Source organism: Juglans regia, chromosome 8 (genome assembly GCF_001411555.2).
Source record: "Juglans regia cultivar Chandler chromosome 8, Walnut 2.0, whole genome shotgun sequence".
In the NCBI taxonomy this organism is placed as follows: Eukaryota; Viridiplantae; Streptophyta; class Magnoliopsida; order Fagales; family Juglandaceae; genus Juglans; species Juglans regia.
This window is the reverse complement of record NC_049908.1, coordinates 26,339,070-26,400,993: the sequence shown is the minus strand read 5'-3', so window position 1 is coordinate 26,400,993 and position 61,924 is coordinate 26,339,070. Positions and strand designations below refer to the sequence as shown.

Sequence of the window (61,924 nt, the reverse complement as noted above, 5' to 3'; positions counted from 1 at the left end):
AGAAAAAGTGGAAAAGATATTTATTATTTCCGATTGTTCATTCCCATGCATATATGCAGGCAGAGACTCTACTGCACTGCACCCTCTCACTTCCCAAACATAGATATTTTCCCTAACCCCTCTCTCTCTCCCTGAGCGAGCCCAATGATCTACAGTCTACAGACATGAAAATCTGGTCTCCCCAGGTACGATTTCAGATCCTCCTCTCTTTCTCCTTCGCTTCGAAACTCATTGATCTGCAAATAATCCTCGCTTAATGAGAGCATGGTCTCGGCCAGATTGTGTTCTTATAATGCCCACGTTATTGATGCCTTCTGTTTACGTATTACTATCATTTTTTGCTCGTATCTGTGACAGGCACGCATGTGTACACATTAGGATTTAACTTATTTAATTTGTGTATTTTTGTGTACGATATTAATTGTGTGGTGCAGTTTCCTGGTGTTCCATGGGAGGAATGGTTTCTTGGATGCAATTGAAATCTCCTAAAAATCAGTCATTTTCTTGGTCCACTCTGATTTCTTTGAGAAAAAGCTCAATTTCAGGTGTTAACTTCGCTGCTAGTTTTTGTTCTTTGTTTATTCCAAACCATTAGCCAGCTGGTTGATGTTTGTCCCAATCGTCGCCTGAATATATTCACTTTCGGAACCAAGATTTTGTTTCGTAGGTGCAAAGTTAAATTGAAATGACTCTGTTTTTCGTGGAAAATATTATTATTTCAACAGGATTTAGTTTTTTGAAACTCGTTGCATACTCGCGATATTGCTCGTCGAGTAAAAAACATTTGTGAGTCAGAAAATTTTCAATTAAAATAAGTTTTCCCTCGACGAGTGTTCATTCGTAAATAATCGCTTCAACACTAATCTTATAAAAAACAGGGTGACAGTGCAGTTTACAGTTAATATGGCTTTGCTATGATAAACTATAACTGGTAACCAATCTTGATTGAACAACAAAACTGAGACTTTTTAAGCAAAGTCAAAACGATTTGCTGCAAGGTTTTTAGGTTCAGCTTCAGTGACTGCTCTTTTTTTGGGTAGGGAATATCTTTTTTCAAATGGGTAGTGAATAAATAGGCTCGGGTATATTTTCCTCGTTCTTTTTTTTTATTAATTTTTTATAACATAACAACACTACTTTTAAGTAAATAAGTTACTTTTTAAGTAAATGAATTTTACTTTTGTTTTGTGTGATAACAAAATTTCTTTAATGGTTAAAATTTAGAAAAAGTTTTTATAATTGGCTCTGTATTTTTTTTCTTGTGGTGCAAATATAAAAATAGTTTTCATAATTGACCTAACAATGTTTTATTGGCTGTAATAGTAAAAATATTTACAATTTTATAAAATATCACACGTATTCAAACATTTTTTAAAGATCCCATGGGGGCAATTTCACCCACTGCTTAATATGTGGCTCTGCCACTGCCGAGATTGCCGTATATTCAACTAAATAATTCCACTTTACTTTTTATGGAAAGAAAGCAGATGCTAGATTATCCATTACTTAGTCACAACCTAGGTTGTTGAGAAGAAGGGTGCCCCATGGCCCCTATCATATGCAGACTTTTTCTGCTCACATGGTTCATATACACTATTGGGCCTAAAGGAGAAACCTTTTGTCGCTTGACGTGTAACAATATTTATATGTCTCAAACTTTGAGGTATTTACAGTTCTAAAAAAACCAAAACCATAGTCCAACATCCGTAAACATGACTTGAGAACAGATGAACCTAGAATATATATAGGTTAAAACAGCTCCCATGCAATTGCCAAGTATTGGACGAGAAATGGGAGAACTAAGGCACTGAAGGTTGGTGCCCTGCAGATATATGGTTATCTTGAGGTATGGTTTACTGAGTGATATTTCAAGGGTTTCACTGATGTGTTTCTGATTTTGTCTTATATTTGTTGTCATTGTAGCTTATGTTATAGGTAAATGTTCAAATCATTCTAATCCTCTAATTTAGAAAATCTTATTGATTTTTTTATGCATTATCAAATTTAACTACAGTAATGGAGTTCAAATACATTGTACATGATCTTGGTATTAAATCTTGGTTCAGGCATAAGCAGGTGGAGTAGTATTAGGTCATTGTGTACATAGGTACGATAGATATCTGGTTTTGCCAATAACTTTAACTGAATTTGTTGTTTATTTCATAAACATATCATACTGGTCATTGTGCTGATGGGATTGTTTGTAGCTCATCTCACACGAAGAAGTACATTCCTTTGTGCTTCGTCATTTGCTCAAAGTAAGTCGAATGACATCTGTCCAAAATCCTCAGCCATTTCTTTGATGTAGATGTACTCTGCTGCAGTAAATACATTGTTTTTGTGATCAATACTGAATTACCAAAAAGTAATTCCGTCTTCAACTACTTTTGGAAGGAGGTGAAATAATTTTACTTTTACCCTGTTTCCCTTGGTGGTGGCTCATAAGTTTGTCTCTCGGGCTGGCATAGCTGAAGATGGATGGGGATATCCAAGTGCTCTCTGGTGTTTGTTCCATATGGGGTGAATGAACTTAGGCTTTCTGCATTCATGTGTCTTGTGCTGTGAACCTGAGAGATTGGTCTGATTGTTATGCTTAAAAAATGTACTAGTTATCTTACTGTTTCAAAGCATGTAATGATGACTTAAGTTCTTTAGGAATGTTTAGAACTCAGATGAGATATAAACCAGAATACCTTATTGTATAATTCCATGTTTTCTTGTCGTATAAGGTTTACCTTCTTGTACAGTTCCATATTTTCCTGATGGATAAGATTGCCCTGTGATAAAAAGTGTAGCTTTAATAGCTGAAGTAGTTCCTGACAGAAAGCTGCAAAGAATTAGTGTCTTCCTGGAAATACCTTTTGACTTAGTTCTTGTATTTCATCGGTTAAGATTTGGTCCTGCAGATGTTAAAAGAGCATGTTTAGTGTCATGCATGTCTTCAGATTTTAACCTGCATTACTTCACAAACACAGTGAAGAAAGTGTTGGATGGAGTAAGTTTCTGACCTTTTTCATTCGTACACCCTGCAGACTCAATTCTAGTTGATTCTCCAGATTCTGCAAGTCTTTGACACCCAGAGCATAAAGTTGTTCCCCCATCAAATGCCTGTCTTATCATGGCATTTTAATGTAGTTCAACAATTAGGGGTTAGATTTATATTGCTTATCTGTTTTCTATTAATAATATGAGTTGTTGGGACATATGGGATTGTTCATTCATTGTCATTGAAGCGCATTTATTATTAGCTAGCATATGGTTCATGGGTATCTTGGAAAGACATAGCAATCAAATTGGCTTTTGATGTGTTTTACAGAGTCCATATTTATCTGGATCTTATCCTACATTTTGAACATTGTAAAAGTTGATTTCCAATATTTGTTATATATATATATATATATATATATATTTATATGTTTACACATGGGAAAAATACAATCCTCACCCTTCAACTATCAGGTATTTTACAAGCATCCTGTATAGCATTTGTGACCAAATATTTTAGTATCTCCTGATATTTAATTTATTATTTGCTTGATTCAAATAATTCCTATGCTAGCAGGTTACAAGGCATTCTGTATAGCATTTGTGACATAGCCAACATATGATAATTTCTGATACTTTCAGCTTAACCGCCGTTATTTTTATTTGTTGCATAATAAGTAATTTAAGCTAAAGGAGATATAGACGGTACCGGTGGTTTTGTTGCAAGTTCTCTAATTGTTGCCTTAAGATTGCCACCTCCTTTTGCCAAAACTAGAAATTATAGAAGCACAAGTTAATTCCAACAAACTTACAAGGTTCTTTCCCCCACCCTGACTAAAAGGAAACAAATAGATTAAAAAAATATGTTCATAAACATTAACTATTAGAAATAAGTCAAAGCTGCTAGTGATTTTGAAGAAGTTTAACAATGGCCCTATGCTGATTTGAATTGGTTTAGAGCCAAACTACTAAAGCTATATTGAGCTATTTATGAGGTGGCAATCAAGCTATATTATTTCACCACATCTTTTTTGATATGTTTGATTACCATCCATACCAACACCTTTTGATGTTATTTCACCAAACTTAATAAAATTTTCATGGGTCAGCTACGTAAAGCCTTTTGCATTTTAGAGTAGACATAACATGTGATATTGCTGATATTCTCTTCCTGCTTTGAATGCACAAATCAACATGTAGTGAATTCAGGTGGATATATATAGACATGCATACATGTATCAGTTGCTCATGACTGACACATGGTCTATTTAATCATTGCTAATCTTGAAACGAAGTGACTTTCAAGACATTTGACAAAGTAATGATGCCATGATTTGAAATGTCAAAAGTAACGATTAAAATTTCTCTTTATCTCTCTCTTATAGATCGTGGTCTTGAATTATATTTCAAATTACTTCCTTTTCATTACAAGACTATGATTATGTTGTTTGTCTTAGGCTCTCAGCCATTAGGGTATTCTTGCGAAACTATTGCTCTTGGATGAGCGTGTTCAGAGAACCTCTGTTCCATGAGTTCTTTCCATGTCTTCTGCATTTTCTTGTAACATAATTCCATTGAAAAACAGTTTGTCTGCCCTGGCCTAGCATGATTCCAGAATTATACGACTATTTGGCTTTGTTTTATAACGCTCCTATCAGTTTTTAACTACTAACTGAGGGTTTGATGTCCTTTTGTTTGGCAACCAACGATGCTTAGTATGATGAGAATATCTAAATTCCTTTGCCTAATATAAAGGGCAACTGAGTTCTTTTGGGTACTTGAAAATTTTAGATTTGATTTTACCAAAAGCTTTATGATATAGAGTTTTACATTTAAATTATAAATATGTTGTAGTTGGTGTCTACATTTTTCAGTTTTCTGTAAGCATATTCTCACCTTCTCTGTATATATGTGGGTGGAAGGCTAGGGTAAGGTTAGAAGGAAAAGAGATCAAAGAAGGGTAAGAAGTTATAAGATTTAAGGAGAAAGATTCCTTAGGTATATCTTTTCATTTATATGAATATCAGTACAGAAGTGTATAAGGAAATAAAAAAAGAAAAAGGAGCTGAATCTGACTTCAGTGGCTGGACTTATCATCCTTTTGTTCAAGTATCCAAGAAACTGTGTCTTAAATTATTGCCACGGTGTCTATCAAAGATACCCCAAATTGATGCACATACTTAGGATGTGATTAATGAGGGCACACAAGAAGGGGGCTGTGATTGTGTTCAAAATGCCGTTGATGGGGGGAGACGTGCTTGGATGCAGATCAAAGAAGAAATTGCATCTTTAAGGATGAGGGTAGCATGAGATGGACATTGCTGCACGAGAAATATAAAATTTTTGAAAGTTGAATTCTAATAATTGGCTATGATAGTTTTTTGCAGGTCATTTTTAAATGGCCAACGCTGGAAATGTTTTCCTTAATTTGGAAATAATTGAGAAGGGAGCATGAAGGTGAAGGTTTCAATCCAACCATACAACCATACATATTCAAACTACTAGAGTAATACAAACTTTCTAGTCTCTTTCTTTTAGAAGTTCCTGATGATATGGCAAGGAGGATGATAAGAGTTTGTAAAGCAATGGCGGTAATATTGCCCTTCATGCTGTATATGATGAAGGTATGCAATACAGTTTTAGTTGACTACTTGTATATCTTGCAGGTATAACAGAGTAGGTAGATGATCGTATACTAGTTCTACTTTTCTGCGAGATAATTTATATGATATTGTGCATGCATTATTGATCCAACCTGTCTCAACTCTTCTATTGACAGCTCCTACATTTGAGAATGAAACGCTCGGTTGATATGTCTAATCATTTATTGGGATAGTTTTTAGATTTATGGATGTACATGAAAGCTTTCCTTTCAGGGGGCACATCCCCCCGATTCATGACCACTACAGATATTTTGGTAAAAAAAGATGATAGTACTCAGATATCCTAGAAGTTGTTATCAGGAGCATCAAAATCGCAACCTTTCATTAAACATGCAAACACTTTCAAGCAAATCTCCCAGTTCTCATAGAAAATTTGCAGAGAAGGACCGAGGGAGGCTCAACATGGCATACCTTGGCCTCTGATGCTGGATTCTGCAGGTGCTGATGTTCCTCCTTTGACTTGTTATATCTCTCAGTTACTGCTTTGATGCTGATCAAAATACATGGTATCAGTTGACTTTTCACTATAAATACTGATATAAAAATAGAGCAATCATGAGAAACCATTGAACGCGTGAAAAACACCATAATGTTGGACTTAAAGCTGAGCCATAAGAAAATTCCACGTCTAGTGCAAACATGTAGCTTTATGATGATATTAAGGTTAGACTGCATGGCATAGATTTTTCTGTTATCAAGGTGAGAATTTCTTGTCCTCTTAGGAGTTCCCTGGCCATGAGAATATCTTGTCCTCATAGGAGTTACCTAGCACGCTATTTGTCTTTATTTCGAAAAAAGTTGAGTTGCACTTATCTAAGGGACTAAAGGCATTACTGCCCGTTTGGCTTTACTTTCCATCTCATCTCATCTCATCTTAATATTCAAACATCATTAAAGTACAAACATTTTTCAATTTCAAATTTTCAAGTTTTCAACTTTTTCATTTAATTTTTACCAAATCATTACAACTTTTCATACTTTCAAACAAAAAACAAAAAACAATTCAACAGTTTTAAATTCTAGAATAAAAAAAAAAAAAAATTATATTATAATATTATCTTAACTTTATAATATTTTTATTTATCTTTTTCTTTCTCCTTTCTCAAAATCCCAAAAAATATCTTAATTCAAACCTTATTTGGTTTGAATATTTATAATTCAAACCTTAATTCAAACCTTAATTCAAAATATTTATAATATATTATAACATATTTTTTATCAAATCTTATTTGTGTAACCAAACAAGGCAATGGTTCTGAAAAATGCAATCTATGCTTCTCAAGAACTAATTATACATTACAAAAATGGTGAATTGTTAGCTGCAGTTATTTATTTATGTTTTCTCTCAACTCATGCTACGATGAAAAAAACATAAGGATTGCAATTCTGTTTTGGGTTGGTTAGATAAAGTTTGGTTATGTAGAAGTCAACCTACAATTTAGAATTTAAGCCGACTTAACCCCAATAGAGAAGTGCTTAGTCTACAAAGAGAGAGCTTACAAATGGATGTTGCTTGTTGGTATGCCGAATCTTATAATAAATGAAGTTTTACAATTACAAGTATGGAATTTTTTTATAACTTATTTTATGAACCAAGTTTATATACATTAAGGTTTCGTTTGGTTGATTAATTCCTCTCAACTCATCTCAACTCAACTCATCATTATAACTTTTTTAAAATTTTAACACAAAATATAATAAACAATTCAACTTTTTTAAATCTCAAAATAATAATAATATTAAAAAATAATATTTTAATAATATTTTATCATCTCAACTCAACTCGATTCAACTCACTTTAACATCCAAACACAATCTAAGATATCTTTGAAGTGCACATTCAGTTGAAGTAAAAAGAGTAGTGAATTAGCCAAGACAGTAATTGAGTAAGAAGAAAGAGGAAGATACTACACTCTTTCAAAGTGGTTAGATGTTTTTTTTTTTCTTTGCAATGTATGACAACAAGATAGGCATGATGAAGACATTATGCATATAAGCTCTATTAGGTTGGATTCGTAGACAAAACTCCCCAACTTTTGAATCTATCGAAATTACTATCCAAAGTTTTTGAACCAGAATCCAACAAAAATAATCAAGAGTAAAAATAAGGTCGTGTTTGGATGTTGAGTTGAGTTGAATTTTTTATGAATATTAGTGAGTTGAGATGGTTGAGTGAGTTTTGTGGGATCCACCTAAGATGAGTTTAGATGTGTTTGGATGTTAAGATGAATTTAAATGTATTTATGAGAAGTTGAAAAAAGTTATCGTCTTTTTTTCATACCTTCACCTCCATGCTCTTCTTAGGGCAGGTTTGGAGGGTGGGATGAGACAAAATTTTTTCTCATCTCATCATTACACATTTTTCAAATCTTCATACAAAATATAATAAATAATTCAACTTTTTAAAATTTCAATTCAACTTTTTCAAATCCCAATACAATAATAATATCAAAACATAATATTTTAAACACTAAAATAAAACATAAAATTTTCATCTCACTTTCCAAATCTGCCCTTAGTGTTTCTTCTTCTACCCACTTATGGGAGGTCCCCTCTCTCCTTCCCCTCTTCAATCCCCTTCCCCACTCTCTCTCATTCATTCTACCTTTCTTCCATCCCTTTTGGGTTTTCCTTATTGGTTATTGTTGCTGGATCTATTGCCCCGAGCAAACTGACCTTAGGTTTAGAAAGTATGGAATTTGTTGGGATCATGATTTCCTCTTGTATTTTTTTTATTAATATTTATTTCATGCATTTAAATTTTGGTTGTTGAATAGGATATGATCTATTACGCCACCCCCTCCTTTTTTTATTTTTTTTAGTTAATATTATTTGCTCATAAAACAGCAAAAAAAGTATCTGAAATGAGTGGAAATTCCCATTCGATAAAAATATTAATGACTAAAAAGGAAAATTAAGAAGATCATCCATATAAAGAGCCCCTACCAGCCCATCATGATAATGGGTTTTATTTCTCATTCAATTGCCCTAACCTGTTTAAATGGCACACCTATTTGTTTATTGTTGCTTTACCAACATTCTAAAAGTACTACTGCTAATTCAGCTTACCCTTATTGAAAGATATCTGCATGCTTTAATTAATTCCTCCGTATGCTCCCTACATTTATGTTATAATAATTCTTAGCTGTCCTAGCAACTGATACTACTTCAAATTATATTCTATTATGATCTTTTGATCGGTAGATTTGAATTGGGGCAAAAGCTATATATCCTAAGCCACCAATCTTAAGACAAGCTGATACACATGAAGTACTGTGAATGAGAGGAAGGCAACATGGCTACTATATTCAAAGGCTGATGAATCTGCCTAAATACAATGTATGTGCGACTATCAATCAGATCAGGCTAGCAAAAGCAATTAAGCAATGAAAAGCCAAAGTTTTCGGTTGAATTACGGGGTATATCAATGATGGCTAGCTTAGTTAATAGTTAAAAGTTTTCATGAGGCCATTAGGTTACATGTTTAATGATATCATTATTAGGTTTTCTACATGAGGCGCACAAATCATGCCAAGAAAACAAAGTATTTTTGGATGCACATTAATTCGTGAGTTGAGAGTTACGCACTTGGCTTGCACTTGCGTTACTAGCTAGAATTAACCATGCAACTCATGTAGAACTAGCCTTTTAGAATATGAATAATCCAACTTTATCAAGAACTTTGGCAACTCTAACCTTGTTTGGCAACTATATAAGTATTTTCAAATAGTAATGTTACTCATCATCTCTTTTTACTATCATTCTATCATCATCTCATGATATGATATTAAATGATTGAAAACTATTTATTATGTTTTATTAGTGGACTTATCATTTAATGTTACATCAAGAGATATTGAGATTCTGATAATAAAAAAGATGATAAATAGATTTTTCCTTTTCGAAAATTTTTTAACATTTCTCAAATTTTCTCATAACCTCATTAGCAAACATATAATAAAGCTAAAAAAACTATTTCAACTTTTCATTCAATTATTATCCAAATATAAACTCCAAAACAAAAACACTTTTAAAAAGTTATATTTAAATAACTTTTCAACGATACCTATTTGGTTTAACAAACTCCAATACAAAAGTTATTTAAAAAAACATTCAAAATCTTCTCTCTTATTTCTCAAAACTCAATAAGCAGCACATCTCATAAAAGTTTTCAAGATTGTCAAATATTTTCAAAATATTTTATAACCAAACATACCCTAACAATCGTGTGCAATCTTGTATGGTTTACTAAGAAAACTTATGGCAAAACGTTGATAATTCTGGGTCACAAGCATGGTGAAGAAGTGGTAAATGAATACGAGGAAGACACGTTAGAAGCGACCTTAAGTTGAAGTTAGTAAGACTAGATTATTCATGGTCATGGGAAGGATGGGAATTCGAAGTAAGAAATATTAAAAAATTTTGACTAGATCAAGATTGATTGGATCATGGAAGCGATTGATTGTGCTTAAGTACATGAGATATAATGTTTCAATAAAGAGTTTTGATTCAAAATCCATAAATTGCTTGTTCAATTGTGTGTGATCTAGTGATGCATCATACTAGAACTTGATTTGGTTGGCCAATTCAATGTTGATAGTTTGGTCCTTGTAGTTTGTCGCAATTGATGAGCGCCATTTCCTAAGGGCATATTCTAACCCTAAACTAAACTCATATCCAACACAGGACATGGGTGATTTCATGAGTTTCTTCCCTGTTTAAGGAAATAGACACCGATGGGTATTTGCCCCAGGCCCCCAATGTGTGGGTATATCTTTGTCACCATTCATTTTGAGAGAGAGAGAGAGAGAGAGAGAGAGTGGAGGTGGTGACTTGCAGCAATGTGGGCAATGCTATGGTGGCTCATGGGCATCTATAGTAGTGGCGCACTTGAGAGGAAGAGAGAAGAAAACAATAGATCAAAGAGTTTTCTTTAACGAAACCCTAATTTGGATTCTAATATGAACTATAAGGGGTTTTTCTAAAGTTAATATTGATATAAGTGTGTGGGTATCAACATCCTCCCCTGTTGTTCCTGATATATACTAGCCTAGCATTTGCCAACTTTTGTTTTTTTGGAAAAATCCATGCATTCTTGATGTAATGGAAAATAAATCCACCCATTATCCTTGTGACACTGTAGATTCATGGGGATCAGTCGGTTATAATCGACTCGCTAAGAACTTGTATTCTTGATTGAAAGTTAGGTTAAATAGTTAAAGGTGGAACCTAATTTGACTTGCGCATACTATTTATTGTCTGTCACACACGAAATTATGGCTTTCAAACATGATTTTACTTCTTTTTTACATGAGAGGTATATTGTGTTGACTGAGAGAAAGCCATAATATTATAATATTTTGATAGAGGAAGAGCTATATCATTTTCTATGATGAAATCATTGATCATTTTGACAGTGTTTCATCACTAGATTGATTTATGTGTAAACATGAGATCATGAAACCACCCATCTTCAGATGTATTCTTCTACATTAATAGGAGTCCAAAAGCAAGGCTAAAAGATGATAAGGAATTTTGCATATTAGAATAAAAGCATGCTGCATATTCAAAATTGTCATGTCAATGAAAGGAATATAGAGAATCATGGACCTGATTAGTGATCGAGCAAGTTCCCAACATTAACATAACATATAGATCATGGGATTTTACTTTTTCTATAATATGCATGATTAGTTCTTTAAATTTATACTTGTTCTTTGTCAATATTGAAACCATTCAGCAGTGGACTAGGTCTTGATCATGTTTTCTAAAACAATTGGGTTTTCCTTGCACTAATAGATCAAATATAGTTTTGCAACATATATCTAATTCTAAAGTAGAAGAAAGACTCACGCGGTAGCTCCTACTCTAACGAATATTGATTTGACTTGAGAAGCTAATGTTGAAATTGTTGAGAAATAATCTCACATTGTTTGTGGACAAAGTCTTGGGCATGTTTATAAGAATGAACAATCATCTCTTGTAAAACTGGTTTTATGAGATGAGTTAGACCAATGAATTTCTTCATGATATCAAAATCTGCCACAAGACGAATGAGGACCTATACTACTTATCCCTTGACAAGGACCAGAAAAAATATTGGCCTGGACGTGAGGGAGGATGTTGAGGAATAATCCCACATTACTTGTGAACAAAGTCTTGGGCATGCTTATAAGAAATGAACAATCATCTCTTGTAGAACCAGTTTTATGAGATGAGTTAAGCCTATGAATTTTTTTAGAAATAACAAAATGGTGAAGATTGGCGTTAGTAGAGAAGTGAAGTAGTGCACGGTGATATTGTGCATTGTGAAAGCCCTACATTAAATGGATAGTACTAGATCTTGGAGCTGTTGTATGAGTATGAAGTACTCTCACATAAGTTGTTTACTAGGTATATAGAATTAACTAATCCTATATATGAACCTGATCTAATTGTGGATATAGAGCTGATCAGGTGATCATTAGAACTTTCTTAAGATATGAAAATTGACAAATGGCCGTACTATCAAAGTTATGACCTTTGTGTCAAGTCGCAATGCAAAGATTGAAATGGAAAATTATATTAACATCTTAGATTGTGAAAACCCTATATATATATATATATATATATATATATATAATGGTGGGTGGATTGCGAATTAGATCATGTTCATTAATGCCTATATACCATGTCTCATTTGGAATGTTTATTATGCAATTAAGGTATATGTTATATAGGTAATTTTGACTATAATACTGCATGCATGCAGATCATGCGGCTAGTACTAGTTCCTCGGTATATTATATACGACGCTAGCTAATCTTACTGATAGAATAAGAGATCATAAAATAGAAAAGGAAGGAAAACCTGAAATAATCTAAGTTGACCTACCAGTACTCAAGCAATAGTGTCATATTTTGCCTACTGCATATCATGGTTCGTTTTTATTTTTATTTTCCATATCTATATATGCCTGAGAATTCGGTCTCTTTTATTATATATTACATGGTTGCAATCATGGCTCGTTATTTCTTTGTTAGTTTCCCAATATGCATGCATATTTTATATATGTTCTTGTTACCATGCATTCCATAACGCTTTCTTTATCTAAAAATCTCAACCCAAATGAAAAATTGTCGCGACATTAATGTATGATATGTACAAAATATACATGAAGAGAATGATCCGTTGAACAAAGAAAAATCACACCCCAACACATGATATGTATATATCTTATTGCAATGCATCATCAAATATCGAATCGATAGCTCTAATTAGTGATCATAGTTTTGCTAATTACCATATGATGAAAAATAGTCAATAAATTGATTCCATTATTATTTCTCCCTTTGAAACTTAATTAAACGTAATTGGGGTTCTACTGATCATCATGTGTAGATCATGTAATTGCGTGTGATTCTTCTAATTTTCAGTATGATCTGATCTTCATTTTATCTACTTCTAAAAGGCCGACCCTAGCTAGCCATCTATATAATATTTACAAGTTATATATCTTTGAGAAAATATATTTACAAGAGAAGAGAACTGAAGACACTCCAAAGCAATATATATATATATATATATATAAAGTCCCTTTATTCAGTTTTTGATTCTCTGATCGGCTTCCTCCTCTCGCAAATTAAATAATTATCCGCGCGAGATACGTGAGTTTTTACTCGACCAAGGCATACAATAGAGTCAAGAGTATGCAGTGCACGCAATTCCTTATAAGGACCATCCTCACACCAAACTGCCAAGATTCCTAGCTAGTCTTTCTAGTTACTGCCATGCAGGCTATATATATATATGTGTGTGTGTGTTAATACACAACAAGCAATTAAAGCCTAAAGGGATATATAGTATTATTTGAATAACATATATACATATATTTGAAGGAGATTAGGACATGTCAAATTCTTGGAAGATAGAAAAGTAAAACGCACAATTTCAAGAAAATAAATAAATAAGAATTGTATCATTGTAGAATATAATTAAGCTACAGGAGCAGAAGATGTTAAAATGTTTTGTTAAAATCATGCGAGACAATTAAAGTACTAGAACAAACGAACAAATTAATTAACGTTAGTGAAAAATTGTCAGACCTGGTGCTTGCAAACTCATATAGTTTCCCAGTGCTTGAGAAGATTATAAGGCCAACTTCAGCATCACACAGGATTGCAAGCTCCTTTGCCTTTTTGATCAACCCTTTCCTCCGCTTCGAAAAAGTAACTTGCCTGCTCGTTGAATTATCGATCCTTTGGATTGCGATCTTCCCTCTCCCCATCCCTTCTGTTTTCTTCACTATTAGGGTTCCTGCAACATTAATACTCTTGATAAATAACTTTCAAGATTAACAGGCTAGGGTAAGACTACTCATGAAAGGATTAGATTAGAAAGCTTACTTGACGTTTGAGCCCAAGCAACACTTTCAGAAGGGATGGCCGTTTAGATGCAGATGATTGAGATTTGTGTTGCATCTTCTTTTCCGGCCATGATCTAGAGCTTTACAAGAGAAAATATCATTTAGGGATTCATGAAGATAAAACTGCTAATTGGGTGTATTAATAGAGTGATTTGAGGCATTAAACAAATATATATGAATGCTTTGTAGTACTTACAGCAGTGAAATTAATTCTCTACAAATTAGTATAAGACTGTATTCATCCTATATTCAGGTATTTTATAGGTCGCGTCTGTTGTATTAATAATAATTAATCGTCATCGAGGTCCTTTAGACCAATTGACAACACTTTAGTTTTTCACTAAGAGAACCAATGATCGAATCCCCCTCTCTCATATATAAAAAAAAAATAATAATTAGTCAGTACTGACATGTTGGGAATATAATTACATTATCCCAGAATATATAATTAAATGGCTAATTAATAAATTTATTAGCGGCAAAAGAACTTTCTTTATATATCATCATGGATATTTTATAGTACTTAAACTATATATACGTATACGCGGTATTTATTAGGATAAAGTACTGATCATCCCGAATCTGTAGCATTATTATCTTTGAACTGTGTTTGTCGCCAATGGCCGGGAACTGTGTTTGCAGCTAATACGATCTCAATCAGTATCAGATCGATCAGATAAGCATTGTAAGTATATGAATCGTATTTGTTGTAGTAGTGGGATGTCAGCCTTTTCTGGTAACCTAGATTCAACTTTGGAACTCATGCAAGCGAGTTTATTATGCATGGGGGACTGGATATATATGGCAGATATATATATATATATATATGTATATATAGATCTTGTGTATGCATGAGACATGGATATTAGTTTTAAAAGATGGAATTTTACCCATGATCAGTACTTTTTTCATGACCAAAGAAAAGTAGCTCTTTTGATGAAAATTGATGAAAAGAAATAAAGTTTCCGGCGTCAGAAACATCTGTTTCCAAAATTTTGAATATGATTAAACGTACTATAAATTAATGGATCGAGGGACGTGTTGTGGTGATCTTTTTTCATTCTTGCATGAATTAATATTGATCATGATGTGTTCATGCACTGAGCAGCAGAAATTATAGCATTATATTGCAGATAATTTTGCAGATGGTAACATCAACCATGGATTGGGAAGAGGTTGGAGTTGGAAAGATAGAGGCAAGAAAGTGATCAAAGTCTTCCAAATCCAAATTAATTTAAAGGTCATATATATATATATATATTTATTGCCTCTTAACGCTTCAGTGTTCCTCATGCCAAACAAATGAGATCGGATCTCAAATTACTTTATTATACACGATCTGCATCCTACTAATTCATATAAAATTTTCACGTTCGGCACCAAGTCCTCCTCTTGCTGATGATGATCATAGAGAACATTGGAAAGATAAATTTTGCATCTTCCTTATATAATATGTTTACTTTCTTGAAGATAACATATACAATTAAGACCGATGATCAGATTAATGAAACTTAATAATATTGTTTACACAAGATAAATTAATCAATACATTTAATTAAAACCCTAATATATAGTGGTAATGCTATATACAATCTTCATGAAGTATGCAGTACCACCTACTATTTTGAAAAAACATAAGCGAGGTCCACCATTTAAAACATAAATATTTTTTCAAGTGGGTCCTAAATTTATCCATTTTATTTTAAAAAAGTATGCTGGGATTACGCATTTCAAGACTGAAAATATCATTTCCATACATACAGTTCATACAAACATATAAAGTTATGTTTAAAAAAATTTTAAAATTACAATAGTTTCATTTTTAAAATAATGTTTTTTCTCATTTTATTCTTATTCATTATTAGAATTATACACATAATTTCTCACTCACGACTGCAAATAAAATTTCTCGTATTATAAACAGGATGGATCGTCAGCATCGACCATCAACAGCAACCACGTGCCACTGTAAAGTTGGACATATATATATATGTGGAGGTTTAGAGTACTCAGCAGTACTGTTCGCCAATCGAGGGGGGTCTTCCCACGCTTTTATCGCCCAATGGCAAACAATCAGTAACACAAAGCTATAGGTGCGCGAGTTCTTGTCTGGCCAAAAATGGAGTAGCTTATGAAAAAGGCACATATTATTATTATTATTATTCTTATTATTATTAGAGTAATAATATTTACACAGTATATTTCACAATATATGTTTAAAAAATAAGGATATTTTTATAAAATGATGCTATTTTTATAAAATATTTTATTAAACTGCCGTTCATTTTAAAATATAGTTGTATAATGTGTTATGAAAGTAAGGTATATTTATTATTTTTATTATTATTATTTTATATGGGCAAATTGGTACTAAATTAATTAAATCACTTTAATTAATAATAAACCCTAGTGCTTTGCTTTTATCTTTTCTTCATTCATATAGTGGTTAGGCGGCTGCTAAATGCACCAATATAATCATAGCTTTTAAACACACCAATTCCTATTGGCTAAACCCACGTGAACGTGATTCCTTAAACCAATAAGATTCGATATCTGACTACGGAACTCCAATGAGGCCCTTGAATTAAGGAGAGTACACCAAGTTCAAGATTAATAGGCTAATTAAGCTATAGATTAGTTCAAATTTTTATCCCTCCTAGATAGCAATGAAGAACTTGGCCAGGTGTCAATCATCAGGAAATCATATACCTACATAGTCCAAGAAAAAGGTGATTTTGCTTACATTTTCACTTACTTTATCATCCCAACAATGGATTGTGTCGCTTTACAGACTCATTTATACAATTGAAAACTACATCTTTTAGTTTGTGATGCAAACAGTAGCATAAATTAAGAAGAAAGCACATGAGCTTCATCATAGCTAGCTTTCATTTTACCCTCCCCAGCCAATTAAAGTAGATCATACATTCATATATATATATATATGGCTCTCTCTCTCTCTCTCTCTCTCTCTCTCTCTCTCTCTCTCTCTCTCTCACACACACACACACACACACACATCTTTAATTGGAAAGGAGATTTATATATATTATGTCCCTCCCATGCCCTAAACTTGATCACATGCTCATGGAATGGGCAGAGTTGCAGTACTTCACGTACGTATACTTGAAAAAACCTCGAGTAGTACTACTAGTACTTCATGTGCATATATTTTGATGGGTGACAGCTCGAAGAATTAGTTGAATATATATATATATATATTTATACTTAGTATGCATACATGAGTACTGTACATCATGATGTTGGCATTTTACAGTAATTTAACCTAGTTCCCATTTTTAGGGTTCTTTGACTCACCCTAATTTTCTCTTCACTCCGGCCAAAAGTGATTATTTTGCCATATATACGTACCCATGATGTTCAAAGTTACTTTTTTTTTTTTTTGAAAAGAAGCATTAAAGCTTGATTCATTAAATCAAATCTGAAATACATGAGGGAATATCCTCCATAGTAACCATTACATTAGAAATGACTAAGGCATCTTGTGCCAATACATGAGCCATCACATTGCCACTTCTCTTAACATGAGTGACATTCCAAGTAACAAAATTCCTGAGTTTCATCTTGGCTTCAAAGACGTACATGCCAATGCTGGACAGTTGATCCTCCTCTTTCTTCAAAGCATGGATTGTTTGTAGTGAATCCCCTTTAAAAATAGTCTTTGTTAACCCCAGGTCCAGTGCAAATTCCACTGCCAATAGTGATCCATATGCTTTAGCTAAAGAAGGAAGAGGAAGAAGGCTTTGATTTCTTCTCATTGTTGCCATTATCTTTCCTTCACAATCTCTGACTACTATACCAATCCCAACTTTAGCTCTAGTGTTTACCACTGACGTATCCCAATTAAGCTTGTAAAAGTGCCTAGGAGGTGGGCTGCCAAACAATAATGCTGCTGTTACTCTGTGCTGAAGAATCATTTTTCTGCATTTCCAATTTTGTCATCATTGTCATGTTCTGATTAGCAACCAAGACAATATGATTAGGATGTTTAAAACTTTGGCTAAAAATAAACTCATTTCTCCTCCATCAAATCTGCTTTGCTACCATAACAAATTCCTAAATGCACTCAGAACTCATACTTTCTGTAATAGCTTTAAAAATCTCCACAAAATCCATATGTGAGAAATGGCTTTTTTGAATGCTTTTGGAACATTGGCTCCAAACATCTCTAGCAGACTCACATTCCCATAAAGCATGTGTTACTGTCTCTTCCTCTACCTCACATATTGAGCACTTTGGATGATCAACAATCTTCCTCTTAAACAGATTTGACTGAGTTGGAAGTGCATTTAAGTAGGCTCACCACAAAGTTACTAAATTTGCAGAGAGCATTAGTAATATTATATGTACGTTCTTGATTCTTGATTAATGATATTGGCTTGATGCATATTCAAAAACTAGCCTTGTTTTTTTTTTATTTATTTTTATTTTTTATTTTTACTTTTTTTATTTTTTTCCAGAAAAGACCGCTATTAATGATATTGTTTGTAGATATGATTATATATATTAATATAGAAATATTATATGTTGTAATTTTTTTTTCTTTTATAGTTTTAGTACCTGACCATGTCCATGTGGTGGAATTTAACTATATATGGTTGTCTATAACAGATGTTGCTGCTGGGAAGGTTGACATGCATTTCATGATCATATATATATATTTACATAATCATCGTTATTTTAGCAATAATGGTGACATTGGACGTACGCCAGCTTTAATTACGTACAACAAGTTATTAATATAATAAGGGCATGTTCGATTAATTTGAGTGCCAATTAAGATGATTCTTGATGTCTAAATTAAGGCCGAATATAATAATCGGCCGGTATTATATATTAAAGATGTCGTCCAAATTAGTTGTGTAACGTAAAAGATTATCGATCGAGACAAAGTGGGTGGAGAATATATTTATTTATGTGCCCTTTAATTAGCATCGATCTTGAAAATACTTCTTTTAACTTTCAAAATTTGAGAACCTAACAAAAACAAATACCAAGTGCTCCGACGACATTAATAAAGATCCAAGCAGCTGCAATAATATTATTCTGACGATCGGTCTTGACGTACTCCCTAATTAATTAGCTTCCAAATGAAGCAATGCACAAAATTAGAATGATATCATATATATCGATCCTTAATTATAAGGTCGATCTACACCAACAGATAAAGCTGATCTATTGATCACATATATATATATATATATATATAATACTTTGATTTCCTTTCGAGGGTTTTGTTGGAGTATTAATTCTTAGAAAAATGAAAGTTGTAGTCGTGAGTGCCCATGCAAGCGTCGTGCAATCACTTTGAAAAAAATAAATAAATATGAGACCCACATGAAAAGAAATTAATTTTTTAATAGTAGACCCTACTCTTTTTCAAAGCGACTGCACAACGCTTATGCATTCCACAACTGTATGTAGTATTACTCTAATTCTTATGTACCATAACTAACTACATTGGGTTAATTAATTGTTTAAACGCATGGCCACATATCAAGGTTTCTTTTGTAGTTGCCATGTTTTGTAAATTTGTAATTACTTCATGTCCCATCTATCTTATTTAATTCCCATTTAGTAGCACTTTGCGATGCAAAAAACGATATATAGTGTATCAAAAGCGATAGATCAGAAATTAGCGATAGGAAAACATGATATTGTCATAAAATGAGCATAAAAAAAAAAAAAAAGGTACGTAGATGTACATTTGAATCCCAAAAAGCTCACGACGGAAATGGATTTTCCAAGGAAATTAAAGCAATTAGTACTTTATTGTATGATCTCCTTTTTTACATACCTTTTGCATTCAAAGGTTGTAGACAAATTTGATGAAAGATTCCTTCGTTGGAATGATAACAGGAGGTTTAGTGCCAGCGCTACGACCTCTCAACGTCGTCCTTTGCTGCAGTACTGCATCTGCGCAAGGATAGAGAACAAACATGCTTCAATGGAGGAGATCATGTTATTAAGAAATCAGTGCATTTAAAAAAAGTTGCTACCTGGAACGTCCAGCTTGTTGGGCTGATCAGAGAAAGGTGATGATGTGCGAACGGGTTAAGATGGAGAAAAGGAGGTAGGGTTGCATCTTGAAATTGGGGGTAGGGTTTCAAAAGGAAGAAAGAGGATCTATCGATCGATCGAGCTGATAAAACCCTAAAGACTTATTGCGACGGCTTATTATATCGCCGTAATACATTTCATTGAACGCTTTGCGAAATAGAAAGAGTAATTGTTGTGGAAAAATGGTCACAAAAGATAAAAACTTTTGCCGCAAAACATTAATATGCTATTCACATTGACCAGATCATTAATTTGCGATAGACCTCATGCACGGCGACATTGTAAGCATCCCAATAACCAATTATTAGCAGTCATGATTTTTGTTACGGCAAAAATAAAATTGTTGTAAAAGGACACATTGCTCGTAGTCGATAGATCGATCGATTGCATAGGGGGTTTAAGAGCATCCTCAATAGATTAGTTAAAAGCTAAATCCATCACACACACACACACACACACATATATATATATATATATATATATATATAGCTATTAGACTCCAAAATATCATCACAATGGATTAGTTAAAATCCAAATATTTGGACTTTAACTACAGTGAACACCAAAATCATTTCCAAATTTGCTAGTTACTATAGATATACCAAAATATATATTTTATCATTTATTTCTCTCTTTGCTTTCATGTATACTTTCAAGTTGAACCAAAGTAATATTACCAGGTGATATTTGGGGGGCATGACTTCAAGTAAATTAATTACATTAAAGTAAATGTTTATATTTTCTAAGTAACTATTAATACAAGACTTCGGTTTACTCATAAAAAAAAACCATTAATGCATGGCTCATGTGCTGGGGGGCCTCGCATGGTATCAAACCTTCTCTTTTTTTGTTTAGAATATGATTACTAATTAACATAATTTAATTAGAATGTGATTACTAATTAATATATTATAGGTAGAATGGTAAAATATGATAAAATAAAATAAATTAATAATTAAAAAAAATATTTTTTTAATTATTAATTACTCATTACTATTATATAATGAATAAATGAATAATAGAGAATATTTGATGTGAATAGTCAAAACTAAATTCATCTTATATTATTTTATTGTTATATAAAAAAAAAAACTATTCTAATATGGGGATTTGTGTGAATGGAATGACCATAAACCAAATTTATTTCACATTCATCAAAAGTGTCATTTATCATGCATATGGGCTTGCCAATCTAGGAGCAGCAATCTTTGATGGTTTCTTTTAGTCTGTTTCCCGGCTTCCCATGCATCTATACATATAGTACTTCAACTCATTTGCGGCCTTGAACTAGTTGCTCTTATCACTTTTCTTCAACTTTCGTTTATATAAGTGAACTTTTGTATTTACTCTAATAGGATAATGTGTTTTCAAAAGCTTTGGTTTTGAGATTTCTTACCGCGTATTAACCCTCAATGCTGTTTTAGTCCAATATGAAATTTCTCTGCCCAATGCGAGGGTAAGTAAATAAATTTTCCTTGAAAACAAAAAAACTTGTGTACTTAACATGGCTGACCTATATTTTATGATACGATGAAATTAGTAACACAAGTCCGTATTGAATAGGGGTGAAAATCAACACTATCAGTGTGCCGACATGTTTTTCAGTGGGTGATACCGACCGAAACTGGCCGATTAAGGGGGATAAAATTGATCAGTGTAGTTTCGGCCGGTTACCATCGGTTCAGCGGTGTTCCCGTTGGTTTTCACTTCAGAAATCCATAAAAAAAAATTCACAACTAGATCATTATAAAAACTAGAAAAATTAAAAGAATCCCATAAAAAAATCTCACAACAAAATCATTCCAGGAATCCCATCAACAAACTTCAAATAAATCGGAGATGAGAGAATCTGAGAGAGAGAGAGAGAGAGAGAGAGAGTCGAAAGCCTGAAACGACGCAAATGGATGGAGGGAGAGAGGGACGAAAATGGAACAAGAACCTCATCAATAAATCTCAAATGGATCAATGGCATCATAGAGAGAGAGAGGGGGAGATGAGAGAGTCTGAGTGTGTGAGAGAGAAAGAGCTTAGGAAGGAATGGCGTACTAAGGGGGAGAGGGGGGGTGGGGTTGGGGGTTACGGTTGAAGCCCTAATTACCCAAACGACATCGTTTCATATATATTGTTTTTCAAAACCGTGGGTATAAAATAATGTCATTTAAATCACTTAAGTGAAACGATGTTGTTTTACCTAAGATATATATATATATTATATTGGCTGGTTTGGCAGTTTGAACCTGTTTAGACTAAGACTGAACCGATCGATGCCGGTTTCTTGTATTTCCTACAATCGGTTGATTAGTTCTCTACATGTTCCGAACTCCGACGGTCGGTTCCTGTCAGCAATGGTTGGTTTTGTCTGCGACCGTTGGTCCCGTTTGTTTCTGTACTAGGACAGACCTAATACTGAAGTACTTTATAATTAGTCAAGAGTTAGTTTATTAAAAAAGTTTTGAAATCCTTGTCACGGGAAAGAAAATACTATATATATATATATATACACTACTTCCTATTGTAGTGGAAAATTATTTAAGGCACGGAGTCTATTTCGCACAATTGTTGTTTTATAGAGTATTTTTAGAGAACAGTAGAATTAAATTCCTTAACAAGTTTTAATTCCCCTCATTATTAGCAAGTGGAAAATGAATTCTTGTGTCTTAGGAAGCTCGATCGAAATGGTATAATGTCCAATCCAATTTTTGGTCTAAGAGGCCCAAAATACCAAACAGAAGTACACAAGTCACCAAACATGGCCAGAGGAAATTCTGTGCATGCATATCCATATGGCGGGCGGTGGGTATTCCCATATTGGGCCTCTTTTTCTTTTGGAGGTCAAGACATATCAAGATCATATTCATCCACTCTCTAAATTCTGGTTAAAAACAAAAATAAAAAGTGCTGTGGTCATATCAAGATCAGATTTCATAAAGTTGCTTGGGTTTATATAATTCATTAAATCTATTTTATAATTTTACGTTTTATATCAAAATATATCAATTTGTAAGTTTATTTTTATAAAATATTTTTGTGGCCAAAATATTTCTTGAAAAAGATAAAATAAATTTTGGAGTTTTTAAAGCAATATTAAAACTTAATTTATTGAAATTAATAATTTCAAAGTTTTGTCCAAATTTGAGATGAGTTAATGAAAAAGAAATAGATACATGAATTAATAAGTTTATTACAACATTTACTAAGCATAATTTAAGGCTGCCTGAAAAATTTATGTTGATATTGGATAGCAATAAATGCTTTAAGATTTTATGTCTATCTCTAACACTTAAAATCCTTAAATTTAGACAAAAATTTGAAAGAAAAGCCCAAAGCGTTGGCTTGACTTGAAGAGCTGTTGGTAATGGGCAAGAGCTCTCTCATGACCGCGTACGTGATTTTGAATTTTCTCTTAATTAATACTTTTGAAAAGAGAATAATAAAGAACCCATTAGTGTGAAATTATGATCAAAACTAATTTGCATAAATTTCTTTTAGTTGACAATATATATATATGTATATATATAGGTTAAAGAATATTTGAAAACTCACTATATACACTACAACAAATACGTACGGATTTTTTTCAGAAGTGACAATCGTGGGAAACAGTATATCTTTAGTGGGAAAAATATTTTTTTTCATCAATTTATTTCGTGAGAGACTCGTGGCATATAATAGGTGGAGAAAGAGTCTTTTTCCACCAAACCACAAGTTCATGGGAAAAACCTTCTTTTTCACACGACATTTGTGGCGGTTAAAACTTTTTTTCTTCGTGGCAAATAAGGTCTCATATGGTATAATGTGATAGAAAATAACATCATTCTCCATGGAAAGAGGTTGTGGCAAAAAGTGTTTACCGACGACATATCTCCGTGGAAAAAGTGATATTTGGAATTTCTGATAAAATACTTTCTTGGAAAATATATATTTTCCACAAAATATTTCGTCGGAAATACTTATTTATGAAAAACTTTTATTGTGGGAAATAATTACTTATGACAAAAAAAAAGAAGCATTTGCCACGAGTTTCATTCGCGGCAAAATACTAAGAGATTTCGTTAAAAAAAAAGGTCAAATAAAAAACATGAGTCTGAGCAAAAAATAATCATAACAAATAGTCTAATATATGCTATAATTATTATATCCGAACCAATGACAGATTATAACTAACCCAAACAACTACATTTAATTAAAATTTGTTTATAATTAAACTAACTTTAATTTATTTAATCAATGAAAAAATGCATAAGTTTCCTAAACTAAGCCCCATCACACAATTCATTGTTCATGCATAGCACACTTAACATAATCAAATCTGTCCAATTCTTGGTCTTCAAATTCCTCATGTAAATTCAAATCCATACTCATACTAAATTTATCAATTATAAAATTTACTAACATATTTGCTGCTCATCTACATCAATCCAACACAATTACAAATTTCAAAATTTTAATAAGCTTCATTCATGGCTCCACATAATTCCCAACCTTCACATCATTTTTCTTGGTTCATTGAAACCAACACATTCAATGTATAAATCTGCTCATATTATTTATACACCAATCCCAAACACATATAAGCTTCATTCATGGCTCAAATCAATTCCAACCCAATATAACACAACTTGCCTATGTCCAAGCATTCAAATACAAGATCATTCAATTTGGTTTGTTTTGATGTACATCGGTATGTCAATGTAAATGGATATGATATATGTAGTGAGTTTATACAAATTTGAAAGAATTTTGTTTGGATTTGCATTGTTTCTTTGAAATCTAAACATATCTCTATCTAGAGTCCTCAAAATGAATTTTTTTCTTATTTCCTTTCATCTCTCCCTCTCTCTACGTCGGTTTCTTTGTTAGAAATTTTCTTTGTGAATCCTTAGAAATTTGAAGAGATTTGTTTGGTACAAATCCGAGTGATATTTTTTGTAATGGTGTGAGAAAAATCGGACTGGTATTTTTTGTAATGGTTTTTTTTTGTACAAATCCGACTGTGTATGACTTATTACTGACAGAGGATGTTCACCCACCGCTCAGAACGTAATTTAAGAATACAAGTAAGGGCATAATAAGAAATAAAAATGTTAGACGAAAATACTGATCCTTTAACATTTGCATTTATATATATTTAGAAGGAAATTTCCTTCTAAATGTAGATTATTACCATATAATATGTAAGAAAGTTCTTCAATTTTATTTTGAAGTCTGGTCTAGATTACATGAATTACTATATGCACAAAGTAATAAATCAAATATAAGAAAATTCTAGGTTACATGAATTAATGAACATAAGCATAATTCGGAGGGAAAAAACAGACCTGGAACTACAAAAAGTTCACGATTTCTAGTGCTCCTTTACCATACAAATTTTCTCAATCTCTTTTATAATAGATTAAAAGTGTAAATTCGTTGTTTCTAGTAATTTTTATAAAAAGGACAGTAAATTAATGAAGAACAAAAGCAGCAAATTTGCAAAAAAAAAAAAAAAAAAATTGATAAATAAACAGGAAAATTGTATAGTTATAATTCTTAAATAGAATACATGTTGTTCATTTCCTACAGATCTGAGTCGATATACATTTTTTTTGAAGTCGATCTAAATACACTTCAAAAAGCATAATAAATTTGATATTACTAAATAAACAAATGAATAAATTTTTATTTTTATTTTTTATGTTTATAAAAGTAAAGAGATCTATACGCTTTACTATATAGATCTGAGGAATTTTTCTTCAGATCTGTTGTTTTATATATTTCTTTTTTTTGTTGTTCTGCAGATCCATTTTTTTTTTTTTGTTTCTGTTTTGAACTCTACAAATCTGGACATTTCATTCTAAATCTGAGAAGTTTTACTTCAGATCTATTGTTCAATTTTTTTTTTTTTTTGGTTTTTATGTTTATAAACTTTGACAGATCTTGACGTTTTATTCTAGATATGTGAAGTTTTGCTTCAGATTTGTTAGTGTATATAGTTGGATTCTTTGTCTAATAGAAATGATGAATACGACATACATTGTCGGCAAAAGAAGAATAAAATTGTAAAAATACGAACAGAAGATAACATAAATTAAGGACATAAAGGGAAAACAAATATAAAAGTAGAGAAAAAATCGAGAAAAAAATGTTAGACGAAAACACTGTTTATCTATCATTCACGTTTCTATATATTGTAGATATATGCATGATGAAGGCCGTGATAGAGAAGCTTATAACCCAAGCTTAAGCCTTTTTCTTTGATACATGCTAGATGCAAACAATTGGCAATTAGCAGTCATATAAAATTATGCCTAATATTTTAGATACAAAATGATTATATAAAAGTAAACTCACAAAATGACGTATTTTTATGATATGGTATATATGTCAGATTGTTACTTTTATAATAAAATATATAATCAAAATATTACATAAAATTACGTCAATTTATGAGTTTATTTTTGTGTCTGTAACACTGTAAAATATTTATTAGTTTTAGATCCGTTCTAGAATATCTAAATTTGATTTGATCATCTATATATCTCTTTAATTAGCCATCTCGTTTTCTATGCTATTGACGATCGATAAACCTTCACAATTAACTTTACATGAATAAAGTGCTGACCAGTGCCGGCTAGGATCTTTTATGTAGTGTGCGGCCATCATCATGAGTTATATATGATGGCCGGCAGACAAATTTCACTTAAATAATATTTTATGAATCCATTAATATTTTAGGGATCGAGTGGATGACATACTGATGATGATAAATATAATATTTATTCGACAAAGACTAATTCGTACATAGATACGTGTCTGCATTTGAACTAAGTCCAAGAAACCTTAATATAACAAAACACAGAAGCACGAGTTAAATAAATATAGTTAGAACTCGTATTGGCTTGTCTTCTAGGTATCGGATGCCGGCCACATTTGGTTGAAACTTTCTTTCAAGATCATGCTTGACACTTGTAATCTAGACAGATCGAGCAATTGTAATCTAGAAAACAATATATGCATATAATGTTGACCAACTATTTTAAACCATATTAATGTTGAATTAGCATCCCAGATCTTGCATGCATATAATATATATAAACGAACTTCTTTCTTTCTATATGCATTTCAACAATGGCGCTCTCCAACATGGTTTCATGCTTTCTTCAACCTCGAAACATCCATCAACGCCTTTTCAATAAATTCTTCATCTTCTTTTTATTTGTGCTTCCCCATGCTAAGTCATTTTCCTTCGACTTCCCTAGTTTCCAAATGACCGAAAATATAAGAGTCGAGGGTGATGCATCCCCACGGTCTAGTGATGGAGTTATTGAACTCACAAAGAATCAACGCGATGATTCCATCGTTCAAAGTGTAGGTCAAGCCTCATATAATAAAACTGTCCGCCTCAGGGATGCAAGAACAGGGAAGCTTGCAGATTTTAGTACTCATTTCTCCTTCGTCATCAATGCTTTGAATGCATCGGAATATGGTGACGGGATTGCCTTCTTCATTGCACCATTTGAATATAAAATGCCTAATAATTCAGAAGGTGGGTCGCTTGGACTGTTTAATGTTGAATCCAAGTTCAACGCCTCAGTGAATAAAATTGTGGCAGTTGAGTTTGACAGTTTCCAAAACGAATGGGATCCAAACGATCATCATGTAGGAATCAATGTCAATTCCATTGTCTCTGTGGCGAATGTCACATGGGAAAGCAGCATCAGGAATGCATCAATGGCAAACACATGGGTAAGTTATAACTCAACCACCCAAAATCTTAGTGTTTTCCTAACGTATGTTGATAATCCTGTCTTTGGCGGCAACTCCAGCCTTTCCCATAAAGTTAATTTCAGCGAGTGGCCTGATTTGGTTAGAGTTGGTTTCTCCGCTGCTACAGGTCGGTTCACAGAAATACATACAATACATTCTTGGTCATTCAATTCAAGTTTGGAGGTCGAAAATCAAGTTAACAAAAAAAACAAAGTGGGGTTGGGGGTTGGTTTAGGTGTGGGTTTTGGTGTATTGAGTTGTGGATTAGGTCTACTTTGGTTCGTCTATTGGAGAAAAAGGGGTGATGGAGAAAATGAAGGTTTGGACGATGATGTCTTTATGGATGATGAATTTGAAAAGGGAACTGGGCCAAGGAGGTTCACTTATCGTGAACTCGCTCATGCAACAAACAACTTTGCCGAAGGAGGGAAGCTTGGGGAGGGAGGATTCGGAGGCGTTTATAAAGGTTTCTTAAGTGAATCCAGTACAGAAATTGCTGTTAAGAGGGTCTCGAAAGGATCAAAGCAAGGGAGAAAGGAGTATATATCAGAAGTGAAAATCATAAGTCGTTTAAGACACAGAAATTTGGTTCAACTTATTGGTTGGTGCCATGCACATGGTGAGTTCCTCCTCGTGTACGAGTACATGCCTAATGGAAGCCTTGATACTCATCTCTTTGGAGGAAAGATTATGCTAACATGGCCAGTAAGGGATAAGATAGCTCTTGGATTGGCTTCTTCTTTGTTGTACCTTCATGAAGAATGGGAACAATGTGTAGTTCACAGAGATATCAAGTCAAGCAACATCATGTTGGATGCAAATTTAAATGCCAAGCTTGGTGATTTTGGTCTTGCGAGGCTTGTAGACCATGAGTTGGGGTCACATACAACTGTTTTGGCAGGCACTATGGGCTACCTAGCCCCAGAGTGTATCACCACAGGCAGGGCAAGTAAGGAATCTGATGTCTATAGTTTTGGGGTTGTTTGCCTTGAGATTACGTGTGGAAGAAAGCCAGTGGACCCAAGGGAAGAACTGAGCAAGGTAAGGCTAGTAGAGTGGGTATGGAATCTCTATGGAAAAGGCCTAATCCTTGAAGCTGTTGATGTGAGATTAAGCATGGAATTCGAAGAGCAGCAAATGGAACGCTTGATGGTAGTTGGGCTATGGTGTTGCCATCCCGATCCCATTATCCGACCCTCAATAAAGCAAGTGATAAATGTTCTTAATTCCGAAGTTCCATTGCCTGAACTTCCCTCAAAGTTTCCGGTGCCAATGTATTCTCTACCTCCGGTGAAGATGTCATGTATATTCGCCGATACATCATTGGGTCACACAGGATCAACGAAAGACCGGGCACAGTGTTCATGTAGCAGTTGCTCTACTTATTTGTCAAATACGTCAACGGGTTCTGCAACAGCTCTTCTAGATTCGGGTGTCGATTGATCATGCTTATAATCATGTTTCATAGATTTACTTCAATTAGGCCGCATTGATTTGTGTATTTTTCTTTTTCATATTCTCCAATATTCACTATAAGAAAACTGTTTATTTGTGACCAGTTATTTCCTGTGAAAATGATTATTTTCTGTTAAAATGAGTTTGTTTTCATCATAAATAGTCATTATCGTCGCAAATAATCCATTAGAAATACTAGATTTTTTTGTAGTGATTAATTATCTTCATAGCAATAATGATTTTGGCCAATCGAGTCATGCTGCTTAAAACTTTTATTAGAATTAGATTCTTCATGATTCCTTTGCCACTATTAAAGTTTTGATATATATGGTAGTTAGGGCTGTTCATCCGACCCGACCCGACCCGAAATAACAATTTCCGATTCGACCCGAAAAAACATAGTTCCGATTAACCGTTTGGCCGTTTACCCATTTAGCCGATAGTTCGGAAAACAGGTATTCCGACCCGAACTGTTCTTTTCTATCTCTCTCTCTCTCTCTCTCTCTCTATTTTTTATTTTTTTTAATTTATTTTTTCCTTACGTACTTGAACTCAATGGCAAAAGATGTTTCGCTGAAGACCTTGGAAGACCTTGAAATTCAAACATCTTTAATTTGAGTTTCCAGAATTTGTCTTTGAATTAGCAAAAAGGAAAACACCAAAGCAAAAATCTCTAATCTGATTTTGGCACTATCAAATGAAATTCAACCGAAGCTGTGCGAGAAGAATCAAATACCAACAACAGAGGCCTCGACATCCTCTGACCTGGAAACCAAACCACATGAAAGATTTGCAATAGGGAAAAAAACAATTCATAAATAAACTGAGAAATCCAGGAAATACTTTCACTCTAACAAAGTCCACAATAAAAAGAAACGAAGAAATCCCCCCCCCCCAAAAAAAAAAAAAAAAAGAGTTAAAACCCATGAATCAAAGATGCTGAGAAACGTTACACCAAAAAAAATAAAAAATGTGTGGTGTGTGGAAGTTGGGAAGGTTGTGTAGATTTTTTCTTTGCATTTGTGCATATGACAACAAATAGATCAAAAATACTATGTTAGCTGATAAAAGTACATTAAATCCACAACACTTGACACATGCATAATTTAATTGGTAAAAATACTATGTAAGCCGAGAAAAGTACATTAAATCCACAGCACTTGACACATGCATAATTTAATTATCTTATATTTGTCTCAATAGCATGCAAGTAAAAAGACTCAAAAGCACCCGGCCGGGCCCTAGTTAGAAAAATCCATCCCAAAATTCATCAACTTGGTCTCCTCCTCAAAAGTTATTGGACTCAACTGAAAAAATCTTGTAAGCATTGGCAAATTTTTTTTTTTTTTTTTTCATTCACATATTCATAATGAAAGGGAATGTTTAATCAAGCAGATCAAGATTTTCTACAATTATTTTATACAAACATTTTTTATAACTTGGTGAGATATAGATATATCTATTGGAGTTCATATACGTATATGAACTCCAATATATTTAATGTTGTAGTTCACATTGCCTAGAGCATCATTTAATACAATAGGATCATAATGCTGGATCTGTATCTTTATAACGTACTTGCAGGTTGTCACTCTTTAAAAATTTTGACGTATAAATTGACTCAATATATAATAGCCACAACCCTCTAACTTGAAAGAATCAATTCCCTCAAGTAAACTCACCATGCAGATTATTACCTTCTTTCCAATGATATAAAGGATATATCATGCATTTCAACTGTTGACGACGTATTTTGCACACCAGCTCACGAGCTCAACGATCCTACACAAGCAATGTAAAGGCTCAGTGGTGATTAAGCACCTCCAATGCTTAGGTTAGTTATTAGGGTGATAGAGAGGATTTCCTATCTAAGAGTGCATGAGAGTCGATTTTTGACCCGGGGTTAAGTCTTGATACTTCCTTCGAGGTGGGCCCCACTTCCTTTGTCAGGGGTGTCCGTATCCTATATAGGGTACCATGACGTCACGTTTAATACATCATAGTTCTCCCAGGTCACATCCCCTGTGGTAGGTGGGTGAGTGCAATTACTATCTAGGCATTTTGTTAGAAACAATGCCTCACATCAGGATATCCTATCTGCACATTTAATGCGGTGTGGCGTCCTCGCAAGTCATCCGGTTAGGTTGCATCAAAGCAGGTATTGTCATCTTCCATGTTGATCCTTTTTCCACCTGGGGTCTAGACCCTCTTTCTCCTTCATCTCTTGGTGGGCGGGTTATATCCTGACTATTGGGTTTCCTTGACCTGGTCTAGGCCCGGTCTAGCGGAGACTAAAAATATCCCTTCCAACCACTTTTGTAATTTTATCTCTTAAATGAAGTTTTGCATCTTTAATTTATTTGCAGGACCCATGATGTAGCCATGGCTCATGCATTGGGCCTAGTTTAGCCTCCTAGCTCTACAGCAATTGAACATGGTCGAAAGCCTCTTTATTCTCTATGCCCTTCACAAGTACTTGTACAGTAGTTGTACCGAGACAAATTTGCCATATGTATCACGAAACATCAACTGCTCAACGTTCTTAAATTTGAAAGCCAATTCTCCTAGCTAGCTACTATTTTATACATTTCTTATTTGGTGGCCGGGTTGGGCTCTCACTATACCATGATAAAACCTAAAAACTCAAGAAAAAAACTATTATTTATGTGACAACAAATTCTATGTACTATACCCCACTGGAAAGTAATGTAGCTGTGTTAATTGTACGTTGAGGTCAAATGATGGAATCAAGAATCTCATTTCAAAATTTTAAAAAAGGTTATAATAACAAATGAAAAATTCTATACATAATACTACCATCTCACTTTTATCTTACTATGTAAGATCATGTGGCACATATATCACCATTGGATGATCTTTTTTTGGATGATTATTTATCATCATATGGTGATAATAAATGTGCCACATCTTACATAGTGAGATGGAAATGGGATGGTAGTGTATTTCAAATTATAGCAGCGTTGTAGTTGGGGTAATATTTTTGTTTTTGTATTTCAAATTATATATAGTTGTTTTGGAGATTTGATTTATGGTTTTTCTTATAAAGATTTATCTACATGTAGGTATTGATGATTTATGGAGATCTATTCAATTGCACAAATTTGGTAAGGTTTCTAAAACATTTTGGTATGAATAAGATAGTGCTTCGTTAATGTTTGTGAAATTAATGTTAATGTTTTTAGTATGTTAGTGTGATTTGGGGATGAATAATTCTGTATTTGTGACAAAAATTAGTGTAATGTATAATTTGGGTATTGATGTATTTATATATATTGTGTGATTTGTGAAAATAATTAGAGTTATGTATTTTATGATTGAAGTATTTTAGTTTTTGGGACTATTTGGGAAAATTTGGATTAATATTAATGTTATTATGGAATATTTTAGTAAGAAAGTTTGATATGTTATTAATGTGTGATTTGTGAATTAATTAGTTTAATATTGTTAATGTTGTTAGTATGGTATTGTGATTTGGGGATGATTAATATGGTGATTTGTAGTATTGTTAGTGATATTGATTTGTGATATTGTTAGTTTGTGAAATTAATAAGTGTAATAAATACCCAAATTACCAAGTGTAATATAAATTTGCAAAAAATAACCAAATTAAAATAATATGAACTATTTGCATAAAATGCCCTAATTAACCAGCGACATAGAATACCTATTTAAACCTCTACCTAATTACCTATTAATTTTGAACTAAATAATATGAATTATTTGCATAACATGTCCAAATTATAATAATATGAATTATTTCCATTAAATACCAAAATTAAAATATAAACCACTTGTCCTAATTAAAGTATAAACCAACAAACCAATGGTTTTAAATTAAACACCCAAATAATATAAATTATTTCCATAAATAACCAAAAGAAAAAAATACGATTATTTTCATAAAATACCCAAAGTAAAATAATCTAAACCAACAAACCAATTATCTATAAATTAAACAAGGGGTGAAGTTTTTTTTTATAGAATTTGCTCGGGGGAGTGTTGCCAATCGAGATTTTATAAGATGTTTGTGCAAAAAGTACAAAAACCTTAGTTCTTATAACTTGATGATAGTGTATGAGCATTTATATGTAAATATAATGGATCATAAAAACTTACATTGAATCTTACATGACGAACCATTTCCTAAAAGAGTTAGATTTGACATTTAGTCTAATCATATGGAGGAAGGTAAGGACATCGACATAGAAAACATAAATGTGGATGTTTCTTATGATAATAAAGAGGATATAACGGAGATGTTAGGTGATCTTGGTGTAGGAATGTTTGGGGCGAGGGATGGAGAAGGAACATCTACACAATCATTTGAGGGAAATAGAAACTATGGAAGACTGTGGCAGGATGCACAACGAGAACTGTACGAGGGGTGCACTTGTCATAGCAAGTCGTCTTTCACGGTGAGGTTACTCCATATTAAGTCTATATGTCATATCAAAGGCCATCGACATGTTGCTTAAACTATTTAAAGAGGCTCTTCTATAAGATAACGTATTACCCTATAATTTTTATGAAGCGGAGCAATTGAAGCGAGAGTTAGAATTTGATTATAATATCTTTTATGCATGTAAGAATGACGGTGTTCTTTTTTGATAGAAATATGCATAATTTGATTCATGTCCAATATGTCATGAGTTGAGATGGACATCCGATAAGTGTAATGTACCCCAAAAAGTTTTAAGACATTTTCTGTTGATTTCTTGACTTCTAAGATTGTTTATGTCCCGTTGACTGTGAAAGATATGTCTTGGCATCACATAGAAAGAGTCCAAAATAAAAACTTTTTCTCGCATCCTGCAGATTCTTTGCAATGGAAAAAAAAATTGATGTTGAGTACCCATGGTTTGCCGAAGAACCTCACAATGTACGTCTTGGTTTAGTAACGGATGGTTTTAAGCCATTTGGCAACATGAGCGCTTCTCATAATACTTGGCCAGTCATATTAATGCCCTATAATTTGTCACCTTGGAAGTGCATGAAGGATCCATATTTTATGATGACTCTACTAATACTAGGGCCAAGGTCATCACCAGGAAAGGAAATAGACGTTTATCTTTTGCCATTGATTGTATAATTGAAAGAATTGTGAGATCAGGGTATTATTACATATGATGCAGCCTTGTTGCGGGAGTTCAAGATGCATGTTGCAGTATTGTGGACAATAAATGATTTTCCAGCATACGAAAACTTATTTGGGTGAAGCACAAAAGGTAAATTAGCTTGTCCTATTTATAATAAAGATACTCAGTTTCAATAGTTGACAAATGGTAGAAAATTGTGTTTTATAGGACATCATCGATATTTACCACATAATCATAGATTGCGTTCAAATAGATCGATGTTTGATGGAAGTGTTGAGTACAAGTCATCACCGCTAGAGCTGTCTGGGATTGATATTATCACGCAGTTAGGGGATGTTTTATAAAAGAGACTTGGGAAGGATGCAAGAGCTCGAAAGAGGAAACAACAAGTAGTGGAGTTGAATTGAACAAAAACAAAACATTTTCTTTAAGTTGCCATATTGGTCCACCTTGACACTGTGCCACAATCTAGATGTTATGCATATTTAGAAAAATATATGCGAGAATATATTGGGCACTCTAATGTCAATAGAAGGGAAGAAAAAAGTTACAACCAACTCTCGTAAAGATTTAAAGGAGTTTGGGATAAGACAGGAGTTGCATTTGCAAGATAATGGGTTGTCAACTTATATGCCTCATGGATGGTATACACTCTGAAATGATAAGAGAAAGAAATTTTGTGATTGGTTCATGACAATCAAATTACCCGATGGCTATACTTTGAACATGTCAAGATATGTGCGAACTCATGATTGGAAGATAACTGGTCTTAAAAGTCACGACTGTTATGTATTTTTGCAGCGTTTGTTTCCAGTTGGTGGCGTGGAAAGCTTATATAAGATGTTCATACAGCTCTGACAGTGTTAGGGGGATTTTTTCAGGGACACTTACAGTAGAACGTTAAAAGTTTATGCATTAGTTAAAATGGAAGTTGACATTGCAGTGATATTGTGTAAATTAGAGAGTTTGTACCCACGTTCATTCTTTGATGTAATGGTTCATTTGGCTATGCACATACCTCGTAAGGCTTTAGTCGCTAGCCACGTTCAGTATAAATGGATTTATCCTATTGAATGATTTTTAAAAAAACTTAAGTGATCTGTTGGGAATAAGGCTCATCCAGAAGGTTCCATTATAGAGTCATAAATTGATAATGAATGACATACATTTTGTTAAATGTATTTTCGTGGGATTAATACCAGATTTACGAGATTGGACCAAAATAATGAAGTTGGACAAATGAGAGTCTCATAATAATTTTTTTGTATTTTCTCAAACCGTACGTCTTATAGGCCCACAATGGAGCAATGACCTATGTCGATGAGAGTTTGATAGAGCTCAATAGTATATCTTGAATAACTGCACAGAGATTGACAACTACTTAGAGTTAGTGATGAATCTGCATATCAATATAAATTAAAATTCATGGAATATAATATAACTTGCACATGTGCAGCGAACATATACATCTACTTCGCCCGGATGGGGTAACTAACGTAGAAAAGAAGCATAAAGAGGAATTCGCCTCGTGGTTTGAACATACGATATTACTAAAAAAATATCTTATTATTTGCGAACTTCATACCATTAAAATAGATGTTTCGTTACCAAAAATTGATATAACTAGAATAATATTTGTTGATGTAGGTTGTATCGATATATAGTGATAATTCAGAAGAAATTTCACCAGAACTGTATGCTCTAGCACGTGATCCATCCAAGTCAGCCTTTCAATACTCAGGATGTTTAGTGCAGGGATATAGATTTCACATAGCTGACAGATAACAATATAGAAAAACTCAAAATTGTGGGGTTGTAGTTGAATGAAGTCATGGGGAGGATAATATTAACTTCTACAGAGTTGTCGAATATATCATAGCATTAAAGTACGTGAAGAATATATGGTCTGGTTGTTTAAATGTAATTTTTGGGTTGTCTCAAGTGTTAGATTGTGAGTGCGTAACGATGAATATTTTGTGAGTGTCACTACATCGTTCACATTATGTGAGGATAATTCTTTCGTTCATGCTTGCCAAGAAAATCAAATTTTTTATTTAGATGATTGGGAGTACGGAAAATCATGGCGAGTAGTACAGAAGTTTGTATTAAGAAATGTATATGATTACATTCCAGAGGCAGACAAACAATATGAAGAATTTGATAGTCCAATAAATGAAGAAGTATATCATGAAAACGAATAATGCATCAATCTATTTGTTAGTCCCATTACGTAGAGAAGATATTCAACCAGAAGTAATTAAGGGTGGAATGTCAAAAGAACATGAGTCAACTGAAGTGTCTAGTGAGGATGAGGGCAACTGGTCCAGTAAAACTGATAGTGAATGAAATTAATATTTGTGTAATTATCATTGTTATAAATATCCGTAACATTTTTTAAAATAATAATTTATTTCTGTTTCAAATATATATGTCTCTAACGCAAAACAACTTTTGTGCCATCTCCATCTATTACTGACTCTCCAATTTGTTCACATGCCATGAATGGTGGATCAACATCACCAGACTCAGAACAAGGTATTTTACCAAATTAAACACCACATTTATTACTCGATTTAAGTAATATCCATTTTCAAGATAAAATAATTTAATTAAAATATGTTCTTTAATTACTGTATATATAGTTGTTGTAAGCTAGCGCTGAGGTCAAGGCACTACAAGGGGTGTCTGCATAGAGAAAGTAAGAAAAGAGGAAAAACTTAAAATTGATATTTTTTATGATCACATCAATTGCTCTGGGGATTCGACAGCTTGGCTTGCTTCTTATGTTGGTACTCTTACTCGCATATATGCACCGATGGCTACATCCTTCTGGGCTAAAGTTTCCTAAGATGTGAAAGAGCACATAAAAAATCGTTGCCTGATAATAAGTTACTTAGCAAAAAATTAAGTATAACACATTAATTTATAATTAGTTTGTATTTATACTAATTGTTTATAATTTTTTGAAAGATGAGTTTGAACTTAATTTTAACCAGCTAGAGGATCGACTAACGGTTGAGGAGCAACTGTCTAATGCATGTCGGAGGTATAAAGGTGGATGCCATGCACACTATCAAAAGTTCAATACTGCAACAGGAGGTGCGTCAAAATCTATTTCAAGCAATGCCATTAAATGAATGAGAAAAGGTTTGTGATATGTTTGAATATCCTGCATATCAAGTAATTTCACTGCTATTTTTTTTTATAGTATATGATAGATGTATTAAACAAATAGACAATTAAAGTGTGTTTTTTTTCAGTAATGGAGTACTGTGAACAAAGCAAATAAAGCAAATTTAATGATGCACCATCATGTGGGTTCTCGATCTTTTCATCGATTATCTAAAAAATTTGTAACGTTATACTAGTCCCCATTAAATATTAACATATATGTTTTTCTGATTTAAGTTATAATATAGATTTCCTTTTTTAGGATGAAAAAATCTTACTAACTATAATTTGACTCAATTGTATGCTAAAGAACATAAAAATCGTGATGGTGTTTGGGCCAGTCCTGAAGCAGAAGTAAATTATGTAAGCTTAAATTTTTTATTTTAATTTTCTAATAATATTTTTGTTACTTATGCTAACTTTAATTTTTTTTATATAGGACAAGATGATATCACTTAAGGAAACAGTTGCGGATTCATCTGATGAATCATCTATCAACAATGCTTAGATCTTTTTTCAAGTTCTTGAACCATGTTTTGGAGATTTGAGGGGCTTAAGACGTTGCGTGAAGCCATCTTCAACATCATCATCCTCTTCTCATGTAAAATCAAATAACAACTCTCAGGAATTAGATGAAGCAATGATTGAGATAGAACATTTGACACCCAAACAATAAGAGTTGCTGACCCAATTAGCTCAGACAACGAATACTATAATGCCATATATGAAGAATCTAACTTATTAATCCTTTTCAATTCACCTTTTTTATATTTTATAACAATATTCCGATGAGCATCCTCAATACTAATATCACCAATAATAATTGCAGCAATCTCAGAATAGTTGGGCAAATTATGTTCTCTTCCATCTGTTGTTCTTGAACTAATAAGATGTAATCTCATTTGATGAATATCATCCTCTGAGAAATGGTCCCTTACCATATGAAGAACTTTCACCGATCCATTCGTTTCATTAAGCAATTGGACCAATGTAGTAAGAATTGATTATTCAATATTTTTATTAGAGGTGTTGTGATTCAATACATTCATTCAATTTTGTACCACATTCTCAGTGTCATAGAAGTATAACTGTGCAAATTGAGGATTAGAACCATCTATTGGATGTAGGGTTTCAATTTTATGATGATTTTGACCATTAATTCGAAAGATGTAAAGATTGTCTCCATCATTGATATTCTTGTCTACATTTCCACCCGTTGAAGTCATAGCAAGAACGGCATTATAACTTCGTATTTGTGTCTTAAATCTTTTGTAACGTTACATATCCAAAGGACTTAACAGTTCTTCTAAGATGGAAGGTGGCTTCTAAAGTAAAGGTAACACAACTTGACCCTTCATACAACAATGAGAAAATCTCGGTTGAATAGGCATCTTTGATTTTTGAGTTATCTCTTTATACCATAATATTGCTCCACAAACTCACATTCATAAGATAGAGGACCAAAATTTCAAGCCTCTGTATATTTTCCTAGAACGTAGAAAACAAAACCAAAAAACATCATTACTATTAATCCTATTGGAAAAAAAAGGAAGTTCATTAGTTGTACTATCTCTACTTCATTCACCATCAACACACAATATTGCTCCACTTCCTATATCATCCATTTATCATTTGTCTGCTATATCGAACAACTATGTCATCATTTATACTGTCACTACTTTGTTCATCACCACGATGCATTCTTGCTCCATTCCTTATATCATTTATAATCATTCATCTTCTATGACGTGCTAGTCTAGCATTTTCTATTGTTAATTTTACTGAAAAATAGAAATGGTCACAAACTCAAAAGTGAACTTAATGCATTAGATAAAGATCATTAGTTTAACTTAATATAAGCAAATTAATCAAATCACGAATAAATGCATGAAAACGATCACCATGAAACAAATCATCTGAGACAAAGACTAGAGTAACTAATGAATCTGGAAAAAACCTACCATTCAGTTTTACAAATCAGCCGCACGAACTTTTGAGAACCTTCGGATGTAAAGGAGATATACTTAAACAAACTGGGGTTGAAAATAGGAAAGGGTTGAAAATGAAATGAGGGAGTATAAAGAGTTAATGGATTTTCACTCGATGTCGTTTCACTTTGTGCCATCTCAAATATATTTCCAATTTTTTTGGTAGGAATGCCATGCAAGAGAGTTGGAACTCCGCTTTTAGATGGTTAGTTTTTCAGTCAGTGCCATATCAAATGCAATTCCACCTTGATTTTGAAGCACCTTTTTCAGTGCCATATCAAAATTACGATTTTAGCAAATACGTCAGTTATTTTGTTATGTCGACCAAAAGAGATGGAACCCTAATTTAGGGTTGGTTGTCTGAAAGGGGGCATGGGCCGGGTCTTCGGCTTACGGGCCTATTGTGGGCTTGCGGACTTAGTATTAATTTGTTTGTTTATTTGGTTGTTGTTAGTTAAGTCCAGTATCATGAGTCACAGGCCACCACGTTGATGAGCCACGTTGAGGTGTGGGGTACCAGATTTATTTTCTGTTGTTGAATTATTCCATTCAGTTGAAGTTGTTCCTGTTTTGAGTCCGTGGTTTAGTGGGTCAGTTGGGATTTGTTTTGGTTAGTTTTCATATCTGTTTAAGTCATGTAAAATGCTATTTATATGACTGTTATCAATGCATGAAACTATGAATTTTCCAGATATATTGTGTTTACAATAGTGGAGGCCAGGCACCTCGAATAGCCTACAAATTTCCAGAATTACAAACATCAATTATAACTCCATACATAACAGTGGTATCAGCAGCCGCGTTCCTGCACCATGGCTGAGGGTACACGCCAAGCTCAATTATCTGAAGCAGTAACTTTGCTCTCAACTGAAGCAGGGTACCTGCGGGAAGAACAAACCAAACAAAAAGGCATGCTAGAAGCAGTGTTACAGCAGCTTAACAACTTGGCAGCAAGCTATGACCAATTAGCTCTACGGATTACTAATCAGAACTCAGGAGTGGGGCCATCTAATGCTAAAGGTCAGTTTAATAATCCATTATTTGAAAGAACTAGAGGAATACATGCTAGGTCTCTAAGATTAGATTTTCCTAAATTTGATGGGTTAGAACCTATGGAATGGATTCTTAAGGCTGAACAGTTTTTTGAATATTTCAATACACCTGAAGACCAAAAAATTCAGATTGCCTTCTTCCACATGGAAGGCAAAGCCTTGTCTTGGTTTTCTTGGCTAAGGGATTCAGGTACTTTGGGAAATTGGGAGGAGTTTACTACAGTACTTAGGGTGAGGTTTGGACCTTCAATATTTGAGGATCCAATTGGGGCTTTTACAAAGCTGAGACAAACCTCTACAGTAGAAGAATACCAAACTGAGTTTAAGATTTTATCAAATAAAATTAAAGGACTTACGGAGGAATTTCGTATTAGTACCTTTATTAGTGGTCTAAGGGATGATCTTAAAATTATGGTGACTATGTTTAAGCCAAATACTATTTCAGCTGCATTTGGGTTAGCAAAGTTACAAGAGGAGGAGGTAGCTAGAAGAAGCAGGACAGCCCCAAACAGAACCCAAAACCCATTTTTACCCACTCATAATAATCTGCCAAAAATTCCACCAGCCCCACCAGTTTTCAGATTACCAGCACCAACCACTAGACCTGAAAACAGAATCCCACAAGCTCCTTACAACCCAAACAGAAAGCCAATGATGCCCATAAAAAGAATTACCCCAATTCAAATGCAAGAAAGAAGGGAGAAGGGTTTATGTTACTATTGTGATGAGAAATTCCACATAGGTCACAAATGTAATAAGCCCAAGTTGTTTTTATTGGAAGGGATCGAATTGAGTGAGAAGGAAGAAATAGAAGTTGAGGAGGGGAACTTGGCCATTATGGAGCCAAAGGAGATGGAGGAAGGAAATATGGAGATGGGGGAACTAGTTGGCATTTCCTTACATGCCATGGCTGGTTCATTATCACCTAAGACGATGAGGGTAGAAGGTTTTATTGATCAACAGAAAGTTCTGATCCTTATTGACACAGGGAGCACGCACAGCTTTGTGGATCCATATGTAGCAAGGAAATCCAAACTATCAGTGGGGAAAAGCCAATTGACAGTTAAAGTGGCTAATGGGGATAGCCTTCCTTGCCAAGGTTACTGTAGGGCAGTTCCTATTCAGTTATAGAGTTTAAAGACTATGTCTAATCTATATTTATTAACTCTAGGAAGCTGTGATGTGGTGTTGGGAGTAGATTGGTTGCAAGGTTTAGGATCAATCGTATGGAATTTTTCTGACCTCACTATGCAGTTTGATTTCAGGGGTAATAAAGTGCAACTACAGGGTTTACAACCTCCAAGCGAAGCCTTGGAAGTAGTGGAAGATGTTCCTAATTTACAGAAAGGTTCTGTCAAAGGAATCTGGTTGCAATTAATAGGTGAATCTGTGATGAAGATCCGGGAACACAAGGAACCAATGCTGGAACAGGTTATTCAGAAATTTGAAGATGTTTTTGCTGAACCAAATGGCTTGCCTCCTTCCCGGAGTCATGACTATAAAATTGAGATGTTAGAAGGAGCAAAACCGACTTGTGTAAGGCCTTACAGGTACCCATATTATCAAAAAACAGAAATAGAAAAGTTGGTGGCGGAGATGCTTAAGAGTGGAATTATTAGAGGAAGCCAAAGCCCATACTCTTCCCCTGTTTTACTGGTTCGAAAGGCGGATGGGAGTTGAAGGATGTGTGTGGACTACCGTGCACTCAACAAGGACACAATAAAAGATAAGTACCCGATTCCTAACATTGATGAGTTACTTGATGAACTCCATGAAGCTGAAATTTTTTCAAAACTGGATTTGCGTTCTTGTTATCATCAAATTAGAATGCATGAGGGGGATATACAAAAAACTGCTTTTAGAACACATGAGGGACACTATGAATTTATGGTGATGCCTTTTGGGCTTACTAATGCACCATCTACTTTCCAGGGGTTGATGAATGAAATTTTTAAACCTTATTTGCGAAAGTTTGTTCTAGTCTTTTTTGATGATATATTAATTTATAGCAAGTCTTTGAAAGATCATGTGAACCATTTGCAAGTGGTTTTAAACACTTTCAGATCCCATCAGCTTTATGCAAGGGAGTCTAAGTGTGTGTTTGGCTGCCATGAAGTGGAATATCTAGGTCATCTAATTTCTAGAGAAGGAGTCAAAGCTGATCCCCATAAAATATCAGCAATGCAACAATGGCCACTACCCAGAAATTTAAAGGCCTTACGAGGATTTTTGGGTCTTACGGGATACTACCGGAAGTTTGTGAAAAACTATGGAGCTATTGCAGCTCCATTAACTAATCTCTTAAGGAAGAATGCCTTTGTATGGTCCGACAAGGCACAAGAAGCCTTTGAAAGGCTCAAGGAAGCGATGGTAAGTCCACCCGTGTTAAATTTACCTGATTTTTCTAAAAGATTTGTGGTGGAATGTGATGCATCAGGTGAAGGTTTAGGGGCGGTATTAATGCAAGAAGGGAAACCCCTAGCTTATTTCAGCCAAGGTTTAAAGGGAAGAAGTCTCTCATTATCAACTTATGAGAAGGAACTCTTAGCGCTGGTCATGACAATCAGAAAATGGAGACATTATCTGTTAGGACAGCATTTCAAAGTGCGAACAGATCAACAAGCTTTGAAATATCTACTGGAGCAAAGGGTGGGAACCCCCGCATAGCAGAAATGGGTTTCCAAGCTGCTGGGATATGATTTCTCAGTGGAATATAAGAGTGGGAAGACCAACCAAGTGGCTGATGCATTATCCAGGTTACCCATTATAAACAAACCAGAAACCCCAAGACAGTTAACTACTTCTTCAGAAAAATCTCCAGAAACACAGAGCCCAACCAACCAAACACAATACAAACCAGCACATATTCAAGCCATAAGCTTTCTTCAAACAAATTGGATTGATGAATTACAGAGAGCTTACCTACAGGATTCCCAGTTGCAGGAGCTAATTAGCAACTGCCATCAAGGAACCCTGGAAAACCAATCTTTTTACCAAGTTCGAGATGGGCTGCTTTTTTATAAAAGCAGGTTGCATCTTGGGAATCTGGTGGCCTTTTAGCGAGAGATCCTGCAGAAATTCCACAGCCCATTAGCTGGTCACACGGGGATGTATAAGACATATGCAAGAATTAAAAAAGAATTTTTCTGGCCTGGTTTAAGAAGGGATGTCAGGGACTTCATTCGGGAATGCGATGTTTGCCAAAGAAATAAGGTGGAAAATATTCATCCAGCAGGCCTGCTCCAGCCTTTACCCATTCCTACAAGGAATTGGGTTGATATCAGTATGGATTTCATTGAAGGGTTGCCACCTTCAGGAGGACGAACTGTAATAATGGTGGTAGTAGACAGATTGAGCAAGTATGCTCATTTCATGTCCCTATCACATCCATACACAGCAGCCTCAGTGGCAAGGGTATTCCTTGAGACTGTATTTAAACAACATGGGTTTCCTCTAACAATTGTGAGTGACAGGGACCCGGTGTTCACCAGCCAGTTCTGGAAAGAACTCTTTAAAATGAGTGGCACTGAGCTAATGCTTAGCTCAGCTTACCATCCCCAGATAGATGGCCAAACAGAAATAGTCAACAAAGGGTTGGAAGGCTACCTTAGGAGCTTCTCGGGAGATAGGCCCCGTGACTGGGCAAGATGGCTACCTCTGGCCGAATAAGCATACAACACTTCAGAACATACCTCAACAAAAATTTCTCCATATGAAGTGGTCTATGGACAGCCACCACCGAGAATGATGCCATATGAATCGGGTGTAACAAAGGTTCAGGCCGTCGAGGAAGAACTTAAAAGCAGGGAGCTCATAAACAGGTTAGTGCGCGAAAATTTGAAGGAAGCACAAGAAAAAAATGAAATTTTATGCAGATAGGCACAGGACCGATCGTGAGTTCCAGATCGATGACAAAGTTTACCTTCGACTTCGTCCTTATCGACAGATGTCGGTAGCAATGAGGAGGAACCTCAAACTTTCTCCAAGATATTATGGACCGTACAACATAACTCAGAGAATCGGCAAAGTGGCATACCGATTAGATTTACCAAAGGATTCACAGATTTTTTTGGTATTTCATGTTTCTTGTCTTAAAAAGAAACTAGGAGAGCAAGTACAACCATCTACAAAGTTACCGAGACTTACCTCCGAAGGGCATCTCGAGCCCGAGCCCGAAGCTGTACTCGCCAGAAGAATCTTCAGAAAGGGAAGGAAGGCTGGTGTGGAATTGCTAGTTCAATGGAGGGGCATGGACGAAAACGATGCAACATGGGTGGATCGTGAAGAGCTGAAGAGGAGATTTGCAGACCTTGAGGGCAAGGTCTTTTGAGCGGCGGCACGTGTTATGTCGACCAAAAGAGATGGAACCCTAATTTAGGGTTGGTTGTCTGAAAGGGGGCATGGGCCGGGTCTTTGGCTTACAGGCCTATTGTGGGCTTGCCGGGCTTCGTATTAATTTGTTTGTTTATTTGGTTGTTGTTAGTTAAGTCCAATATCATGAGTCACGGGCCACCACGTTGACGAGCCACGTTGAGGTGTGGGGTACCAGATTTATTTTCTGTTAATGAATTACTCCATTCAGTTGAAGTTGTTCCTGTTTTGAGTCTGTGGTTTAGTGGGTCAGTTGGGATTTGTTTTGGTTAGTTTTCATATCTGTTTAAGTCATGTAAAATGCTATTTATATGGCTGTTATCAATGCATGAAACTATGAATTTTCTAGATATATTGTGTTTACAATAGTGGAGGCCAGGCACCTCGAATAGCCTACAAATTTCCAGAATTACAAACATCAATTATAACTCCATACGTAACATATTTTATCACTCACTTGGTGCCATATAAAATCCATTTCCGATTTTTTTTTTTTGTATGAATGCGACGCAAGAGGGTTGACACATCATGTATAATTATGCTGAACTGTATTCCTCAAAATTAGATTCGTCTAAGCGGTGCTCTTTATTTTCTTTGCAGTAATTGATGTCTAAGCGGTGCTCTAAATTATCTTTTCCACTGATTGATGTTTGAATCTTCAAAGTCTGGGAACTAGTGTCAACTTGAAAGCAAAATTGGAAATGGTTGTTGATTGAACGTGGAAGTAGACTCATAATATCACATAAAATCAGATTTTAACATAGTTTTGCCCATGAATCCATAGAAGAATCATCTAGATTGGAATATATTTGCTATCCTTCAAAATCGTGTAACTACAATCACTTATTTTTTCTTCCACACTTTTTCCCTTTTTTGGTTTAAAAAATCTGATTTTTAACAGAGTTTTGGAAAGCATGTCATTTGGTTATTTTTTAAATACTCATTTGATGTTCGTTTCATTTACATCTTGTTCAAGTGCTCATTTTCAAGTGATTCATTCTCATTTGTCACCATGTCCGTATACAAAAAATACTTACCATTCACAAGGCAAAAATCAATAAGGTTAACCCACTTGTTTTTTCTTCCAAAGTTTTTCCCTTTTTCGGTTTAAAAAAATCATATTTTTTAACAGAATTTTGGAAAACATGTCATTCGGTTACTTCCTGATTTTTTGCCCATGAATCCATAGAAGAATCGCCTAGATTGGAATCTATTTGCTATCCTTCAAAATCGTGGAACTACAACCACTTAGTTTTTCCTAAAATTTTTTTCCCTTTTTTGGTTTAAATGCCAAATGACATAACGGTAAATTGAGATGGTGGCCAAGCGACTAGAAATCATGGCATATATTTAAAAAATAATTGCACCAACTTTTCATTTAATGTCTTCACCTATACTACACGTTTCAACTAAGCATAGTAAAGTCCTTGCCAGTAATTATAATAAAATGGTAATATATTGATACATTACATATTCATCAAATAAATTACTGTCAGAAAATTGCTAATTGCTAACAAACATAAAATTAAAAAACACATATTAAAAAATGAATATCAAATGCCTTCATTCATCTATTAATTTTTCCAATTCATTCCTCAAAATCATTCCAAGCCTCAAAATTATCCCAACCAATCCAATTCTTGTCAATTGCCTTCTTCGATGCCATTTAAGATTTGTCTTTACCTTGTAGTGAAGATGAACAGTTTAGAATAGTTGGAATATAAGGTTCTGGATCAGTAAAAGGGTCTGGATATATTGGATCTAATGTGCAACCTTCAAACTTTATATTGAGCACGGGAAAAAAAACTTGTGTATTGCTCAATAACCTAGATCGGTAGCTTGGACCAGGGTCAACCACTACTTGCAGTTTTGGAGTTGGACTATCATCATTGGATATGTCAAAGTCAAAACGCTGGATAGGTGGTATAACATGTAATCTTGTTGTGGTCTTCATGCATGAACTGAACCGTGTAGAGTGAGAAGCGGTGACATATTGGGGATTCCTTGATGCATTTGTTGCGACATCATTCATTCTAAAACCATGCTTCCGTGAACCATTAAATGATACGCCATCATTCCAATTATGTGCATTGGATTCCCATGATGATGTAAATGCAGTACCACTTTGATTGTTATTTAAAGACATTAAGAAAATGGAACATCGTTTAGTGTCAGTGTCGATGTAATGTTTTGTGTAGATGCCACCATTTTGACCACCTTTTTTAGTATGACCAACGTCTTCGAGACTTGGTAGAGGTGTGTTTTGATTGTCTATATCGTTACTGCCTTCATCCGAATTTTGTTTGAAATTCTTTACCAGACTTTTCACATTTCCAATATAGTACAACTGTTGTTGATAAACTCAAAATCTGACTCTTTAAAGTTTTGGATTTTTTTTTTTCGTTTTCCCATCTAAGAAGAATACATATATAGGATATATCTTAAAATTCAAATGCATATCTAAAAAACACAATGTATAAATAGAAGACGTGAACATCAAAAGTGAACATAAATTCATCAGATAAAGATCATTAGTCTAACTAAATATAAGCAAATTAATCAAATCACGAATAAATGCATGACAACGATCACCATGAAACAAATAATTTGAGACAAAGAACAGAGTAGCTAATGAATATGGAAAAAACATACACTTCAGTTTTAAAAATTCGTTGCACGAATGTTTGAGAACCTTTAGATGTGGTGGAGATTTACTTAAACCGACCTGGGTTGAAAATAGAACAGGGTTGAAAATGAAATGAGGGAGTATAAAGAGTTAATGGTTTTAAACCACCAAAACTGAAACTGCACCGACATGTTTTTTAGGGGGTGATACCGACCAAATCCAACCGATTAAGGGGATAAAACTAGCCGGCATAGGGAGAGAGAGAGAGAGAGAGAGAGAGATCATTCCAAGAATCTCATCAACAAATCTCACAACAAAACCATTACAACAAAATCATTCTAAAAATCCCATCAATAAACCTCAAATAAATTGGAGATGAGAGAATCAGAGAGAGGGTTGAAAGCCTGAAACGATACAAATGGATGGAGGCAGAGAAGGACGACAATTGAACTTGGTTCAGACTGAGATTGAATTGATTGATGTCGATTTCTAGTATTTCCTACAGTCGGTTGACCAGTTCTCCATCGTTCTGGTTAGATTTGTACTCCGATGGCCGATTCCCATCGACAATGGTTGGTACTGTCGGCGATGGTCGGTCTCGTTTGTTTCTATACAGCCCTAGTACTGAAGTACCTTATAATTAGTCAAGAATTAGTTTATTAAAAAAGTTTTGAAATCCTTGTCATGGGTAGGGGTGTACAGGAATCGCCGGAACCGGCCGGGAACAGATTAGACCGGTTGCCAGAGTACAGAACCAACTAGAATCGGCAAGGAACCGGTCGACAAGTGAGATGATTTGAGGAAAAAAAGATATCGAGGGTTTGGGGCCGTTTTGAACCCCTGGGAAATCGTTGAACCGACCGATTCGATCTATTTTTTTAATATATGTATATAAAACAGCGCTGTTTTACTTAAATAAGTGAAACGACGTCGTTTTTCCAAGTGGAAGTTAAAAAAAAAAACATATAGAGCAGCGTCGTTTGGATTAAGTCAAATGGAGTCGTTTTGAATTAGGTTTAATAAACCCTCTCTCTTCTTCTTATTCTTTTTCTTCCTCGCGTCTTCTTCTTCCTCTGCAACCTTAAACCCTAACACAAATTAGACTCTCACTTGACAATAGACAACGGACGCGACATCCCTCCTCCATCACAAAGACGCCGATGACAAACCGAATAACCGAACTGCACTGCATCGAGACCAATAATATCGATTTTCTCTCCCCATTCAACCAGTTTCAGCTAGTGCTGAGGTCTCAAAGCAAACGTCGGTGGGGTCTCACTTTTGGCCAAAAATTGCACCGAAGGCGTTGGTTTTCACCACTGTTTTGGATCTCGTATCGTACAGGCCGGTACGACTGCTGGGCCGATACATGTACTATATACGTTTCGTACCGGCCTCAATTTCGGCCTTCAATTTGTTTTTTCATTTTTTCAAACTACAAACTTCTTTTTTGACCCCCAATTCAAACTAGATTATTTATAATTTATATATATATATTTGTATTTATATATAATTTATTTATAGATAGACTATTATTTTAGAATATAATTTATTCATATATTGACTATCTCGAAATGGTACACAGAATGTTACCGGTACCGAAATATCGTTTCAGTGTCTTAACTGATATGGTATTCAAAACATTAGTTTTCAACCCTAGTCATGGAAAAGAAATTACTATATATATATATATATTTGATATTATATATATATATATATATATATACTAATTCCTACTAACTATTTAAGGCACAGAGTACTTTTAGAGAAAAGTATAATTATATTCTCTAACAAGTTTTAATTCCCCTCGTTATTAGGAATAATTCTTTTTACAGTCTTGAGTGGAGGATTAAGTGTGCAATTCCATTAATGAATGATGGTAAAAGAAAAAAAATATTATTTTAAAAATAATATTATTATAATTATAATTTTCTTTAAATATAATTATATGGACTTATATAAATAATTCTCGTTTAGAAATTGTACGTAGATAAACTCCATTATTAACCAGCGAAAAACGAATTTCTTGTCTTAGGAAGTTCGATCGAAATGGTATATGGTCCAATCCAATTTTTGGTCCAAGAAGCCCAAAATACCAAACAGAAGTACACAAGTCACCAAACACGGCCAGAGGAAATCCGGTGCATGCATACCGGTGGGTATTCCAATATTGGTTGGGCCTCTTTTTTCTTTTAAGAGGTTTTTTTTTTTTTTGTGTGGATTCGGGGAGAGGGTTGAATCCAAGATCTCAATTTTAGATGTTTGAGTGCTATGCCACCAGACCATATATATATATATATGCCTTTAACTACCAAGCCTAAGATCATATTCATCCACTAACTAAATATTGGTTAAAAAAAAAATGAAAACTTCTGCGGCCATACAAAGATTATATTTACATTAGATCTATTTTATATAATATATTAGATCTACTTTATATAATACATTAGGTCTATTTTATAATAATAAAAAAAATTACAATCTCATTTATCATATTAAGGTATGTCAGCCTGTAAGTTCACTTTTATAAAATATTTTTATGGCCAAAACATTCTCAAAAAAGATAAGATGATTTTTTATGCTTTTAAAGCAATATTAAAAATTAATTTATTGAGAAATAATAATTTCAAAATTTTTCCCAAATTTAAGATGTGTTAATGAGAAAGAAATAGATACATGAAATAAGTTTACAACATTTTTTTTTCCCTAAGCTTATAAGTTTACAACATTTACTAAGCATAATTTAAGCCTGCCTGAAAAATTTATGCGGATATGAGATAGCAATAAATGCTTTGAGATTTTATATGTCTATCTTTCTCATACTTCAAATCCTTAAATTTAGACAAAATTTTGAAAGAAAATTTAGACAATAATTTGAAGGAATTTTGATAAAATCTAATTCTTACAGGTTGACGTAATGCCCTCGTCACAAAAGGTTTGGTTTAGTTTGTTCGATCAGGAAGGGAATATTAGGGTATATTTTGATCGTATGTTTTTATTTTAGATGAACAAAAAACATTACATCGATTCCATTCTACTCGGAAGTAGGGTTTGACTTGACAGAGCTCTTGCCCATTAGTACTGTGAATCAAAACTAATTTGCATAAATTTCTTTTAGTTGACAATATATATATATATATTTAGGTTAAAGAATATTTGAAAACTCACTATAAATTAAAGTATTCTATGTAAAACTTGTATAACTTATTTCCCATAATATCATTGTTGGAGTATAGCTTCACACATCGAAAATTGTATAATCTAATGTAAAAAGACATTTTGAATGTCTAGTTGACGTAGGGGCCAACTAGAATTCACAGCAACAGAGACTATTAATTGAATGGTGGAGGGCTTTACTACAGGACTAAATGTTTCATTGTAGTCTAAGCCAGATTGTTGGAGGTAACCCTTGGCTACCAACCTGGTTTTTCTACGCTCAAAGGAGCCATCAGAATGTAATTTCGTATGATAAACCCAACGACAACCAAGTATATTAAGAGAAGGGTTAGAGGGTTCCAAGCTCCAAGTATTGTTCTAGACAAGAGTAGTGTATTCAGTACGCATGGCATCAGCCCATTCAGGAAACTTTGATGTTGCCGAGTAACTTGAAGGTTCATCTAGAACCGTATGCGTGGTGAGAAGACAGTGTCGCCGTGGGTATGGTACAATGCCATCAGAAGGAACACGCGGTCAAGAGGAGTTAGTAATGCTACGAGTGATAATAGGGGAACGGGGAGGCTGAAGAATAGGTGGTGAGTGGTTGGGTGGCGCCTGTGGAGAACAAGATTGAGAAAGAGTAACTTGTTCGCCAAGATGAGCAGATGGTGGCGACGACAAAGGAGCCACAGAGGGAAAAACATAAAGATCATTACATGTTGGTTCGGTGAGGAGGGTGACCTTGGTCTATTTGTCCTTCACAGAAAAGTGAGTAGAATGGAATTCAAAAAAGCATGAGTTATCCGCACAGAATTGAAAGACAGAGACAAGATTTTTTGTGATGTTAGGAACATGAAGTAGATTTTGAAGTAAAAAGAAGGAAGAGTTAGAAATGAGAGCAGAATTACTGTGATGCTGAATCGGAAGACATACCATCACCAACGCGGATTGCTTCACTTCCGCTGTAAGGTTTAGATGACAAGTTCAAGTTATGCAGATCATTAGTTATATGATGGGTGACAGCAAAGTCTGGGTACCATGAGGAATCAATGACGGAAGTTGGGATTTGGGTGGTATGGTTTGCAGAGAAGGAAGTTGGTGCTGTGTAGTTGACCAAAAAAGACTTGGGAGGTTTTGTTTGGTAAGAATAATCAAAATGATGTCTGCATTGGAGGGCCAAATGGCCAGGTTTATTACATAGTTGACATGTTGGTCGTGAGCCACCATATGTTTGATGAAATGCCCCTGAAGATGTGAACTTGGAGTGGCCTCTAGCTGAGAATCGACCACAACCTCTACCCTGCCTTCCACCTCAAAATGAAGATTGACCTTGTTGATCTCTACCTCCAGCAACACTGTAATGAGTAGATGGTTCTATAATAGTCTTGGATGAGTGAGCAATCCTACTTTCATGAATGAGCAGGAGTTGATAAAGTTCATGAGTAGTAATCGGGTCAAATCTAGTGGTAATTGAGGTAACAAATGATTCATAAGATGGGCCTAGACCAGAAAGAAGGTAGGTAACAATTTCTTTGTCTGGAAGAGGATTTCCAGTTGAGGCTAGTGTATCAACTAGGGATCGAACTTTACCAAAATAATCTAAGATGGACTGATCACCATGTGCAAGATTAGTGAGTTGAAAACGTATTTAAAACTCTTTTGCTTGTGACCGTGAGTCAAACATTGAGGTTAATGAAAGCCATAACTCTCGAGCTGTTGTAGCAGATAAAATATGACCGAGAACAAAGTCAGACAATGAAGAAAAAAGCACACTAAGGACTAACTGATCAGTACGAGTCCAAAGAAGAAATTCTGGTTTTGGCTTGGATGAGCTGGTTGAAGGTAGGATTATGGTTTTGGGACGAGATGGAAGTGAACCATCAACATATCCATAGAGATCTTGTCCTCTAAGATAGGCTGAAATCTGAACTTTCCATAGGAGAAAGTTATCTGTGGATAACTTGGTAGTGATTACATGTGAGAATGAAGAAATGACAGAAGAACTTGGAGGAGGAGGAGGGATTTCTGTGCGCGTGGCCATGGGTCAAGAGGATTGCTAGTCGAGCAGCTCTGGTACCATATTAATAGAGACACTTTTCATGAATTTCATTGTAAATTGTACTGCATAGGAAGGTTTCCTTTTATACACAAGCAACAAAATCTTTTCTGTTATGGTAGAGAATAACAAGACAAATGAAGACTATTCAAGAATGTACTTTTCTGACCCTAGTGTGTGTATAACAGAATTGTCTAGATTAATAATCAAATGTGTAAAAATGTATTTATAAAAAGAATATATACTATAATTTATTATGTCAAAAATGTAAGTTTAGATCATTAATAACTTAATATTAATATTTATGTTTAAAATTAAAATTATATGTTATATTAATTTTATATTATAAAATTATTTTTATGTTATATCATGTTATAAGATTAATAGAATTGAATAATAAGGTTAATTTGGCATATAATATATATATATAATATAATATTAAAAATCATATATAATATAAAAGATTATAAATATATATCGGTTCGGTTTGAACCGGTTTTCAAAATATGAATACCGGTACTGCACCGATTTAGGATTGATTTCAATTTTGAAGAACGGGTACTGTAGGACTACTTAAAACTGAACCAAACTCACCAGTTTGATCCGATTTGGTTTGGTTCAACCGATTTTTCGATTTTTTGTTTTACATCTCTAGCTGAAATAGGGCATGCGCTAGCTTTATAGTCCCCCAAGTTACAGGTATTAGTCTAGTCCAACTTGCCCGGAAGGAGTGATCATCATTGTCCATGCGTGCATGGAGCCCCCATCCATTTTCCTGATCTACAATCCGTTAATTACTGGTTTTGAAACCACGCCACAGCTATACCCTCTTAAATTTAGAGGAAAGAAATGAAAGTTGAAGGAAAAATTGAGGGAAGGGTTGGGATTTACAGCCTTGAAAACCTACTGACCTAGGGTCATATATATATAGCCATGACCATGGGTTAATTTGGTATAGATGGTTGCCCTAACTTAGCTAGCTAGCTAGCCATGGTAGATAAAAAATCTCTCTGATCATAATATTTCTTTCATTTGAAAAAGGCAGCCGTGGGAAAATTACGTTCTTAAATGGCCTTTTTTATAGTGAAATTCAATTTTTTATAAATGGCCTGCTCGAAATTTGTGCATTTTAAACTTGTATATACCATTAGCAATAATATAACCGTTAGCTGTGCAAAAATATATTACCCTTAAAAGTAGAATAAAAAATCATAGGAATATTATTTTAGTATTAATTATATATAAAGAGTGGTAGACATGCATGTCTATATATATATATATTTATGAAGCAGTTGCCTTAGAAATTACTACCGGAAGAGGGTAGGCCGGGCATGCACGCACGCACTTGATCCTTCAGAAGAGGAATATATAATAAAATGAGATCGGTAGAGTGGGTTTAGAATATTCCATATGCACTGCAGCATTGCTACTTGATTAACTGATCATTGTAATTGGCCTTACTTCGATCTGTTGTATCTTTCTTCATTACAAGAAAAATGAGTATTTGTGATCGATTATTTATAGTGAAAATGACTATTTATGATAAAAATAGACATATTTTGACAATAAATAATAATTTCATAAGATATAACTGACTACAAATAAACAATTTTCTTGTTACGCTTTTAATTTATGCATGGCTAGAAAATGATCTTGCATAATATACTCCCTAGCTAGCTTGTACAAAACGCACCATGCATGAGTACCTGTCCGGCGGCAGCCGTACGTTCCTCTGTGAATGAAACTTGCTGCCCCGCCTACATATACTTGTCACAAAAGGGAAAATAATTAATAAGATACTTGCTGCGTAGGGATTCTGCTGATCCTTAACCTATACATAATATATACAAGAGGGTCGAAGACTTTTTCTTTTTATTAATTTGGATTAATTAAGTACGATAGAGAAGCTTATAACCCAAGCTGTCTTTAATTTCTTTGATGCATGCTAGATGCAAACAAGCAATTAGCAGTCATAAAATTTATGGCAAATATTTTAGATACAAAATGATTATATAAAAGTAAACTTACAAAATGACGTACCTGCTTGATAAGGTATATATGTCAGATTAATTGTTACTTTTATAATAAAATATATAATCTAAATATTACATAAAACTACATCAATTTATGAGTTTACTTTTATGTCTGTAATACTTTCTAAATTTTTTAGTTTTAGATCCGTTCCAGAATATCTAAATTTGATTTGATCTTCTAATATCTCCTTAATTAGCCATCTCGTTTTCTATGTTATTGACTATAATGGATAAACTGGCCTTCACAATTAACTTTACATGAATATAGAGCTGACCATTGGCTAGGATCTTTTATATAGCGTGCCAAAATACATGCGGCCATCATCAAGAGCTATGATGGCCGGCAGACAAATTTCACTTAAATAATATTTTATGAATCCATTAATTATAAAATTTAAAAGGTATAAGCTAAGAAAACAAAAAGGACACAAATAGGGATCGAGTGGATGACATACTGATGATGATCATAGGTCTAATATTTATTCGACAAAGACTAGTAATTCGTACATAAATATGTGTCTGCATTTTCTTGATCTTGATCGTCAAGATATATATAATTATAAGTAATTCTACATACAATCTTAAAGTGCGTAATCGTTTTTTAAAAAATGAAGTCTACTATTAAAAAATTAATTTTTTTTTCACATGAGTCTCATGCTTTATTCATTTTTTTTTCAAAACGATTACGCGACGATTATACAATTCATAGTTACAAATATATTTTCTCTATATTTATATATAGTTGCATTTGAACTAGTCCAAAAAACCTTAATATAATAAAAATGTGGTTCCTGATGAGTTGGAGTAGGTGGAACAACAAAACACAGAAGCAGACAACCAAAGCGAGCGCGCGTATGCTGAAAAGACCACGGATGAATTAAAAAAATATAGTTCGAACACGTATTGGCTTGTCTTCTAGGTATAGGATGCCACATTTGGTTGAAACTTTCATTCAAGATCATGATTCAAGCTTGTATTTGATTAATTAAGTGCTTGGGAGCAACGTCGTAAGTACTCTTCCTTATTATAAGTTATAACCATAAGTGGCTGCATTAATAGACTGAGCAATTGTAATCTATATATTTATGTTTATAATTGAAGAGGTAAATTAAATTAATTGACCAACTATCTTAAACCATATTAATGTTGAATTAGCATTCCAGATCTTGAATGCATATATATATATAAACGAATTTCTTTCTTTCTATATGCGTTTCAACAATGGCGCTCTCCAACATAGTTTCATGCATTCTTCAACCTCGAAACATCCATCGACGCCTTTTGAATCATTTCTTCATCTTCTTTTTTTTTCTGCTTCCCCATGCTAAGTCATTTTCCTTCAACTTCCCTAGTTTCCAGGTGAATATGATCGAAAACATAAAATTTGAGGGTCATGCAGAACCGTCTAGTGATGGAGTTCTTGAGCTCACATTGAATCAACGCAATGGCCCCATAAATGGAAGTGTAGGTCATGCCTCATATAAAGAAGCTGTCCGCCTCCGGGATTCAAGAACTGGGAAGGTTGCCGATTTCACTACTCATTTCTCCTTTATCATCGATTCTTTGAATGCCTCAGATTATGGTGAAGGGATTGCCTTCTTCATCGCACCATTTGAATATGTAATGCCAAAAATTTCCGGAGAAGGGTCTCTTGGACTGTTTAGTGCTGGATCCAATTTCAGTACTAACACCTCATTGAATAAAATTGTGGCAGTTGAGTTTGACAGTTTCGAAGACAGCTGGGATCCAGATGATAAGCATGTAGGAATCAATGTCAATTCCATTGTCTCTGTGGCGAATGTCACATGGAAAAGCAGCATCAGGAATGGATCAAAGGCAAACACATGGGTAAGTTATAACTCAACTACCCAAAATCTTAGTGTTTTCCTAACGTATGCTGAGAATCCTGTCTTTGGCGGCAACTCCAGCCTTTCCCATAAAGTTGATTTGAGCGAGTTGCCTGATTTGGTTAGAGTTGGTTTCTCCGCTGCTACAGGTAATTACACAGAAATACATAGAATAAGTTCTTGGTCATTCAATTCAAGTTTGGAGGTCGAAAATGAAGTTAACAAAAAAAACAAAGTGGGGTTGGGGGTTGGTTTAGGTGTGGGTTTTGGTGTATTGAGTTGTGGATTAGGTCTACTTTGGTTCGTCTATTGGAGAAAAAGGGGTGACGGAGAAAATGAAGGTTTGGACGATGATGTCTTTATGGATGATGAATTTGAAAAGGGAACTGGGCCAAGGAGGTTCACTTATCGTGAACTCGCTCATGCAACAAACAACTTTGCCGAAGGAGGGAAGCTTGGGGAGGGAGGATTCGGAGGCGTTTATAAGGGTTTCTTAAGTGAATCCAGTACAGAAATTGCTGTTAAGAGGGTCTCGAAAGGATCAAAGCAAGGGAGAAAGGAGTATATGTCAGAAGTGAAAATCATAAGTCGTTTAAGACACAGAAATTTGGTTCAACTTATTGGTTGGTGCCATGCACAGGGTGAGTTCCTCCTCGTGTACGAGTACATGCCTAATGGAAGCCTTGATACTCATCTTTTTGGAGGAAAGATTATGCTAACATGGCCAGTAAGGGATAAGATAGCCCTTGGATTGGCTTCATCTTTGTTGTACCTTCATGAAGAATGGGAACAATGTGTAGTTCACAGAGATATCAAGTCAAGCAACATCATGTTGGATGCAAATTTCAATGCCAAGCTTGGTGATTTTGGTCTTGCGAGGCTTGTAGACCATGAGTTGGGGTCACAAACAACTATTTTGGCAGGCACTCTGGGCTACCTAGCCCCAGAGTGTGTCACCACAGGCAGGGCAAGTAAGGAATCTGATGTCTATAGTTTTGGGGTGGTTTGCCTTGAGATTGCATGTGGAAGAAAGCCAGTGGACCCAAGGGAAGAACAGAGCAAGGTAAGGCTAGTAGAGTGGGTATGGAATCTCTATGGAAAAGGCCAAATCCTTGAAGCTGTTGACAAGGGATTAAGCATGGAATTTGATGAGCAGCAAATGGAACGCTTGATGGTAGTTGGGCTATGGTGTTGCCATCCCGATCCCATTATCCGACCTTCAATAAAGCGAGTGATAAATGTTCTTAATTCCGAAGCTCCATTGCCTGAACTTCCCTCAAAGTTTCCGGTGCCAATGTACTCTCTACCTTCGGTGAATATGTCATGTATATTCTCCGATACATCATTGGGTCACACAGGGTCAACGAAAGACCGGACACAGTGTTCATGTAGCAGTTGCTCTACTTATTTGTCAAATACGTCTGCGGGTTCTGCAATAGCTCTTCTAGATTCGGGTGTCAATCATGCTTATAATCATGTTTAATAGATTTACTTCAATTAGGCCGCATTGATTTGTGTATTTTCTTTTTCATATTCTCCGATATTAATTATCTTCATAGCAATTAGGATTTTGGCGAATCGGGTAATGTTGCTTAAAACTTGTATTAGTATTAGATTCTTCGTTCTTTTGGCGCTAGTAAAGTTTGATATATATGGTAGTACTAACGCTCCAAAGGCATTTTAATTTGTCTCCACATCGTCCTATACACAAAACAAACGTCCTAATTAGCCGACAACTCGATTTATAAGAAGCGTAGAGAAACATGAAAACTCAAGGGGAAATACTGATCATGGTTGAATTGGTTGATCTTGGCTATATTTTGTATTTAGTATAAGAGAATTGCTACCTACACAAACAGATTATACAAAAATAAACCTACAAACTAATGTATATAGTTTTATAGCATCCATTATATCTACTTTACAATAAAAGTAACTTTACAATTTGACTTATCAAATCAAGCCACATCAATTTATGGATTTATTTTTATATAATCTTTGTGTCTAAAGTATTTTCTTAGTATAAAATTAAGGATATATGGTACTGCATGCACGAGATTTCACGTAATTTGAGAGAGAAACGTTCTTGCACTCTAATTATTTTGAGGGGCTCTAATTTTAATTTTAGAATAAAAGCTCAAAGTAATTTATATAGACGCAAACAAAAACGAGAGGAAAAAATCAAGGGTTGGGATCAATATATATAATATATGTTAGTAATAGATCAAATTAATTAGAAGGAATATTCGACTTCTATGAAGAAGATGGCTCTACAAGATCAAGGACCACCTTCTTTCGAAAATATATATATATATATATATATATATATATATATATATATATTTATATATATATCAAGGACCACCTCACTGGTGATCATTAATTGCTTGACGTTTTCTTTACTTACCGAGTTTGAATATTAATTAATTAATCTGTCATATTCCAAGAAAATCACCTGCTTTTTTTCTTTTTTTTTAAGCATTGGCAAAAAGTTTTTTTCTTTTCATTCACATATTCATAATGAAAGGGAATATTTAATCAAGCATATCAAGATTTTCTACAATTATTTTATCCAAACATTTTTTATATTTAACGTTGTAGTTCACATTGCCAGAGCAGCATTTAATACAATAGGATCATAATGCTGAATCTATCTTTATAACGTACTTGCAGGTTGTCACTCTTTAAAAATTTCAATGTATAAATTGACTCAATATATAATAGCTACAACCCTCTAACTTGAAAGAATTAATTCCCTCAAGTAAACTCACTATGCGGATTATTACCTTCTTTCCAATGATATAAAGGATATATCGTGCATTTCTACTGTTGACGACTTATTTTGCACACCGACTCACGAGCTCAACGATCCTACACAAGCAATGTAAAGGCTCAGTAGTGATTAAGCACCTCCAATGCCTAGGTTAGTTATTATGGTGATAGAGAGGATTTCCAATGTAAGAGTGCTTAATACAATGCCCAGGTCGATTTTTGACTTGGTCAAGTCTTGACTCTTCCTGTCGAGGTGGGCCCCACTTCCTGTGTTAGGGGCGTCCGTCTCCTATATAGGGTACCGTGCCGTCACATTTAATACAACGTAGTTCTCCCAGGTCACATCCCCTGTGGTAGGTGGGTGAGTGCAATCACTATCTGGGCAATTTGTTAGCTAGGAACAATGCCTCACATCAGGATATCCTATCTGCGCTTCATATTTGCATATTTAATGCGGTGTGGAGTCCTCGCAAGTCATCCGGTTAGGTTGCATCAAAGCAGGTATTATCATTTTCAATGCTGATCCTTTTTCCACCTAGGCTCTAGGCCCTCTTTCTCCTTCATCGCTTGGTGGGTCAGTTACATCCTGACCATTGGGTTTCCTTGACTTGGTCTAGTGGAGACTAAAAATATCCCTTCCAACCACCTTTATAACTTTATCTCTTAAATGAAGTTTTGCATCTTTAATTTTTTTTGCAGGACCCATGATGTAGCCATGGGCTCATGCATTGGGCCTAGTTCAGCCTCCTAGCTCTACAGCAGCTGAAAATGGTCGTAAGCCTCATTATTCTCTGTGCCCTTCACAAGTACTTGTACAGTAGTTGGACCGAGACAAATCTGCCATATGTATCACAAAACATCAACTGCTTAACATTCTTAAATTTGAAAGCCAATTCTCCTTGCTAGCTACTATTTTATACATTTCTTATTTGGTGGCCGGGTCGGGCTCTCACTATACCAATGATAAAATCTAAAAACTCAAGAAAAAAAACTATTATTTATGTGACAAAAAATTCTATGTACTATATGCCACTAGGAAGTAACGTAGCCGTGTGAATTGTACATTGAGGTCAAATGATGGAATCAAGAATCTCATTTCAAAATTAAAAAAAAGTTTATAATAACAAATGAAAAATTCTATACATCATACTATCATCTCACTTTCATCCTACTATGTAAGATCATGTATCACATATATCACCATTGGATGATCTTTTATTGGATAATTATTTATCATCCTATGCCTTCATCCGAATTTTCCTCTGAGATTGCATTGCATGAAAAATTTTGTTTCCTAGAATACTTTCTCTAGTATTTTTCTTCATGTTTGAAATTCTTTACCAAGCTTTTCACATTTCCAATATTGTGGATTTCACCCACAGTAACTTCCAGTGGTTTGTCATCAGAATGTTGAAGGGATCATTGGTAATTGTATAGTGCAACTGTTGTTGATAAACTCAAAATCTGACTCTTTAAAGTTTTGGATTTTTTTTTTTCGTTTTCCCATATACAAAGAAGAATACATATATAGGATATATCTTAAAATTCAAATGCATATCTAAAAAACACAATGTATAAATAGAACACGTGAACATCAAAAGTGAACATAAATGCATCAGATAAAGATCAATAGTTTAACTAAATATAAGCGAATTAATCAAGTCACGAATAAAGACATGGCAACGATCACCATGAAACAAATCATTTGAGACAAAGAACATAGTAGCTAATGAATCTAGAAAAAACAAACACTTCAGTTTTAAAAATTCGTCGCACGAATGTTTGAGAACCTTCGGATGTGGTGGAGATTTACTTAAACAGACTAGGGTTGAAAATAGAACAGGGTTGAAAATGAAATGAGGGAGTATAAAGAGTTAATGGTTTAAAACCACCAAAACTGAAACTTCACCGACATGTTTTTTAGGGGGTGATACCGACCAAAACCGACTGATTAAGGGGATAAAACTAGCCAGCATAGAGAGAGATAGATCATTCCAAGAATCCCATCAACAAATCTCACAACAAAACCATTACAACAAAATCATTCTAAGAATCCCATCAATAAACCTCAAATAAATTGGAGATGAGAGAATCATAGAGAGTGTCGAAAGCCTGAAACAACGGAAATGGATGGAGGGAGAGAAGGACGGCAATGGAACAAGAAGCTCATTAACAAATCTCAAATGGATCAATGGCATCGGGGAGGGAGGGAGAGAGAGAGCTTAGGAAGGGTTGGCGCACTGAGGGGAAGGGGGAAAGGGGGGCTCGGGGGTTAGGGCTGAAGCCCTAATTACCCAAATGGCATCGATTCATATATATATATATATATATATTTTCAAAACCGTGGGTATAAAATAATGTCGTTTAAATCACTTAAGTGAAACGGTGTCATTTTTCCTAA

At 34.3% G+C, this 61,924-nt stretch overlaps 4 protein-coding genes and 1 long non-coding RNA gene across 5 annotated transcripts; 4 read left to right on the top strand and 1 right to left on the bottom strand.

Annotated features, from left to right (window-relative positions):
* Positions 1–1,322: 1,322 nt before the first annotated feature.
* On the bottom strand, positions 1,323–13,914 carry LOC108985553 (MADS-box transcription factor 23-like). The gene is made up of 7 exons (XM_018957897.2): positions 13,733–13,914; positions 6,060–6,138; positions 3,695–3,756; positions 3,009–3,108; positions 2,859–2,900; positions 2,736–2,777; positions 1,323–2,567 (listed from the first exon to the last, which is right to left on the bottom strand). The coding sequence occupies exons 1-7, from the start codon at positions 13,912–13,914 to the stop codon at positions 2,415–2,417; spliced, it is 660 nt and encodes a 219-aa protein (XP_018813442.1). The 3' UTR covers positions 1,323–2,414.
* On the top strand, positions 4,834–6,214 carry LOC108985555. The gene is made up of 2 exons (XR_001995213.2): positions 4,834–5,609; positions 5,765–6,214. It is a non-coding gene; the product is annotated as an uncharacterized LOC108985555 (long non-coding RNA).
* Positions 13,915–27,238: 13,324 nt separating the features above from the next.
* On the top strand, positions 27,239–29,467 carry LOC108985543 (L-type lectin-domain containing receptor kinase IX.1-like). Its single transcript, XM_018957886.2, has one exon. The coding sequence runs from the start codon at positions 27,241–27,243 to the stop codon at positions 29,320–29,322; it is 2,082 nt and encodes a 693-aa protein (XP_018813431.1). The 5' UTR covers positions 27,239–27,240; the 3' UTR covers positions 29,323–29,467.
* Positions 29,468–40,422: 10,955 nt separating this feature from the next.
* LOC108985545 lies at positions 40,423–42,342 on the top strand. Its single transcript, XM_018957887.1, has 2 exons — positions 40,423–41,761; positions 41,834–42,342. Exons 1-2 carry the CDS (start codon positions 40,423–40,425, stop codon positions 42,340–42,342), a joined length of 1,848 nt encoding a protein of 615 aa, XP_018813432.1.
* Positions 42,343–56,125: 13,783 nt separating this feature from the next.
* On the top strand, positions 56,126–58,234 carry LOC109003643 (L-type lectin-domain containing receptor kinase IX.1-like). Its single transcript, XM_018981877.2, has one exon. The coding sequence runs from the start codon at positions 56,126–56,128 to the stop codon at positions 58,232–58,234; it is 2,109 nt and encodes a 702-aa protein (XP_018837422.1).
* Positions 58,235–61,924: the final 3,690 nt, after the last annotated feature.

What these genes read in the sequence shown, in the direction of transcription:
- LOC108985543 (XM_018957886.2), top strand. Translation starts at nt 27,241, where the DNA reads ATGGCGCTCTCCAACATGGTTTCATGCTTTCTTCAACCTCGAAACATC.
- LOC108985553 (XM_018957897.2), bottom strand. Translation starts at nt 13,914, where the DNA reads ATGGGGAGAGGGAAGATCGCAATCCAAAGGATCGATAATTCAACGAGC. An exon ending in TATGAGTTTGCAAGCACCAG is followed by an intron (nt 6,139 to 13,732) that starts GTCTGACAATTT and finishes TATTTTGATCAG; the next exon opens with CATCAAAGCAGTAACTGAGA. An exon ending in AGGGTGTACGAATGAAAAAG is followed by an intron (nt 2,901 to 3,008) that starts GTCAGAAACTTA and finishes TAACATCTGCAG; the next exon opens with GACCAAATCTTAACCGATGA.
- LOC109003643 (XM_018981877.2), top strand. Translation starts at nt 56,126, where the DNA reads ATGGCGCTCTCCAACATAGTTTCATGCATTCTTCAACCTCGAAACATC.
- LOC108985545 (XM_018957887.1), top strand. Translation starts at nt 40,423, where the DNA reads ATGGCTGAGGGTACACGCCAAGCTCAATTATCTGAAGCAGTAACTTTG. An exon ending in GGATAGCCTTCCTTGCCAAG is followed by an intron (nt 41,762 to 41,833) that starts GTTACTGTAGGG and finishes TATTAACTCTAG; the next exon opens with GAAGCTGTGATGTGGTGTTG.